The sequence below is a fragment of the Castor canadensis genome, chromosome 5 (assembly GCF_047511655.1).
Source record: "Castor canadensis chromosome 5, mCasCan1.hap1v2, whole genome shotgun sequence".
NCBI classification, from domain to species: Eukaryota; Metazoa; Chordata; class Mammalia; order Rodentia; family Castoridae; genus Castor; species Castor canadensis.
In genome coordinates, this window is record NC_133390.1 from 15,076,938 (window position 1) to 15,149,026 (window position 72,089).

The 72,089-nt window shown below is 35.5% G+C and overlaps 2 protein-coding genes across 2 annotated transcripts in view; one reads left to right on the forward strand and one right to left on the reverse strand.

Moving 5' to 3' along the window:
• Positions 1-738: 738 nt before the first annotated feature.
• On the forward strand, positions 739-47,988 carry Ltn1 (listerin E3 ubiquitin protein ligase 1). The gene is made up of 30 exons (XM_020152476.2): positions 739-881; positions 5,134-5,337; positions 5,920-6,018; positions 6,885-7,115; positions 11,018-11,070; positions 11,734-11,914; positions 16,186-16,359; positions 16,889-17,079; positions 17,832-17,967; positions 18,620-19,429; positions 20,279-20,320; positions 23,050-23,239; positions 23,696-23,935; positions 24,995-25,148; positions 26,017-26,161; positions 26,523-26,709; positions 28,257-28,416; positions 29,620-29,724; positions 33,307-33,449; positions 34,412-34,547; positions 34,972-35,116; positions 36,533-36,746; positions 37,224-37,461; positions 38,350-38,424; positions 39,685-39,871; positions 43,426-43,597; positions 44,469-44,689; positions 45,284-45,478; positions 46,541-46,708; positions 47,268-47,988. Exons 1-30 carry the CDS (start codon positions 747-749, stop codon positions 47,328-47,330), a joined length of 5,394 nt encoding a protein of 1,797 aa, XP_020008065.2. The 5' UTR covers positions 739-746; the 3' UTR covers positions 47,331-47,988.
• Positions 47,989-62,879: 14,891 nt separating this feature from the next.
• Hemk2 (HemK methyltransferase 2, ETF1 glutamine and histone H4 lysine) overlaps positions 62,880-72,089 on the reverse strand; it is a 12,350-nt gene continuing 3,140 nt past the window's right edge. Inside the window, exons 4-6 of the mRNA XM_074072856.1 lie at positions 68,353-68,436; positions 64,564-64,705; positions 62,880-63,550 (exon numbers count right to left, since the gene is read on the reverse strand). Of these exons, the coding sequence (XP_073928957.1) occupies positions 63,444-63,550; positions 64,564-64,705; positions 68,353-68,436 (333 nt within the window). The 3' untranslated portion in view covers positions 62,880-63,443. The remainder of the gene's footprint in view (positions 63,551-64,563; positions 64,706-68,352; positions 68,437-72,089) is intronic.

The window sequence follows — 72,089 nt, forward strand, 5'->3', positions numbered from 1 at the left end:
GATACCACATTTTCTTAATCCATTCGTCAGTGCTGGGGCATCTTGGCTGTTTCCTGATCTCTGCCTCCTGAGTAGCTAGGATTATAGGTGTGAATCACTGCCCCCTCCTTACTTTTAATTATATAACTAGTACAGAATATATTATCCTTGTACAAAAAAAGTCTAACAGAATGTTTAATTTTCTTTGACCATTAACGCCTCACCCTAATCTCTTTTTGATACCTTTTTCCACAAGACTAACTTGAGCCATGCCCCCAGCTCAAGAAGGAGAATGTCTTTGGAATGCAGAACCTGATTTCCTAGCCCCGGGTAGGCTTGAGGGTCTGTTTTTCTAACAAAGCCCCAGGTGATGCCAATGATTGCATCATTTAAAAAAATCTAACTTCTTTACTTTCGCACTGACACTACCATATCATTTTATTGATGCCCTGGCGTGAAACTAACCACAGCTTAAACCAGTTTCCTATCTGCAGGGAGCAACTCTAGCTTCTAGCAAGCGCCTAAGCCAGGGTTTGATGCCGGGGGTGGGGGGTGAGGGGGTGGGGTGGGGTGGGGGTGGGGGTGGGGGGGGTCAATGGTTGGCTTCTTATTGGCTACTAGTGACGTCAGTCAGATAGGCGTGGCTTCAATTGTGTCCTTACCGGCGATGGATGGTCCGGGACCCCGCTGGAGGCGGGAGCAGAAGTGGGGGGAGGCAGGAAGGTGATGTGGGAGGCGGAAGGGGAGGGTTGGGGGAAGTTGTTACAATGAGTCCCCTTCCGGTGCGAGGGACCGGAAGTTGTGGCCCGGCCGTGTCAACCTCAGGGCTGCAGACTGAGAGTGCGGCCGCCTCCGCGACCATGGGCGGGAAGAACAAGCAGCGGACCAAGGGGAACCTGAGGGTGAGTAGGGGTGGCCTGGCCGACGAGGGAGTCCTCGCCTCGCAGCACCGCGCTCCGCCGGGTGTGCAGTCTGAGGGTGTCTGGAGCGCGGCATTGGAGAGGCGTGCATTTCCGTGTCGAGTGTGACCTCTCTGTTGTGTGTGCGTCCCCGAGGGTGGAATGGGTTATGCTTGGGAGGACTGGGGGATTAGGAGAGAAAAGATGCTTCATGCCAGAGCTGTGCCTGAGGGAGCACACGCGGACACAGGACTTTTCGTTAGGGAGTGGGTCGGTGTCCGCGTCCACTGGAATGTCACCTGGCTGAGGTAGCTGTGGGGGGGGTGGGGTAGGTGGGAAATAGCGAAGTTAATCTGGGCCTGGGATCGTGTCCTTCATTCGCTGAGAAACTACAGCCATCGGGATGAAGGCCACAGCCCTTGGGTGATGTACACTGTTTACGCTCTGCTTGTCGCTCCTTTTCGTCTCTGGCATCCTCTTCAACCCCTCTTCCTCCCTCAGCCAGCCACCCTGACCTCCCCACGCCTTGGCAGGTTCCCAAGGCTCTTCTGTTATGTGGCTCCGGATTTTGCACTAGACATCTCAGTGAGGTCACCCGTGATAGCCCCGTTGTAAATTATAGCGGTCCCCTACTCTCTTCTCCTTGTCAACTTCTACTCCATTGCATTTATGATTCCTAACGTACTACGTAATTCACTAGGGTGGAAGTATGGTAAAGGCAGGTGTTTTCATCTGCTGCTCCTTTGCTAACGGATACTCCAGTGTTATTTTTATGGTGCTAGATTTGTTAATAGCACAGTTCAATTTTATTTTATGGAAACGCTTTTTTCCCCCGATTCATTTAATTCTTGTGATTTCAGTGTCACATTTTCATTTGTCAATCTGTTTCGGAAGATAATATCAATTACCTTGTTAAGTCCTGTGCTAAGTGCTTTACATGCATTCTCATTTAACATTTTATCTAGTACTAAAATTTTTCTCAGAGTTTTATTTTCGAAAAGTTCCTGATATGAGCAAAATTGCAAGAATATTAGAATGACAATCCATATTTTATTTAAATAGATTCACCAATTATTAATACTTGATCGAATTTGCTTTTTAAATTAGCATACATTAATGGTACAAGAAGCTTTTTTTTTAAACTTATATATTTTGCAGAATCTTAGAAGAGTTAGTCACAGAAATTCAGATCTTAACTCTAAATACTTTAACATGTATCTTCTAAAAACACCATTCTTCTGCATAATCTTGAGCAATTATAACATGCAGAAACTTTAACTTTGATGTAATGCTCTAATATGCATCTTTGTATTTACATTTCTGTACTCAATGATGTCCCCCATAATCTTTTTGTTTTTAGGTACAGCATTTAAAAAGTATCATAGATCCAGTCAAGAGTTACTCATCCCACAACCCTTTGGGGGTGGTGTCTTTTATGTCATAAAATAGTCTGGGTCAATTGTTTTGCTTACTTTAGACTTATGATTAGATTCAGGTTAAACAGTTTTTTGGACTAGAATTCTTCATAGACGATGGGTCTTTTTCAGTGCATCATACCAGGGACACATGACACTTTTGCTTGTCCCATTATTAGTGGTATTAGTTTAATGTTGCCTATTGCAAAGTTAACTTTTTCCATTGGCTAATAACAATTTGTGGAGTAGTAGTCTGAAACTGAAGATACTGCTTTCCCACAAACTTTCTACTAATGGTTTTAGCATCCTTTGATGATTCTTGCTGGAATCAGTTATTACTATGGCAGTGAAAAACATGCTTAATTTTGACAATGACCCACGTAATGAATTAGTTATTCTTATCTAATTCTAAAAATGATTGAACTGAGATTTTAAAGAAAACTGAACTGAGATTTAGAGAAATTTATTTACCTAAACTCATGTAGCAAGAAAGTTGCAGGGTGGCATTTGTTCAAAAGAAAATTGAGTACTGGACATAATATTTATTCAAAGATGACGGATGAATGTCTGCTGATCTTTTTTCTTTTGTTTTTAAGACATGATCTTGCTACATAGCCCAGGCTGGTCTGGAACTCTTGATCTCCTGCCTCCACCTTCCTTATGCTGAAATCAGTGTTTTCCCTGACACTCAGCTGTCTGCTATTCTTGAAGTGTTAGTTTGATGATAAAGATTCATAAGCAGATACTTAGTGTATTACATGATACCCTATAAGCAGAAAGAGTGTGAGAGAAAAGAATGGTGATTCACCTGAGAGAAACAAGTATTACAAACGTGAGTGTTTTGAAGGATGATTAGTCGTTTGTCAGGCATGGAAAAGGAAGAAGTTATACAAAGACTGAATTGTGAAAGGGCATATCAAATTTAGGGAACCTTGAATTCAAGTTGGTAATAGAACATAAATGATGGGAAAAGAGGGGGGAAGTGACAATGTAAAGAGGGTGTCAAGAGATGAAACATTGAAGACAGATGGTGAAAGATCATTAGTTTGGTAGACTCAGAGTTGCCAACTCAAATACCTATAGAGAAGCCAGTTACAAAAGAAAGAAGAAGTAAGCATAGTATAAGAAAATAAATGCCAGAAATAGAACCAAAGTTCTTATTTTTAAATGAATTATGGATATAAGTATCTAACCTACAAAGATCATAGTAGTAACTATTTTAAATTCAAAGTAGACACTGAGTGAAAGATACATTTAGTACATTAAAAAATAATGTTACTTTTAAATTAGAAACCAGAAATCTGTGACACTTTTCCTCTGTCCCTGCTTATTAAGCTCAGCTCTGATATTTCAAGTTCTGAATGCAGCCTGGGCTATGTTAGTAGTAACTAGCTTACTAATTCTGTTTCAAAATAAAACTATATGAATGATATTATAAAAATTCTTGTATTCTAATGCCATCATTTTTAGTTTTCAGAGTTGAATTATAATTCACTAACTTCTTTTTAAAGCCCTGTATTTATGTACCAATATTAAGAAAGGTGAAATGAATAATGTTAGTTCTCTCTAAGCTTTTTTCTTTTTTTCTGGTGGGACTAAGGTTTGAACTCAGGGCTTTGTATTTGCAAAACTGGTGCTCTACCACTTGAGCCATACTTCTAGTTCATTTTGCAAATGAACTGGTAATTTTGGAGAAGGGTCCCTCAAACTGTTTACCTGGACTGTTGAACTTTGATCTTCCAGATCCCAGCCTCCCAAGTAGCTAGGGTTATAGACATGATGTCTGTAACCCTTAAGAAAGTTTTAAAGTAGCCTTTTTTTGAAATAGTCTTAAATACTATAGTTAAAAAAAAAAGTAATTCATGTCATTGTTTTTATTTCCTGACACTTAGTTTAGAAATAGGCCAGATTATTCCTTGTCAAATAAATTTCCCAAACATAGTTTTGTTAGAGGTGAGCAATTTTTATAACACATTTAGATAATCTCTCGCAAACATCTTTGTCAAGAAATAAGTAATAGATGAGTGTGGATGAGTGTCATATGGCTGACAATGAATAAATTGATTTTTTCAATAAAGTATTTCCTTTCTGTAGCAATTAGCTCCCTAACTTTTAGAAATAGGAGACTATTATATTGTGTATCAATCAAACTGCTAATATGGCTCAAAACAAAAATGGGCATCTTTAATTTTGACCACTGATTTTTTTTGAGTCTATTAATAATAATGTAATTTTATCCCAAAGAAGGGAGGCTAAGGTTTGAATGTACAGAAATGGACATTACCTGCACTTGAGGAACTCAGTCTAGAGGCATTGTCATAGACCTGTCCCGTGGTAACGTTTAGTACCTCTGTTTGAACAAATGCATGAATGAAAAGATCAGACCCATTTATTAGTTAATTTTGCATTATTACCACTATACAAATGTGTGTATAAATACTGTTTATATGAAAGTCAGATATAAAAAATTTAATAAAATAGTACTTAAGAAAATCTTACTACATGTTAAGTGGATTCTGGTTTTTAAAATCTTATTTATTTAAAATTTTTTCATGGCCCAATATACTGATATCATGAACCACTAATGAGTTTTATCTACAGTTTAAAAAACATTGTTCTAATGTTTAGGAAACCAATAAATACTTCTGGGATCATGTTTGATAGGTTCTTGGTCACAGAAGTATTTATCTTTGGGGAATATTGGAACAGATGAAATCTTAGGCCAGGATTGAGTATACTCAAAAGTTTGTTCTGATCATGAGAATTACTAAGGAATTACAAAGTTAAAGTTTGAACTCTTTTTGCACTCTGAGTTATTTTTCTCTCTACTTTCTTATCAGCCTTCAAACAGTGGTCGAGCTGCAGAACTCCTTGCCAAAGAACAGGGAACAGTGCCTGGATTTATTGGTTTTGGAACATCTCACAGTGACCTAGGCTATGTTCCTGCTATTCAAGGAGCTGAAGAAATAGACAGTCTTGTAGATTCTGATTTCCGAATGGTGCTGCGAAAACTTTCTAAGAAAGATGTTACAACAAAACTAAAAGCAAGTTTTCTTGTTTTTATAAAAATGATAAAAGAATATCTTTCTGTTAAAACAAATGTCATTAGTATATTTGACATAAAGAAGAAACAATAATTTGTCATTAACTAGTTTTTTTATAATTGTACTTTTTTCTAATACATAGACTTAAGCTTAGTTGACACTTATCTTCTGCTTTATAAATTAGTTTGTTGCTATGAACCTTTAGGAATCACTTGGAATTTTGTCTATAGTTTTTCCAGTAGGGAATAAAATCTTTATTTTCTGTTTTTCGCATGGGTTTTGTTATATTGCCTAGGCTAATCAAACTCCTGGGCAGCAGGGACTACAAATGTGTACCATCACGCCCATCCCAGCCATAGTTTAAATGTTTTGTTGTTGTTTGCATACATGTAATTTTTTTAAAAACAACTAAAAAATTTCTACCATGGTAGATTGAAAGATTTCTTCATATTATTTCCATACAGCACAAATGACGTAGTTTTCTGTTACATAAAATAGACTAAGCTTCCAGAACAGAATAAATATAATCAATAGCCAATATTATGGCTATTAATTCTTAATGATTTAATAATTTACTTTTAGGCTATGCAGGAATTTGGAACTATGTGTACAGATAGAGACACAGAAATTGTAAAAGGAGTTCTTCCTTATTGGCCAAGAATTTTCTGCAAAATTTCACTTGTGAGTATTAAGACCTATTTGTTTCTTTGTGTATCTTTTGGTTGAAATTATGGGGGCTGTCAAATTTAAATGATTCAATTTTGGTGAAGATTATGAAATGTTAGGTCAACATTCTTATGCAGATTGGATTGTGTTAAGATGTAAAGAGTGTATATAGAACCTGTATTTTCAGAAATTAGGTTTTGCTGGGTGGGGTGGCACAAACTTGTAATCCCAGCACTTGGAAACCTAAGACAGGAGGATTGTGAATTCAAAGCCAGCTGGGTTACATAGTGAGACCCTGTCTTTTTTTAATTCTTTTTGTACTGAGGATCAAACCCAGAACCTCATGGATGCTAGTCATATACTCAACCACTGAGCTACATCTCCAGCTGAAATCTTGTCTTAAGGAAAAACAACAACAACAAAAAAAAACACCAGATGCTTTCCAGCCATAATAAACTGTAATTTTTTTTTTTTTTTTTTTTTTTTTTTGTGGTATTGTGGTCTGAACTCAGGGCCTCATGCTGCTAGGCAGACACTCTACCTCTTGTGTTGGGTGTTTTCAAGATAGGGTCTCACAAACCTGACTTTGAACTGCAATCTTCATGATCTCTGCCTCCTGAGTAGTTAGGATTACAGGTGTGAGCCACTGTGCCTGGTCTGTTTGCAAATACTTTATTCCTTTACATATTTGTTGCAGAAGAATGAGAATGAGTTGCTTATAGTTGAACCCAAGGCCTTATGCATGTGAAGCATGTGCTGTACCACTGAACTATATTTCCCACCCCTCAAATACTGATTTTAAGTTAGCTCTGTAATGAGTGATTGTAGCTTATCTAGAAAGACTAGTGTTTGTTTTTAAACCACATTTATATTTTCAACAGGATCATGACCGCCGTGTCCGAGAAGCTACACAACAAGCTTTTGAAAAACTTATCCTTAAAGTGAAGAAACACTTGGCTCCCTATTTAAAAAGTTTAATGGGATATTGGCTAATGGCTCAGTGTGATACATATGTACCAGCTGCACTTGCAGCAAAAGATGCATTTGAAGCTGCTTTTCCTCCAAGCAAGCAGCCAGAAGCCATAGCATTTTGTAAGGATGAGATTACAAGTGTAAGTTTTTGGAATCATTCTGTATCTGTGTCTTTTTACTTATTTAAGTGCTGTATCTTATGATGACAGCTCTTTTACTTGCTTTTATAAATATGTTAGGAAAATAGCAAATTTCTTTGTCATCTGCTCACACCACAATGAGCACAAGAGACATCTGTGATCTTGAAAGGTGCAGGGATTTCTCCCCATTAGTTGGGTGTCCTTTAACTCAGTTCTGACACTGTCTACCTGGAGGTAGCATTAGATGCCACAGATTGTGAGGCTCAGTCCCCACGTCTGCTCCCACTTCTCACCTAGTTTCAAGTATGGGCCTTTGTCCCACTGGCTACAAATTGGGGTTCCCACAAGCCCCTCCTCGGGTTCAATTAATTTGCTAGAGTAGCTTGTAGAACTCAGGGAAATACTATATTTACATTTACAGTTTATTAGAAAGGATATTTTATTTTATTTATTTTTTGAAACAGGATCTTGCTAGGTAGCCCAGGCTGGCTTCCAACTCACTATGTAGCCAAGTCTGATCTTAAATTTGCGATCTTCCCGAGTACTGGGATTTCAGGTGTGCCCCACCATGCCTGGCTATAAAGGATGTTTTAAAGGATACAGATGAGTAGCCAGATGAAGAGTGGTACACAGGGCAAGGTCTGTAAGGGTCTTGAGTGCAGGAGTTTCCATTCTTGTGGAGGTGGGGTACCCTCCTGTCATATGCATGAATTCTTATTTGCGTTTTTGCATGCTTCCATGTGTCATGTGTTTATCTCTCCAGAAGCTCTTTGAGCCCTGTCTTTTTTTTTTTAAATGAGGACTTTATTGTCTAGGCTTGATTGAAACTTGGACAGCCTCTCAAAATGTGATTGGATCCAATACTAATAGACTGGCTGGGGGAACCTGGCAAGGCTTGTCTGCTCAGCATTCTTTGTGGTCTTTTTGTGCACTCTGCCTCCATCCAGAATTGGGGACAGCATCCCTCTGGAATGAGGATGGTCTTATGATCTCCTATAGGACAAATGTACGTCAGAGTATTTCATTAATGACTAGCAGCAAGACTGAAAGATGGGAATATTACAGTTTCTATGACCCTGCCTTGGAGAAGATAAATTCTAGTTTCTATGACTGCCTTGGGGGAAGGAATTATAAGCTAGGAACCATGAATGAAAACCAAATACATCATAATATCACAGTAGAGGAATAAGTAAGTGAAGTATTTCTAACCAAAGGTTACTTTTCCATTTAATTGTGGTGCTAGGAATGAATCTAGGGCCTTGTCATTCCAGGGAAGTGCTTTACCATGTAAACTATATTCCCAGTCCACAGTTGCCTTTTTAAAATGGTATTTCACAAAATTGACCGTTTTTGATTTTTGCCAAAATTAACACTTTGTATTTGATCTTTCTATGATACTTACATTTTTTACCTTTAATTTATTGAACTTAATTTATCATATTATCTAAAAAATTTGATAGGTGCTTTCTAATATATAATCTAACCAAAGAATATACCTATAAATAAATCTAAAACTATTTCCTCCATATTTTCCTATCAGTACATATAGAGCTACCTCATTCTTTTTATTGATTCTTTGCTGTTCCTTTATGTAGTTGTATAGTAGTTTATTTAATTCTTTTTGCGTAAATATAAATTCATTTGGGATTTAAGAAATTGTTAAGTTTTTGGCAGTACTTGTGTTTGAATTCAGGACCTCATGCTTGCTAGGCAGATGCTGTGCCACTTGAGCCACATCCCCCCAGCCCTGTTTTGCTTTAGTTATTTTTCAGATAGGGTCTTACTTTTTTGTCTGTCCTCCTACCTATGTCTTCTTTGTAGCTGGAATTATAGGAGTGTACCACCATATCTAGTTTTTTGGTTGAAATGGGATTTTGCTAACTTTTTGCCCAAGTTGGTGTGGAACCGTCAGGCATGCACCATCACACCCATCCTGGTTTTTTTTTTTAATCTAACAAATGCTGCTTCAGTGAACATTCTTGAATAGATCTCTTTGTATCTTTATTGGAATGATACTTACTAGAACTTACTGTAACCATATGTTTGGTCAAAGAATAAGAATACTTAAAAGTTTTATAAACATTGATAAATTAACTTTCAAAAGGTGAAACAGATTTGTATTATTGCCACTAGCAGATATGAAAGCTTCTCCACTCTTAGCCAACACTTTTGCCAGATTGATACCAGTGACTTTTTAATGTCTCATTCTGTATTCCTCTTTGCTTTTCTGAATATGTGCAATATTTTATCTGTGTGAAAATTATATCAAGAAATAAAAATTGATGAACCAGAAGTGAGGGGAGAATTAAGAATTAAAAAAAAAAGCATTCTGGCATTCATTCCCTTAGTTAGTGCTCTGTTTTTTCAGTACCCTGTATGTAATCCTGCCTAAATATTTTCCTGCTTCCTGTCTCCTTTCCTTCCTCCTTTCAGACTCTTCCTGAAGCTTTCTATTATATTTCAAATTCAGATTTCTTGTCTTGGCATACAAGGCTTGGTTTGATCTGGTCCCTGTTTATCTGTGTGGTCCCTTCACCCAACAACTCCTCCTTTCACCCCCTCCTCGACACATTACTTGATTTTATTTTTCCATTTTTCATTTCTCAGGTGTGCCACATTTATTTTTCTAGAGAGAGGATTGGTGTCTTTAATGATATTCTCAAATGAAGTTCTCTAACCCACCTGTTGGTTGATTTAAAGTACCAAGTGACCAGTGTTATGAGAGTGAAATGTCAGAATTTGGGAATTAAGAACTTCAAAAAATGCTTTCTAAAATTTTTTTTTTATTTTATTACTGCACTGGTGTACATTGTGACATATACAAAAGTGCTTATATATGTCTTAGTTAAATTCACCCCATCCATCATTCTTTATCATCTCCAATAATAATTTTTTTTTTTTTTGGCGGTATTGGGGTTTGAACTCAGGGCCTCACACTTGCTAGGCAGGTGCTCTACCCCACCATTCCTTAGAAAATGTTTTTTGAGGCAACTAATTTGGCTGTTGATAGCCTTTTTAAAAGTTTGGTTTTTTTTTTCCTTCTTTCTTTGCTCTGGATAACTTACCAGTTTATTATAGAGGCAGTACAGAAATAAAGATGAAAATGTCATCAGTATAAACAGTGTATCCTGCTGTCTGTGGGCTGTGTCATGTCATTGGGTTCTGCACTATTTACCATGCCTTCACAGACATACCCAGAGGTGTGCTTTACTAATCTATGGAACTCTCAATCCAGTCAAGTTGACAATTAACTGTCAAACCTGGCATGTGGAAGAGCTCAGCAAGTGTTACCTGTTGTTATTGCTGATAGAGTTGATACTGGAACAGTGGATTCTCTGGTATTGCACTCCAGAAATAGGCAGAATTACCCCATTTGAAAACCTTAGACCTTCCTCTTTTTTGGGGTATGTGTGTGTGTGTGTGCAGTGCTGGGGACCAAATCCAAGGTCTTGCATGTGCTAGGCAAGCACTTTACCGTGAGCCACACCCCCAGCCAAAGACCTTCCCTTATGATGGGGCAGAGTACAGCATGTGCTCTCTGTGGGCAGTGACACCCAAAGAATGGAAAGGAAAGCAGAACCTAATTTCTCTCTCAGATTTACTAATTGATTATTCCACTGTACTACTGCTTGCAAGAGGAATAAAGGAACAAGTGGCCCAAAGTATTTAGTGGAGAATGTCTCTTGATGGGAATTAGAGGTGTGAGTAACAGGTACCCTATCATTCTTACCTAGCAGCAGCTAGCCTTGGGGATTAATAGGAAAAGAAAAAGAGGGTAAAATTCGAACCTTTTAGTTTTGCTACTGGATTTTGCTGTTAAGTACGGGTTTTACTCAGGTGTATCTGTTTACATTGACAGTTCAATTAAATCTCAAGGGTTTGGTCTTTTTCTCCCTTATTAGGTGCTACAGGATCATCTTCTAAAAGAAACACCTGATACCCTCAGTGACCCACAGTAAGTTATATTGTTTCCATGAAACTCATGTAAGAATTTGACTCATATATAACCAGACATAGTTTCAATGTGACATTTTTCTAAAAAAAAGAGTAATTCTCAATGCCATGTGTTATATTAAGTGCTTTTAAAAGTAACTTGTCTTCCCGTTTAACTTAAATTGTCTGGAAGCTATTAGAAATAGTTTTAGTTCTATTAGAGAAATAGTGTTAGACTTTTATTGCATTTACCTTTTGGTATTCATAACAGGAACTAGTTTAAGGTCTGGTTGAAAGTATTTGTACTGTTGAAAGAGTAAAAATGCTTTATTTGCTTTTATTGTTATGTTCTAATCAAACTTTTAAGAATCTATAAAGGAAAGTGATTAGAGATACCTTGATATCTATTCCTAGAATCACTGTAGTTTGTGCCACTGAGAGCAGTGTCCTTGCTCACTTATTTCAAACCATGGCTTTTCATCTATTTTTCACCTTGTATTAGTAGTAAAATACATGATTAATATTCCATCTGAGTTTGCATTTTTAGGGGGATTGGCACACAGGGAATAGAAGATAGAAATAAAGTAACTTTTGTGGGCCATTAGTGATAAAAATTTTAAGCAGAAGTGCCAAATTTTGTTTGGCTTATTTGCAATCCTAACATTTATCTTCTTTTTAAATTAAGAACTGTTCCAGAGGAAGAAAGAGAGGCTAAATTCCATCGAGTTGTAACTTGTTCCTTATTGGCATTAAAGAAATTGCTTTGTCTATTACCTGATAATGAACTTGATTCTTTGGAGGAGAAATTTAAGTCTCTTTTATCACAGAATAAATTTTGGAAATATGGAAAACACAGTATACCTCAGGTATCTTAATCCTTTTTATTTTAAGACATTTTCCCTTTTATTTATTTGTTCATTCATTCATTCATTCATTCACTTATTGATGTATAAGAGTTTGAATTCAGGGCCCCCTGCTTGATAAGCAGGCGCTCTATCTCTTGGTCCACACCTGCCAACCCTGCCATTTGATCTTACTAGATTTTATTTGGGCTTTATGTTTATTGTTTATATGTAAAATTCTGTAAGCACTTCTTTGTGGTGGGTCCTTCAGGACTGAATTACCTCCTTTACTATATTTTCTCTTTACTTTTGTTGTGGGGGATTGAATCCTGGACCTCATGCATGCTAAGTATGTGCTCTACATGAAGCTTCAACTCCAACCCTATATTTTCAATTTTTTTAGTTGGTCCTTAGGTACCTTAAATGTTTGTATATGCAAGACTTTTCTCATTTAATTTTTTTTTTACTTTTGTCCCTTTCTGCCATTCTGTTTTCCACTTCCAGTGGCTGATCATTCTGCTGGTTTTTATGTATATATTTAGTTTGTATAGGTTATTACTACTATTATTCAAGATAGTTGTGTTCTGTAATATGAGCATAAACACTGAATTAGTGAATACTCAAGCATTGTTCCTAGGAGAAAGTCAGAGTTAGGTTTCTGTGAGCATCTGGTCACAACATTTTTTTCAGTTGATTTGTTTCTGTTTAAATTGGTTCATTAATATTGAACTCACAGGAAGGAACATTGAAATTCAGGCTGAATGAAGCTTATTGAACACACAAATTTTCTCTTACCAGACAAGAATTTTTTTTTTTTTTTTTGTGGTACTAGGGTTTGAACACTGGGCCTCACACTTGCCAGGCAGCCGCTCTTCCACTTGAGCCACTCCACCAGACGTGTTTGGTGTTGGGTATTTTTAAGATAGGGTCTCACAAACTATTTCTCCAGGCTGGCTTCAAATTGCAGTCCTCCTGATCTCTGCCTCTTGAGTAGCTAGGATTATAGGAATGAGCCACTGGCACCTGGATAGACAAGAAATTTTTATTTAATTTATTTTGTGTGGTGCTGGGGCCCTGTGCATTCTTGGCAAGGCACTTTACCAACTGAGCTACACCTCGATCCTTCATGTTTTCTCTTTAAGGGGTATCACTGCCTTCTTATACTTTGATACAATAGACTGCACTTCATGCTACACCTGAAGGCTATTTGAAACTTGAAAATCCCTAAAAAAAAAAGCATAAGAATTTTGAAAAATGTGCTAAATAGATTTGTGAAGGGTTACTTGTTTATAATGTGTGTGCTGAAATAAGGCAGAGGGTTGCTTTGAGCTTAGCTGGGAAAGTGCATTTTCTAAATTCTTTTTACATTTTATGTCCTTTTCATCCTAGCATAATATATCGTATTCTGCAAATATGACTTTGTTGTTTTTGTTGCTATTGTGAAATGGTTTTTCCTTTTTATTGCATTTTCTATTTTGTTTTTACTGGTGTATAGGAAATCTTATGCTTTTGCATGTTACATCCAGTAAATCTTCCATACTCCTCTTGTTCTAATAGTTTCAGTCTTTTTAAATATTTTTTCTAGTTTGGTAGAGTGCTGCAATTACTGTTAGTTGTATTTCTTTCCAAGTCCTTGTATTTGTACATTTGTGTCTTTGTTATTTCCTTGTACTGAGTAGGTCCTCTAGTACTGCATTGGGTAGAAGAGTGATAGAATGAGGCTTTTTCTTCTTAAACTTTAATGGAAATAGTTCTAAACTTCCAATGTAGGTATGATATGTAGTGTTGATTTTGTAAAGCTCAAGAATTTCCTTTTTATTATTAGTTTACTGAATATTTCTGTCATGAATGATTGCTGGAATTTTCTTTATTGCTTATAAGTACAAGCATACAATTTTTCAGCCTTGTTTTTAAGAGACAAACTTAAAAATTTACCATTATTAAATGTCATGTCTTTTGGAGTTTTATTTGTTTTTTTTTTTTGCAGTACTGGGGTTTGAACTCAGGGCCTCATGCTTGCTAGGCAGGCACTCTACCAGTTGAGCTGCTCTGCCAGCCCATAAATGTCATGTCTTTTTAAGTACTCTGCTGACTGATTTGGTAATAAGATATACATATTTTATGGTTAGATTTACCTACATGTTGCTTCATTATATTTTTTCAGAACTGGGGATTGAGCTCAGGACCTCACACTTGCTAGGAAAGATCACTAGAGTTACACCTCCAGTCTTTTTGCTTTTAGTTTACTTTTCAGATAGAGTCTTTTGCTTTTGCCCGGGCTGGCCTTGCACCACGATCTTCATACCTCTGTCTTTTGAATAGCCTGGATTTCAGATATGCACTGCCATGCCTGGCTTGTTTTTGTTGTTGTTGTTGTTGTTTTTTGCAGTACTGGGGCTTGAATTCAGGGCCTTTATCTTGAACCACTCTACCAGCCCTATTTTTGTGGAGGGTTTTTTGAGATAGGGTCTCACAAACTATTTGCCCAGGCTAGCTTTGAACTGCGATTCTCCTGATCTCTGCTTCCTGAGTAACTAGGATTACAGGTGTGAGCCACTGGCACCTGGCTAGCCTGGCTTGTTTTTGAGAGAGGTTCTCACTGATTGTTGCCTGAGCTGGCCTTCAACTGTAATCATCCTGTGTCTACCTCCTGAGTAGCTGGGATTATAGGCATGTACCCCCACTTCTGGGTTCACTGTTATTCTTGAAAAATATTTTTTTTCAGGTGCAGTGTTACCTTTTGGCAGTTATTTTGTGTTGAAGATATTATTCTACTATCTTCTGATAAAGTCACTATTAGTCTTAATGACCTTTCTTGGAATATAGTTCATGTAGTTTAAGATTTAGTCTTTGTGTTTTTGCAGTTGCACTGCGTTGTATATTTATCTGGATTTCCTTTTATGTATCTTTGTATCTTCATTTATTTGGCTTCTTGAATGTGTGGATGGGAATATTTAATTGGCTCCGTAAAATTCTCAGCATATAATAGTATGGTAATTCCCTTGCTTTATTCTTTTTCTTTTGTCATTCTGATTAAATGTATCTTAAGCCCTCTTACTCTATTCTTTTGTTTTTATGCTTTCTTTGATGTTTTTCATCTTTTTGTCTCTTTATGCTGCTTTGTGGATAATTTCTTTTTCTCTGTCCTTTGGTTCACTGATTGATTCTCTCTTTATTTGTACCTAAGCTGCCTGACTCAGTCCATTCAGGCTACTATAACAAAATACCTCAGATGGAGTAATTTATAAATAATAGAAATTTATTTCTTACAATTGTGTGGGCTGGTAAGTTGAAGGTCAGGGTGCCAATAGATTCCTTGTCTGGTGAAGGCTTGCTTTGTCTCTTTCAAAGATGATGCCTTCTTGCTGCATCCTTACATATTGGAACAGACCGAATGGACAGACTTGCTCCCTCAGCCCTTTTGTAAGGCTGAGGGAATGAAATCCTGTTCATGAGGTGAAGCCCTAAAGATGTAATCACCTTCCAAAGACCCCACTTCTTAGTACTATCACATTGGCAATTAAGTTTCAGTATTTGAGTTGGTGGGAGAACACATTCAGACCTTAACATTTCCCTTGAACTGTGAATTGTGCTTTAAGTTTAAATTAATTTTTTAGTTTAGGAATTACATTTGGTTGTTTGTCAGATCTTTGATGTTTTTTCTAGGATCCCTTTTTCTGCAGATTTTTAAAGCTGTTGTTTCTTTAAATAACAATACTCATTGTTCTTAGTGAGTGTTGGACTGATGATTTTAAGATTTATAAAGTCTTGTATGATGTACTTCTTGTTTCTGCTGATCATGGCTTATAGTGTCTGTTTTTTTTAATAAGAACCTGTTTTATTTTTTTTCCAAATGCAGATATAAAAGTTTGCTCATGTTGTAAATATTGCTTCAAAGCAACAATCCTGTCTAATGCACCATCTGTCCTAATAGCGTATAAATGTAGATTTGTATCCATAGTGCAACATTGGCTCATCAAGGATTCATGGTGTCTTTTTGTTGTATGTCTCTATCAGAGGCCCCAAATGAAGGGTTCTGCTACTGAAAAGGATTTATGTTTGTTTTAGTCAAAGAAAAAGTAAAATTCCTTCTGTCTTCACTTTTGCCTTGGTAATTCCTAATGTCTTTTCAGCCATTTGATACTTTAAGGAAGATTTAACAAGTATTTTTATAGTATTTTTAGTTTTTATTAGCTATTTACTAACCCACTAGGGTTATGAGTTACTACCATAAATAAATCTTATCAAACTTCACTAGGTTTTAATTTAACTCTTCTTTTCATTTCCTCCTTCAGATCCGTTCAGCGTATTTTGAATTAGTTTCTGCTTTGTGCCAGCGCATTCCACAGTTGATGAAAGAGGAAGCTTCCAAAGTGAGCCCATCTGTTCTACTGAGCATTGATGACAGCGACCCCATTGTCTGCCCTGCTCTCTGGGAAGCTGTGCTGTATACACTTACAACTATTGAGGTATGTATGTGAGGGCACGTTTAGCACTCTAGGGATTGCTTGTCTTTGTCACTGAGTTTTACAGTCCTTAGAAAGAGAGAAAGAGAATACCATCATATTATAACATCCAATAGTTACTGTAAAAATGCTTTCCAAATTTAGTGTAAATCTTATGCTAACTATAAAATGGCATAGACTTTTAATTTTACTTTCTGTTTATTCAATATTAATTATTATTTAAGCTTTATGTCCTAATGCTGCAGAAAGTATATCTGAATCTTCTCTCTGTCTCCCAAGTAGCCTGGCTTCCTTTAAATTAAATGATTGTTTATATTCAATGTTGTCCTTTCAGCATATGGAATACATGATTTTAAGATGTGATACATTTGTAATTTCCGAGTTTTTGTTTTAATGGTGGTGAGAGAGGTAGTTTAACTTCTTTAAGTAAAATACTTGATTTTTTTTTGAGAGCCTGTTTGTCTTGTTTCTCTTAATTGGGAAAAATATGTTTCCGATCACTAATTAATATTTTAATCTTTTCTTTGGTTAGGACTGTTGGCTTCATGTAAATGCAAAAAAAAGTGTCTTTCCCAAGCTCTTAACTGTGGTTCGTGAAGGTGGCCGGGGCCTAGCAACTGTTATATATCCTTATCTCCTGCCATTTATCAGCAAACTCCCTCAGTCCATTACAGATCCAAAGTTGGATTTCTTTAAAAATTTCCTCACCTCTGTAGTTGCAGGGTAAGCAATTTTAATTCTGTATATTTAAAGCAAGAGACATTTTACTGGTTTTGTTCTTATTATTTTCTTCAGTTTTTCCAAATTGTATTGCTGTTCTTTAAACAATGTTTTCAGAGAAATATAATTGAATTAAAAAAATTTTTTTTTTTTTTTTTTTTAGTCAGGTCTAACTATGCTATCCAGGAGGGCCTTGAACTCCTGTGCTCAAGTGATCCTCCTGCCTTAGCTTGTTACATAGGTCAAGATTGCACCCAGCTCAGAGTTCTTTTCTTGAGTACATTCAAGGCTTCTATGGTTAGTGCCTAGCAGAAAGTTAGATAAATATGGTAAAACTCCTAGATGGGAAGTAGGCCATTTTACAAATTATTCATGCTTTTTTTTTTTTAAACATTGATAAATACTAATGTGTAAATGTAGAAAATGAGCCAGTGAAGTTTATTAAACGTTCCCTAAAGTTAGATATGATAGCTGATTGGATTGACCGCTACCATTATCTCTTTGGTTATGTCCTGTCTTTTAGATTTGTAGGTGGATTGACTCATGAACAGAAAATATCTTTTATCTTTTGCTAATACATTTTTGGAAATACAGTTTTTGTCATAATTCTTCAAGTTCTCATTGGCTGTATATTTTTCTTGTTTTTATTTTAAAAAAAGTCTTCCTTTGGCATGATGCCTTTTCAATATCTATTTTGGTGATACTGAGTTCTTATTTTCTTCATGAAAGAGTAATCCACAGTTACTATTTTGTAGACTGTCAACAGAGAGACTCAAAACCAGCTTTTCAGAGTGTTCAGCTGTAATATCTGCTTTTTTTGAATGCTTACGTTTCATAATGCAACAAAATTTAGGTGAGGAAGAGATTGAACAGATGCTCGTCAATGATCAGGTACTTGTAACATGAAAAATCATGTCTTTGCACATTGTAAAGAATCAGGCCATTTTTGGCAGTTATCCTTCCTTGTAAAGGTTTCATTTTTATAATTTACAAATTAAGTAATACGTATACCTGACCAGATTAGTTAAAAATTCTGTTAGTTGCTAGTGTCATGTCATGATGCCTGAGGACTAGTTATTAAGCTTATTAAATATTTCCAGTCTCTGGATTTAAAAACCCTGACTGTTTTAAAGAGGCAGTATAAAACAGAATTTGGGAAATGCTATTTATGGCCTTTCATATTATGTTTAAATTATGCAGTAATCATTTTGTTACTTCTGAAATACTCAGATACATTTATCTTTATGTGTGTGTGTGGCTGTACTGGGATTTTAATTTGGGGCTTCATACTTACTGGTAGGTGCTCTACCACTTGAACCACACCCCCAGCCTTATTTGACATTTTTTTTGAACAGATGTGCAAGTAATTCAGGTGGAATGTGATGAAATTGTTAAGCTTTATGTATGACAGGAAAATTATCTTTTTGAAGTTCTGGGGGAAAATTCACATTTTCAGTTATCAAATATGAAATTTTATAATACTTTGCAAATACCTTATTTAAATTTTCTCTTGGAAACTGAAATTTTTTACTTTCTTTTTCAGTTGATCCCTTTTATTGATACAGTTCTCAGAGACCCAGGATTGCAACATGAGCCACTGTTTGACCATTTAGCAGAAATTTTAACTTCCTGGGAAGCCAAAGCAGATGTGGAAAAAGATGATAAAATGGCTTATGACTTGGAGAGTGTGCTGTTCAATTTCTGGAAAAGACTGTCAGAGATCTGTGTTGAGAAAATCAATGAGCCTGAAGCTGATGTTAAGTGTGTTTTGAGTGTATCTAACCTATTACAGGTCCTTCAGAAGCCAAAGAGCCCACTGAAGTCAATTAAAAAGAAAAATAGTAAGGTTAGATTTGCTGATGAGGTACCTGAAAGTAATAAAGAAAATGAAAAATGTGTATCTTCTGAAGGAGAGAACAGTGAAGTCTCTGAATTAATGAGGGAATCTCTTCTCACTCCTAATTCTTCAGCCATTCTGTCTCCTTTAAGGAAAAAACCTTTGGAAGACTTAGTATGTAAACTTGCAGAGATGAGTATTAATTACATCAAAGAACAAAAGTCAGAGCAACATCTTCAGTTTCTTTCTACTCTGCTTGACTCATTCTCTTCAAGCCAAGTATTTAAAGTGCTCCTGGGTAATGAAAAAGAGAGTATTGTCAAAGCCAAACCTCTTGAAATAACCAGACTTGCACAGAAAAATCCCGCAGTGCAGTTTTTGTACCATAAACTAGTAGGTTGGCTAAATGAAGGTCAAAAGAAGGATGCTGGTTTCCTGGTGGACATTTTGTATAGTGCCCTCCGGTGCTGTGACAGTGACATGGAAAGAAAAGATGTCTTGGATGATCTAACTGAGGTATAACTATTGTATATCTTTTAAAATTTATAATATTTTAATTTTTTTTGGCAGCGCTAGACATTGAACTCAGTGCTTACTAGGCAGGTACTTTACCATTTGAATCACTCTGCCAGCCCTTTTTGCATTGTTTATTTTATTTTAGTTTTTTTAGCAGTATTGGGGTTTGCACTGGTTATTTTTGAGCTGGGGTCTTGCTGTATGCACGGGCCATCCTGGATTGTGATCCTCATATTGGCACTTTCCTGTGTAGCTGGAGTGTAGCTAGGATGAAAGGTACATGTCACCATGCCCAGCCATTGGTAGAGTTGCAGTCTCACGAACTATTTGCCCAGGATGGCCTCAAACCATGATCCTCCTGATCTCTACTTCTTAAGTAGCTAGGATTATAGACATGATCCACCACATCCGGCCTTATTTTTATTTTTTGGTAGTAGTTGGGTTTGAACTCAGAATCTAGAGCTTGCTAGGCAGGCACTCTTATCACTTGAGCCATGCCCAAAGCCCTAAATTTACATTAATAATAGATGATAAGAATAAACCTGCATGGGTTTGTTTTGCTTTGTTTTTTGGTTGTTTCTTGACTGTGAATGTAAATTAAAGACAAGCAGTATATTGTTTATTGTGATTTTGTGAGTATCTGAGACTTCTATATAGATGTTCAGCAATTCCAAGATGACAAAAAAAGTTTGTTAATAAAAAGGGGGAGGTCTTTCAGTCCATACTTTTTAAAGTTGAACTAGCTAAAAATGTTTTTAGTTTTGTATCGCTTAAATGGGGACTTCACTTACTTTTTAGGTTTTGCTGTTTATTCTAGCAGTTTGGTTCTAACTCTTTTTCTTCTTTCAGGAGGACCTGAAATGGAATTCTATTCTTCAGGTTATTGAAAAGGTACCTTAAGGATTTTTTTTCTTTTTTTGTGTGTGTGTATTTATGGGTATAGAAAGATGAAACACAGATATGTTCACACATTATAGTCAAGTGTCTATGTTAGAGAATTTCCTCACTATTATAAGTTTCTTTCCCTAGCTTGTGAAGACATTTACCTTTACCTTTTTGTAGTAGTATTTTTCTTGTTAGGACTCTCAGAAAAATGCACAGGCTCTGGAAAATCCAGTGTCTTTCCTAGCAAGTACCATAGGGGAGGTTAAACATTTTATCACCATAAGGCTATGGTTTCTGCTCTTATTTTATCACTTTTTCTTCTGTAAAAGTTACTCGAATGGTTCTAGCTTTGACTAGAGCACATCAGGAAATTATGTTTTCCCTACTTTGGAATGCTCTGCAGGCAAATTAAAATATTCCAGTTTTTGTATGATTTGATACTTGATTAAAGAAGAAAATTAGTGATTAAATTAATGAAATCAAAGAACACAAACAGTTCTGAGAATTTTTAAATGACTATTTCTTCCTAATGATATAAAAATGATATGGCTGACGATATTCCAACTAAAGACATGTTGTTATGAGTAGTTACCTTAATTCTTATTTTTTGATTGCTTTTCTGTTTTATGTAGATAATTCTTCTGTGTTTATAAGATTTTGTCTTAAAATCTTTGAAATTGTAAAGGCTAGTCAAAAGGTGGAATGCTTTTCTAGCAAGTGCAAGGCTGAGCTGTAACCCCAGTACTGCCAAAAAAAAAAACCAAAAAGAAAATTATAGTGAAAAACACATAATGTATGAAATTTACCACTGTGACCATTTCCTTCTTTTCTTTTTTTTTTTTTTCCAATCCTGAGGATTGAACCCTGGGCTGACATGTGACACAAGTACCCTATCATGGAGCTATCCCTCAGTCCTATCCTATTTCTAAGTGTTCAATAGTTTATTTATATTGTTGTATAACCAATCTCCACAACTTTTTCATCTTGTGAAACTTAAACTGTGGGCTGGGGACATAACTCTGTGTAAGAACACTTTCCTCGTATGTGCTAAGCCCTGAATTTTATCCCTTGTACTGAAAAACAAAAAACTAAAACGATTACCTTCATTAAATAGTAACTTCCCAATTCTCTCAGAAGTTTAGTTTTACAAAATACAAAATGTTAACATTTATTATTCACTGGGAAATATGCAAACATATACTATTTGCGTTAGTTTATCCAGTGCCTCCATGAAGAGCCAAATTATCAGATAGCTGCTTGAAAAGCCTAGAATCAGAGCATGGGGAATCAATAATTTGATATGAGTAAACTGAGGCGTCTATTTCAGACTTATGACTGTATTTGCCAGGTAGTCGAGCCACTCCTATTATCTGCTGAGAAAAGAGTATATTCTTCCTGAGCAGGGTTTGGAAATTCCTGAGCAATATTTGCTTCCTGTGCTTTCATGGTCCCTCACAGCTGCAGATTCTGTCACTAGATACAATAATGCATTGAGAAGTTGATCCTCCTGTCTCGTTAATTTTTAATGAGAGACATTCAGAAGCTTACTTTTTTTCTCCAGGATCCTACAAAATAGATTAGCCTTATTTGATAAACTACATTAGGAAAGCCAGTACTGTAGCCATTTAAACTGTAGTTTTTCTTGTTTTTTTGGAACCTAATTCTTTATTAGCAGGGCCCTAAAGTTAGTTTATTTAAAAGCAAACAAACAAGCAAAAAAAAGTAGAATTTTGAAACTGGAAAAGGACCTTAGAGTTTCCATAGGTTAATCTTTTCAGTTTACAAATTAAGAGATAGGTTTAGGTTGGTTAAGAGATTCGTCAAGGTCATGAAGCTACATTAATGGTAAACCTTGGACTAAAATACAAGGTCTGGTTGCCTATAATTTTTTAAATATAAAGATAAGCAATTTTTCAGGCACTACCCAATTGGCACTTGGATTTTTTTTTTCCAGATTGCTTTGAAATGAACCAAGTTGCAAATTCCTTTCTTCTCAGCCCTTAACGCAAAAGAAGCTCTGGGAACATGGATCTGCATGCTTTTGGGGGTGGATTTACTTGCTTCCCCACTCATGAAAATAAATAAGTTGCTGTCAGATACTGGTCCTAATAACTCTGTTTCAGAGAATTTGGGGAAATAAGTCCCATTGTTCATATTGAAGTAATTTACCATTCCTATACATTAATTGTTCTTTAATTTTGGAAAAATTAATGAACAAAAATGTAATATCTATAGCATTTATAAATCTATCTTCAAAGTTCATTCATTATTCATTGAACATATCTGCAGTGTTGATAGCAGGTATCAAAGAAGTTTAAGACAGTCTCTGCTTTCAAGGAATTTACAATCTCATTGGAAAGACAAGATACACACAGATGAAACATTTAAATAATAATACAATCCAGTAAGTGCTTTAGAAATTCAGAGAAAAGCAGTGATCACTGTGGGCTAGAGTGGATGGGGGAGACTTGGTAAAGCAGGAGGGATTTGTAATGATTTTTGAACAATGGATGGAATTTTAAAAAGTGAAAGTGAGGGGGAATATTTATGTTTGGGAGGACATGGAAGTGAAAATAAGCAGCCTCAGTGGGGAACAAGGAAGACACCAGTCTTCCTAGAACTTTAGGAGAAGGAGGAGGGGGGCGATAAAGTTGGGGTGGGGTCATGATGAAAGAAGGTAATATGGTGCAAGTTTGATCTTGTTTCTAATCTCTATTTTAATTTTATGGTTTTAGGCATGTTCTAGTTCAGTTAAACATGCTTTAGTGACTCCTTGGCTAAAAGGCAATGTCCTTGGAGAGAAATTGGTTACCTTGGCAGATTGTCTTTGTAACAAGGAATTGGAATCCACAGTATCTTCAGAATCTTACTTCTTAGAAAGATGGACTCTTCTAAGTTTGGTATTATCGCAACATGTTAAAAATGGTAGGGAATATCTGGCTTTTATTTTCAACTTTTGGGGGGATTCCATGCTGCTCAGTTTGCATATTATTGATTGAGAATAATTAAGACTTACTCATTCAAATAATGTTAATTTTATAAGCACCCCAAATAACAATCTTTATGTTGTGACTTCAAAGATATTTAAAATTTTGTTTTATATCTAAAAGGTTTGGAATACAACAGCTGCCCACTCTTAACATTGTAGACCATTGCTGATTTTTACTTGATTTAAAACTGCTTTTATTACTAGTGAGTTTTTAGGTATCAGAAGACGGATTGATTTGTTGATAAAATTTTCTTTTTCTAATATTTAAGCATCTTAAAGCAAACTTACAAACAAACAAAAAACAAATCTACATGGTTACTGATCCAAACTAATTTACTTAAAAATACATTACTAATATTTATTTTTTATCTGTTTGGACTTTTTTTCTCTAGATTACGTGATTGGAGAAATATATGTTGAAAGAATTATTGTTAAGCTTCATGAAACTTTATCCAAAACAAAGAAATTGTCAGAAGTTGAAAATAGTGACTCAACAGTGTCTTTTATCTGTGATGTGATCTATAACTATTTCAGCTCAGCAAAAGGATGCTTGCTAATGCCATCATCTGAAGATTTATTGTTAACTCTCTTTCAGTTATGTGCTGAGAGCAAAGAACAAACACACTTGCCAGGTAATAGCCTACTGCTCAAATGTTTTGTTGGGAATATCCGGCTCTGACCTTCATAGTGAGTGTAAGTACAGGGGCTTTATTAATTGAATCATACTGTGTCTGAAAGCTTAAAGCATTTTGAGTAAGTAGCTATAGTCATTAACACTTTCAGTTTTAGAAACCGAGTTAAAGATGTATACAGACATTATGTCTGAAGTACTTACTTGCTATCAGAGAAACAGCCTTGGAAGGGGCCATAATAGAGGACTTAAAAATCTTAATCTTAGTGCCCCTCTACTCTGTAGCTTTAATAATTTCCTCTTTTTGTGGTACTGGGGTTTGAACTCAGGGCCTTGTACTTGCTATGCAGGTGCTCTACCACTTGAGCTGTGCTGCCAGCCCTTGTTAATGTTTTGATGCCTCAGTTTCCTTACTTATAAAAGGAAGATAATATCTATTATAGTGAAAATCATTCAGTCTTAGTATATATCAAGATGAAATTGAGATTGTCTTGTAAGGACTATATTATTGTCATATTTGTTAATTCAGGTTTATTATTGAAAGGAACATAAAAAATACTGTTGAGGGAGAACCCTCCTCCTCCAACTCTTTCTTTAATACTAACCTCTCTATTTGAAAATGGTAATTAACTTTTAAAATCTTATCATTTTACATTGATAAGACGCTAACTAGCTTGTATTATTGCATGTGTACTGTAGTAAACCCTTTGGCAATTAAATTTTAATTTTGTGTTTTCTTTTTAAAATGGTTTCTTAAAGATCTCAGATCTGCAATGAGTTTTCAGATACTTTGTACTGATTAGAATGAATGCAGTGAGAAACTGGGTGCCAGTGGTTCATGCCTGTAATCCTAGCTTCTCAGAAGTCAGAGATCAGGAGGATTGCAGTTTGAAGCCATCTTGGGCAAATAGTTCTTGAAACTCAAAAAAACCCACCACACAAATAAAAACGGCTGATGGAGTGGCTCAAGGTGTAGGCCACAAGTCCAAACCCCAGTGCTGCTAAATAAATAGAATTAATGCATTGAGATTACAAATTTCTGTTGATATCTTGATTTTAGATTTTCTAATCTGTAAACTGAAAAATACTTGGCTCTCTGGTGTAAGTTTGTTGGTTCATCAAACTGGCAGTACATATAAACAGAGTACCTTCCTACGTTTGTCTGCTCTGTGGCTGAAGAACCAAGTTCAGTCTTCATCTTTGGATAACACAAGGTAACTTTTTTGTGTTCAGTTGCAGTGTCTCTTTTATGTTTAATGATTGTCCTTAAACATCATTAAACAAGATTCCATGCCAGACATGGTGGTGTAAACCTATAATTCTAGTGCTGGGGAAGCCGAACCAGGAGGACTACATGCAGTGCAAGGCATTTATGAGCTACATAGCAAGAGCTTATCTCAAAATAAATAAATAAAAGAATGAAAGGTTCCGTGATTAGTGTGCCTATTAAAAGCCACTTATTAATGTAAAAATGCTAAGAGAAGCTCCAAACAAAAAGATTTTTTTCAAGATCATGTAGTTCTAATGATCATTCATGTAATTGTCATCAAAGAATGATTTGTTTTATCTGTGGACTTCCTTCTAATTTGGAGTCAGTCAATGAGGTGAATGTGGTACGGTTCTGTGTCCAAGGCTAGTATGGATTGTTAACCATAAACTCTCCTGGACACCACACATTCTGATTGCTTTGGTTATTTATTTTTGGAACATGTAGCCACTGCTTGAAGGTGTTTAATTGCAGCTTTATTTCACATATCCTTCCTAAATCCATACAGTGAAAGTGAGAACAGATAATGTATCTGAGATTTAGGAGTTAAGTCAAATAATTGTGCTCTTTTCATTGAATTAGGCAGCAATAGTTCAGAAATTTCCAATTTGAAATTGGTCAGGTAGGTCCCTTATATTCTGATAATTCCCAGTTTGACTCTGTATAACTAGAGGACCAGGGGGTGAATTACTGACCTCTATTTTTATTTTTATCTTTTTTTGTTTAGGTTTCTCATAAGGTATTTAACATGTACCAGAATGTTTGAACTAGTCACAGTGTAACTCCAATGGTTACATTCTTTGCCTTATTTTCAGTCTACAGGTTCTCTTGTCTGCTGTAGAGGATTTGCTAAATACTTTTCTAGAAAGTGAAGATACTTGTCTTTTGGAAGTTTATATTGCAAGTGTAATGCCAAACAGCAACGAGTGGGAAAAGATGAGACATTCTCTTCCTATTCAGGTGTGTTTGAGATTGGAGGTGCAAATCTCATTCTGAAGTTTGGGTTTCATGCAGGATTGAGTATTTTTATTTTCTAGGGAAGAAAACAAAATAAATGAGTATACTGCTTTCCATTTATGTCTCTGAACTCTCATATTGGGTGTTTGATGATAAAACTCTACATACAAAGGTGAATAAGATCTGGTTCTGTCATGTTGATAGGTTGATAATTCTTAGAGTTCAAAACCAAACCTCTTGGTTTCTAGTTTATTTTGCTAGTAAACTACATATGCTAATAAGTTCATTTTTTACATCTGCATAGATAGTAAATAATTTAGAATATCTAATGATATTGTGTATAATTTATGTGTTCTTTTTACAGTGGTTACACAGACCTCTTTTAGAGGGAAGATTGAGTTTAAATTATGAGTGTTTCAAAACAGATTTTCAGGAACAAGATACAAAGACACTTCCCAGCCATTTGTGTACCTCAGCATTATTGAGCAAAATAATCTTAGTGGCACTGAAAAAGAAAATAGTCCTAGATAATAATGTGCTTGAGAAAATAAGTAAGTACATATGATGAACCAGATAGACATAATGTACAAATAAATGTAACTTTTAGGTAACTTTGATTATACTGTAGTTTAAAATATATAGCTTGCTATTAACTGTTTTAGTGATAGGAAACTTGAGGTTATTTAAGTGATAAGTGTTAAATTGCAAGTTAGATGTAGAAATGCTGAAGTCTTGCTGTAATCTGACTAAATCACACCATAATTTTGTATTACTCAAGATGGTCTAACATCAGATTAAGCAAAATCTCTGTCACATTACCCCCACCTTCCCCCACCCAACACTCCCCCTCCCTCAGAAAAAAAATTGGGTGTAAGGCTTTGGTCATGGTTTCTGAGTTTTCTCTTGATTTGTGAACCTCCACTTTTCAATGCACAGTGCTCTAATTGTTTTCCTCACAAATAGAGATTCAAATATTGAATCCCAAGAGCAGTTAGGACCTCAGCAAATTTCTTCTTCTAGGACATGGCTTAGCACTGTAAGTATAACATACAAGATGCTATTAAATTGCACAAATCCTGTGTCAGTCTTGCAAGCCCTCAGCTATAACACTGTTACTAGTGTGCTCTATGGAAGAAAGCTGAAACACCTCTTTTGGTCAGCCAGACACATTTAGTGAAGGACAAGGAGCTAAGACTACCTACAGTTGATGTCGCTTAGAGTGAATCTGTCTATAAACACAAAACTGGGAATTAGAGTAATACTTTATTTTTGTTAATTGCTGGTTACAAACTGGCAATACTATTTAGTTTTCTTATCAGTGCTGTCAAATACTATTATTGTTTTTATTAGCTTGATGAGAGTTACTTGTGAAGGTAGGATTAGCTTTTGAGCCAGGTCTCAAGGCTTCTGACTATCCTGTCTATACATGGTTTTATAAAAGGGAGTTATGACTGTGTTACATATTAGACTCCTTTGATTGCCAGGTTTTGTGATATACACTTGCTTATTTAATCTCAAAACACTCCTGTGAGGTAGGTCATAGTATCCCAATTGGTAACTGTGTATGTTCAGCTCAAGAAAGACACAGATTTTTATCTAGACCAATCTATTTCTGATGGCCATGCTTTCTTACGGTTTCATACTGCCTTCCATTTTTTTTTTTCTAAATCACATTGGCACAAAGTTCTCAACATCAGATCTTGGATCCCTTAGTTGTTTTGCCTGTATGCAACTTGCTAGTTGTGCCAAAATAATAGCTAGCTAATCAGAAAAAAGACCAAATAAGATTTGGAAAGAAGGTGGTATTTTTTTGTTTCGAGAAAGGTCTTACTAAGTTGTCCAGGCCGCTCAAATTCTCAGTCTTCTTGCCTCAGCCTCCTAAGTAGCTGGGACTACAGGCCTGTGCCACTGTGCATATCAGGCAACTGATCTCGGTCCTCATTATCCTTCAGCATCTCAGCAGATTTGAAAATTGGTTGAGTGATATTTTGAGATTAGTGGGCACAGCAAGTTTAGAAAATGGGGCAGAGAAGTGAAAGTGATATGAGGGTTTGGTCACCATGCACATTTGATGATTCAGTGCTATCCATTTTATTAGTTGCAGAATTGCTCTATTCATTGCAGTGGTGTGAAGAGCTAGACAATCCACCCATTTTTCTAACTGGATTTTGTGAAATGCTTCAAAAAATGAGCATTACCTATGATAACTTATGTGCACTTGGTAATACTTCTAACCTTTTACATCTGTTATTTAACAGGTAAGAATCACTTTCAGTTTCTGTTTTTAAAATTGTTTTACTTGTTTATAGCTTTATTTTCTATGGCAGGTACACCCACTTTATGCTGATGTTTTATTGGGAGATGATCTAAGTACTCCCTATTCATGAGAGCTACTTCCTATTCAGGAGGCAGATGACAATGATAAAAATGGAAGCCTGGAGAAATTGTCTTAGTTGTTGTCTGTGACTTCCTCCCACAGTGCTTTCAAATTCAACTTGTACTTTAATTGTACCTGTAGATGTGTCTTAATGTCATAAATGTGAATCGCCTTCCCTATATGAGGAAGGTTGATAAGAAAACAGTTGTTGTGGACATTTTGGTAGATATTTCGTTTTTTCTTTTTTTTTTTTTTTGTGGTACTGCAGTTTGAACTTGGGGCCTTGCACTTGGCAGGAGGGTGCTGTACCACATGAGTACAAGCCCGGCTCTTTTTGCATTAGTTACTATTCACGAAGGGTCTCATGTTTTTGCCCAGTGTTGGTCTTGGACCTCAATTTTCCTATCTGTGCCTCCCATATAGTTGGGAGTACAGTAGTATGCTAGTATGCCTGGCTGATTTGTTGAGATGGGGGCCTCACTAACTTTTTTGCCTAGGCTGGCCTTGAACTATGACTTCCCTGTCTGCTACCTGAGTAGCTGGGATTATAGGCATGAGCCACCACATCTGGCAGATGGTTAGCTTTTTAAGATTACTTTTTCCTTAAAAATTATCAGTTGTCTATAGTATTTTGAGCAAGTTTTGTAGTATCAGAGGACTTAAGCCTCCTGTCTAATCCCAATCACATATTTGACACTCCCAACTTTCCTCAGTGGGTGTTTGTACTCCTTGGTTCTTCACCTTAAATCAGCCCATCTGTCCTCTGGGAGATGTCCTTTTCTCAGTTGTAGCATGTGATCTTCATGACTAATCTGTAAGATCATCTCTTCTTTTGGGACACAAGGGGCACTGGAATTATTGCCTTGGGATGAGAGCTCAGGTGTGGCTGTAGAGAACAACTGAAAGTCTAAACTCCCAATTTGTTGAGTAATAAGTGGTGGTTCCTTGGGTACAAAGTTTTAGGTGAATTGATGCCCTCATAAAGTGGTTCATTTAGTTCTGGACAAGGAATCTGAGCAGTCAGAGTTTAAAGATCTTATTAAGAACAGTTTCACAATCCAATATAATGTTTTTTCTTTTTTAGATCCAGGGAAAATGGCACACTTTGGTCTCTCATTATTGCTAAATTGATCCTTTCCCGAAGCATTTCATCTGATGAAGTAAAACCACATTATAAAAGAAAAGAAAGGTATCCTCAATTAAAACGTTTTTATTTTACAATTTATTGTAATTGCTCAATTTAGCAATCCCCAATTAATGAACAATCTAATAAATCAAGAAAATAAAGTTTAAAAAAATGAGGAAATTAAATATAGGAAATAAGTAAACACACCTTTTTTTTAAGGAAACATTTTTAACTTTATGACATTTATGGAATTTTATACTTAGTTTAAATAAATAGCCTCTTCTTCCTTCACTTTATTAGCTATTTGAGAGTAATAGGGACAGTTACTTCTCTGGAACACAGTAAATGTGTTAAAACAGAGAAGTACTTTGTGAGGTTGGATGTGCTGTTGAGGCTCAGCATTCAAATTAGCATTTGGCTGAGATTTACTGATAACGTTTTAAATGTGCTGATTTATCAAGAGGAATGCTGAATGATAAGTCTATGTTGTAATTTTGGCTTTTTTATTGTATTTTTTTTCTGGTTACAGAAGTAATAGAGAACTAAGAGTTATTAGAACTAATTACTAATTAGATGGATATATACTTGACTAGAAAATTCAATAGCTTTTTATTCACCAGTAATAAACAATCTAGAAATGGAGTGGGAGTAGAGCTTTCATTCACAATGGCTACAAAGCTATACATACCCAGACATAAATTTAACCAAAATTACAAGTATAAAACTTTAATAAAGATCATAAAAGAAGCCAGGCACTAGTGGCTCGCACCTGTAATCCTAGCTACTCAGGAGGCAGAGATCAAGAAGATCGTGGTTTGAAGCCAGCCTGGGCAAGTAAGTTCACAATACCCCATTTCAAAAATACCTAATACAAAAAAGGGCTGGTGGAGTGGCTCAAGGTGTAGGCCCTGAGTTCAAGCCTTGGTACTGCAAATAAATAAATAAATAAAAAGATCATTAAAGAAGATGAAAATATAAATTGTAAAAATAGTTGTATCAACCTGATTTTATTGTAATCTTATTTTCAACAACACTTTTTAAAAAATTTGATAAAATGTTCTAAACATAGTATACTTTTGAAGGAAAAAGTGCTCAGGAGTAGCAAGGAAAGTTTTGAAAGAAATATGCGAAAGGGAATTGACCCTACTAAATATAAGGTATGTTATTAAATTCTAGCAATTAGCATGTGGAATTAAAAAATCAGTAGATTCACATGTAGAGTCCCAAAGCCAGTCATGTGTATGTGTTTGTGTGTTTTGATACAGGCAGTATTTCAAATCAATGAAGTGCATCAGTACTAAATGATGGCAGGAAAATTGGATTTGTAGTAAAAAATATAATGAGACTCTTTACATGTATATTATACATTAAAAACAAAGTTCAGATAAAAGATAAATGTGAAGAATGGATTTATAAAAGTATTAATGGCAACAAGAGACTGTGTATAATCCTTTTTTTGGTAGGACTGGAGTTTCATCTCACGGTTTCATGCTTGTAAAGCAGGTCCTCTCCTTCTTGAGCCACACCTCCAGTTCATTTTGCTCGGATTACTTTGGAGATGGAGTCTTGAGAACTCTTTGTTGGGCTGGCCTCAAACTATGATTCTCCTGATGTCAGATTCCCAAGGAGCTAGGATTACAGGTGTGAGCCACTGGTGCCAGTCTAGACTGTGTAATCTTGACATGGGCAAGAGCTTAAATCACAGAATTTAGAATCCATAAAGAAAAAGTTAAATATTTCATTTTATCAAAGTGAAAACTTCTTACAACCTAAGTGCTCATCGGTGGATGAATGGTTAGACAAAAATGAGGTATGGGATATGATTCAGCTTTAAACAGAAAAGAAATTCTGACATGCTACCATATGGATGAACCTTGAGGACATTATAGAGAGTGAATCAGTCAGTCATAAAATGACAAGTACCCAAGAGTCCAGAAACTGAGTAGTCAAATTTACAGGACAGGAAGTAGAATTGGGGTTGTCGGGCTGGAAGGGGTAATGGGGAATTCTTACTTAGTGAGTGGAGTTTCAGTTCTGTGAAATGAGACAAGTTATGTAGATTAGTTATACAACTAGGTAAATAGACTTTTGAAATCTCTGAATTTAAAAGTGATCAAATAGAAGTTTTATATTATGTGTATTTTTTCACAAAAATTAAAAATATTTTTTAAATGAAAACATGACAAAAGTAAATGATTTCAGGGATGAAACAATGGAAAAAGACATTTGCAAATTAATTATTTTCTGTAGTGGGTAAATAGTTTATATGGATCAGTAAAAACATCTAAATTGAAAAGCGTGATAAGAACTTGATTGTAAATGAAATGAGCAAAGGTAATTCAGTCATGGACTGTGGAATATGGCCTTATTAATAATTGCAGAAGCACAAATTAAAAGCAGCACATTTTATCTACCATATTGTCATAAATTAAAATATTCATTAAGTGTGCAGGAAAGCAGTCACATTTGTGCATTTTTAGTGGAAGCATGAATTCATTATGCTTTCTCAAAAAAAATTATCAAAATATAATGCATTCAGATCTTTTGAGTTTGCATTCCATTTCTAGGAACCTAGCCTAAAGAGATATTGGTACATATTCAGAATAATATCTGCTCCAGGACATTATTTTTTTTAAAGAGCAAAAACTTTGGGGAAAGAACTTAGGTATCCATAATAGAGAAATTATGTTAAATTATAAAAATCCATAGTATAGAGTGTTATGCTTTGTTTTCATTATTTAGCTTTAAAATAAAATAATTTATACCTAATATCTTCTAATATAAACAGATCTACAAAATGTGTAAGTGGCAAATAATTGGAATGGTAAATTTAGCTTGATCCCATTTAAACAACAACAAAAAAAACCCAACTATGTATGTACATATATAAGTATCAGTTCAGAGAAAGGACACACAGCTGGTACTCTTTAAAATTTCTCTCTCTCTTTTTTCGTGGTATGGGGCTTGAACTCAGGGTCTCACGCTTGCCAGGCAGGTGCTCTACCACTTTAGCAAATCCACCAGCCCTGTTTTTTGAGTTGGGTATTTTCTAGATAGGGTCTTGAGAACTTTTTGCACAACCTGGCTTTGAACTGTGATCCTCCTGATCTCTGCCTCTGAGTATATAGGATTACAGGTGTGAGCCACTGGTACTTGACTCATCAATTGACTCTTGAAAGTAATTAAAAAAAAAATTTTTTTTTTTGGTTGGCCCTGGTGTTTGAACTCAAGGCCTCACGCTTCTTAGACAGGTGCTCTTACAACTTGTGCCACTCCACCAGCTCAATTGACTCTTTAAGAGTACATAATCATGTTTTGCTAGTATAATACATTGTTTTTCCTCAGTCAAACCCAGAGCCTCATGCATGTTGAGCAAGCACTGAGCTATACTCCTGGTCCACTTGTATTATTAAAAAAAAAATCATAACACATATGCTTATTTCAAAAATTAGAAATATTCAGAAAAGCAAAAAATGTGTTTGTAATTTCACTATCCAGAATCAGAAATTGTCATGGTTTCTTTTGTTTCTCTGTACAAGTATTTTATATAATGAAATTATTAGTTCTTTTGAATAGACAGAATAAGAAGTATTTTGTAAAATTACTGCACATATAGAATAAATATTCATATTTTTCTTTAAACAGTTTCTTTCCACTAACAGAAGGTAATTTGCATACTATTCAAAGTCTCTGTCCATTTTTGTCAAAAGAAGAAAAGAAAGAATTCAGTGCTCAATGTATACCTGCTCTTCTGGGCTGGACTAAGGAAGACCTTTGCGGTACTAATGGTTAGTTGCCTGGTAATAAATATTTCATTAATAACTGCTTGAGATGAAAGAAGTTTTTGTTACTGTGTAAAACCACATATAGCAGAGATAAACTGAATTACAGCTAATTTGTTCCTGCTGTATAGTTTTATTACCAAAAAAGTTGACACTCACTAGTGTCAATGTCTCTGGAAGAGTGGCTGTTATTTTGTAGTATAGAAATGCTCCTCCCTTAAGTGTAGATTTATATCCACGATATTTTCTGATGTTTCTTTTCCATCTATAATTTTTTTTGCCTCACTCATGCTAGCCAAGCACTCTACCACTGAGCTCTATCCCCAACCCTCCACCTATAGCTTTTTTAAAGCTATGTCTCAAATCAACCAATGCTTACTTAAGTATGTAAAGACAAAGAAGGGAACAGCTTGTGTAGTATTTGAAACTTTTTTGAACTGTCTTCATTCTAATCATTTAGTTTTTAATTTAATAAGCACAAACATCTGCTATATGGCAATTCCTATGTTAGAGACGACAGACGTAAAGTTATAGTATAACTGATGTAGCAAAACAATGTGCTATTGTGGGAATGTCAGAAAGGAAGGAATTTCTTCTCAAAAGTGTCAATGGCAATTTCACAAAAAAGAAATATTTCATCTAAGTGTTGGAGGTTGTTATTTTACATGTGAATGCAGTTGGAGAAGAGCATTGTCAGTATGTAGATTCATGGGAGGGTGCAGATAACTGAGTTTGACTGGCATTTGAGGTGGAAGATTGTGAGACAGAGGTTGTTAGGATGCACCAGAAGATGGACTTTGAGATCTGGTAAGACTTCTAAAAGTGGAGTTAAATTCATTTGTTAACTCTTACATAAACTTTCTTTAGTGTTCTTAAACTTGGGCACTTCTCAAAGGTTTTTGGCTTTTTGAAGTATATTTTTATAGTAGAACTATAATTTAAAATTTTCACATTGAATTTTACTTTAGGAGGATTTGGACATCTTGCCATTTTTAATTCCTGTCTGCAAACCCGAAGCATAGATGATGGAGAGCTATTACATGGTATACTAAAAATTATAATATCTTGGAAGAAAGAGCATGAAGATATTTTTCTTTTCAGTTGGTAGGTAATACTTTTGTCTTTATTTCCCCTACCATATAAAATGTGGACCTGCGTTACGCATGGTATATAGTCACAATTTTGTAGAGTAATAGCATGGTAGATATTTCAGTCATGGTATATGATTGAAAATGGAGTATTTTCTAAGCCGGGTGCCAGTGTCTGAGGTCTGTATTCCTAGCTGCTTGGGGAAGCTGAGATCAGGAGGATCACAGTTTGAATATATCCTGGGCAAATAGTATGTGAGACCCCATCTCCAAAATAACCAGAGTAAAATGGACTGAAGGTGTTCAAGTGGTAGAGCACCTGCTTTGCAAACATAAAACCTTGAGTTCAAACCCCAGAAAAAAAAATTTCTTATTAACTGTTAGTAAAAATTCCTCAATAGTTCTTGATTTTTCTTTCTTTCTTTTTGTCTTTATCACAGTAATCTATCAGAAGCAAGTCCAGAGGTACTGGGTGTAAACATAGAAATAATCCGGTTTCTTTCTCTGTTTCTCAAATACTGCTCATCTCCTTTGGCAGAGAGTGAATGGGACTTCATCATGTGTTCCATGTTGGCTTGGTTGGAGGTAAATTAAGCTGATATGTCACCTCTGTTGGGTCTTTGTGCCTGTAAACCACTACTATTTAGTTATTTTTTTTCTTTAAATAATGATTGTAATTAGTTCCTGTTTAAGACAAACATTTAAAAATACTTTATAGACATGCTTCCTGTCTCATCACGCAGTGCTCTGCACTGCCTTGGGACTCTGCCAGCATGAAGGCCATCACCAGATACGTCGTTCCTTGACCTTGGACCTCAAGAACCATGAGCCAAAATGAACCTCCTTTAAACCTTACATAGTCTGCTATGTTAGCAATAGAACGTGGACCAAGCCAGCTCTACTTATTCATAACTTCCCACACCCTCAGTTAGTGTTTCCTATTCTTGATTTTTTTTCCCTTCAAGTCCTTGTTGCTTCTGGGAACTTTTATTTCTTTGCATTTCATCAAAGATGTAAATGCCACAAGACTAGGGACTTTGTTTTGATGTCTACTCTCTTCTCCAGTGCCTAAAATAGCCATGCAAAAAGATGTGCTGATATTCAATAAATGTTACTATCATTGATAATATTAAAAATATTTTATAGATATTCTACTAGTTATTATATGGCAGACCAGGAACTGATAGGGTTTAATGAGTGCCATCAAATCTCCTAACTGGTATTAAAATTTTGTTTTCATTAGCTTAATTTAATATTTGCAACAGGTATTTTCAGGCTTATCTATTCATGAGAAGATTTTTGGTCTTGTGGATATAGGTATTTTTAAAAAACTACCGTGTCAATATTGGCAGAGTAATGCATGAAAGATAATCACATGTAGAGGGAATTTAGTGTTCTTTTTATGACCCAAAGTAAATAAAAGTGTAATACTCCTGGGCTCCAGGACAGCCAATACAGTCAGGATTGAATTGGTCTGAATTTCTGCTTTGCCTGAATTTTAGCTGTGTGACTTAGGATTTTAAGCTTAACCCATTTTATTCTCAGTTTATCATCATCATCATCATCATTATTATTATCATCGTGCTGGGGGTACATTGTAACATTTACAAGAGTTCTTACAGTATATCATAGTTTAATTGATTCCCTCCATCATTCTTCTTTACTCCCCCTTCCCCATCTGTTTCTTTATTTTAAAATAACTTAATAAGAAACTTGTAGGGAATCAAGGTGATCAGATATATGTACTTACTATATTGTATTGAGTAAATTTAGTAGATGATAATACCTTTCATAATTTAGAAATTAAAAAGGACATTTCACAATAAATTGTTTTCTAGTTATTATTTCTAATATTTAGTTTTGAAGAAAGTTGTTTCATTTTGCAACTGTTTGTTTTTAATTTTTAAATTCAGAGAACTGAAAGAGGGACCTCTCATTACTGTCTTTACTTGAAGTGTTCTTGTAGAAACATGCTTACCTGTTTCATTTCTATTTCTTTAGACAACAAATGAGAATCAGGCACTGTTTTCTGTTCCACTCATACAACTATTTGCCTGTGTCAGCTGTGACTTGGCCTGTGACCTAAGTGCTTTTTTTGATTCAGCAACTCAGGATACTGTTGGCAATCTTCCTGCAAATCTAATCAGTGAATGGAAAGAATTTTTTTCCCAAGGCATCCACAGTTTGTTTTTACCTCTTTTGGTGACCTTTACAGGCAAGTAGAAAAGGGCATACATAATAATGAGATTCATGGAAAATGACTTGTTGAAAAATTTAAGGCAAAAATTTGTAATGTTTAAATAAAATAATACTGTGTAGTGAAAGAAAAGAGCTAGTACGGAATGCTTGGTTTCGCAGAAGCATCCCATATGCTGTTGCTTTATGGTACAGCACAAAACGCATGGTATCCCAAGACCACTACAAATTAAAATAACAGTAACTCAAGTAATATGGATAAATTACATGAACAGAACCTCTCTGTTGGACATTTGCTTTCTTTTTTAAAGGATGTGGTAATAGTCATTCAAATAGTTGAGATTAACTGAATATATGAATTCATGTTTCTAGTTCAGATTTCTGTAGGGTTTATGTCTACTTTTCATTTCACTTTCTTAAATGATATTTGTGAATCAGTCAAGCTATATCATTAACTTTCTTTTGAAATATGTATGTTTCTTTTCTTTGTTATCAGGAGAAAATAAAGATATGTCTGAAACATCCTTTCAGAATGCAATGCTGAAGCCCATGTGTGAAACATTAACATATATCTCAAAGGATCAGCTTTTGAGTCACAAACTTCCCAAAAGATTGGATGCTGGCCAAAAACCAAACTTGCCAGAGTATCTCCAGACTTTGCTAAATACATTGGCCCCATTACTCCTTTTCAGAGCTAGACCTGTACAAATTGCTGTCTATCATATGCTCTACAAGTAAGAAATCTCCAGTTGAATGACTATTATAGCAATCTAAAAAAACAGAATATATAAATTTAGTTTTTGCCTTTAGCCATTTAAAAAAAGTCAGATCATTGTGTCACATGATAAGGTGAGAGCACACACAGGAGGTATGGGGATAGGTAAAAAACCCAAAACATGATAGTATTTGATGTCCTCACTGCAGAGGAACTAAAACAGCAACTTTAAAGTGACAGAGGTCAATATGAGAAAGGGATCGGGAAGTAGAGAAAAGATCAGTTAGAGATGAATCAACTTAGAATGTAACACATTTGTACATGGAAGCAATGCTAGGAATCTCTGTATAGCTATCCTTATCTCAACTAGCAAAAATGCTTTGTCTTTCTTATTATTATTTATACGCTCTCTTCAACAAAATTAGAGATAAGGGCAGAACAGATTCTGCCTGGAAGTGAGTGGGGGTGGGGGGCATGGGGGGGGGCTGAGGGGGGGTGAGGGGCAGAGGGAGGGGACAGTGCGGGGGTAGGTGGGAGAAATGGCCCAAACAATGTATGCACATCTGAATAAACGAATAAAAAGAAAAGTCAAATCAAAAATGAAAGGGAGAGGTTGGGGTATGGCTCAAGTGGTAGAGTGCTTGCCTAGCAAGCACAAGACCCCGAGTTCAAACTCCAGTGCTGCAGAAACAGAAAGAAAAGGAGATCAGACTGTATATGTTAGTAACAGGGATACCAAACTATTTGAATTTTTAAGTCATTTTTATCCTTATACAATTTGTATTAGAGGTAGTCCTGGCTCTAGGTAGTTATTTTTGAAAAGAATCATTAAGATAACACTATTTACAAAATGTCTATTAATCATTCTGCTCTTAAAATGATGTAATAAATGAATTCTTGCTTCCAGATTGATGCCTGAATTACCACAATATGATCAGGATAATCTAAAATCATATGGAGATGAAGAAGAAGAACCAGCTTTGTAAGTTTATATATGCATAAAATTGGGCTTACTAAATTCTCATAATCCACTTCATGAAGCAACACAAAAGTCGTAAAATTAGGCTATGAATTCAGTCCCTTTTAAAGTTATTTGTGGGCTATAAATGAAATCTGGCACTTACTCAAAAGATTTTCTCTTAATCCTAAATTACATTTTAGGTTTGCTATTGTTCAGTAAAACTTTCCATGGCCACATGTTGTCTGTGGAAAGAATGTATCAGTTCAAATATCTATTGAGTGCTCACTTTGTGCAAAGTATTTTTTTGGGGGGCTGCAGAATCTAGGGTCTTGTATTTGCTAGGTGGGAGTGCTACCACTTGACCACTTCACCAGCCCTTTTTGTGTTATTTTTGAGATGAGGTCTCACTTTATATCCAGGCTGGCCTACACCACAATCATCCTATCTGTGCTTTCCCATGTAAATGGAATGACAGGTGCACACCACTGTGCCTAGCCATTGGATGAGATGCGGATCTCTCAGATTTTTTGCCTAGGCTGTCCTTGGATCCTCATGAGCTTTGCCTCCAGAGTAGCTAGAATTACAGGCCTGTGTTTATGGGCTTGGAGAAGGAATCCACAACTAAGTAAAAAGGCCACCGAGGCAAAAGAGAGACAATAAAAGTTAGAGCATCATAAAGAGGAGAATTTGAAAGAATCTTGTAAGTTTACCTGAAAGTGTTCATGGATTAAGTAGTACAATAAAGAAGAAAATTAACTTGTGAATTAATGTGAATGTTAAATTTCCTGAGAGGAGATAATAGTCTTATGATTAGAAGGTTATCCTTTTGATAAATTATGATGATTATTACATCTTTTATAGTGCTGAGTAGAGAGTATGCACTAAAATAGAATGTAAGATGTAGTGAGAAAGACGAAGTCTTAAATCCTGTTTTTTCCCTTTATAAGATGATCAAGGGCCTGGTAAGACAGTTCCCTGACTAGCTTTTGGACAAATCATTTAGCTTCCCTGGCTGTGTGACTTTTATTTATAGAACAGAAAGTTGAAATAGATGTTTTCTAGAAGTGTCTTCCAGTGCTAACATCTAGGTTCATATTTTTATAGCATGTCTTTGATATTCTATAGTCATGAAATGAGTTCAAATTGAATATTAAGGGGAACATTTTAAAACGTTTTTGGAAAACAAAGGTTTTTCTAGAATGCTCTAAGTTCATAAATACTGTTAATGTGTTAATAGACAAGTTATGAAGAAAGTTGTGACATGTAATCACTGATTTTTAGGTCACCACCAGTGGCACTGATGTCTGTTCTTACCACTCAAGAGGACTTACTAGAAAATGTCTTGGGGTGTATTCCTGTTGGACAGATAGTTACTATTAAGCCACTGAGTGAAGACTTCTGTTATGTTCTGGGATACCTCCTCACTTGGAAATTAATACTAACTTTCTTCAAAGCTGCTTCTTCTCAGGTAAATAAATTTGTGTCTTTTCTCTTCTTTTTTTTTTTTTAAAACAATGCTAGGGATCAAACCCAGTGACAACTTCTGTCCCAAATGTTTCTGTTACTGTTCTAAACACCTTTCTTACCTCTTTTTGACTCAAAGGAGAAATGCCTTCCATTTTAATCTAATCTTATCCAAACAACTTCAGACATTCTGCTATTAGTTTGTTACTACTTCATCATTCCTCCAAATACACATTTTTCCCCCAAGAGTCATAATCTCTGAAATATGGTAGCATCAATTTTTTTGAGTATAATCACTCAGTCCTTTTTTTTGAGGAAAGGAATACTTACATAATTTAATTTTATACTACCCTAGTAGATTATGCATTTCAGGGAGGGCAACTTCTGAATGTTGTAGAGTTTTCAGTTGATATAGCAGTCAGTATTCAGAGAAAGATTACCTATGTAATTCCAAGTATTAATCTCTAAGTGGTGAAAATATAATTATTTTGCCCAGCCACTAGATGTCTCTGTTTCCTCATGTTTCAGAAGGAAGACCTCATTGTCCAGGAAGAAACTGGAAAGATCTGCTCTTTTCTTTCTTTCTTTCTTTCTATGTAGGGCACACTGGTCTTAAATTTACAATCCTCCTGCCTCTGCGTTGTGAGTGCTGGGATTATAGTTAAGAGCCACCACATCTGGCTTGATCTTTCAGAATTCTTTGCTGCTTATACCCAGACCTTGACACAAATCTAACAGTTTGCATCTTTGCATTTATATATTCGAAGTGAAAATCAAATTGCAGAGGCAACAGTGATCTAGTTGCTAAATAAATTGGTTTTATTTCTCTGTAGGCCTGTCACTTACATTGTGATTTAAGCTTGTTTTATTTTCTGATGATGTATTTCAAGAGCTCCTTCTTGTACTTTTATATTCATTTCTTAAAATATTGTTGATCTCTTAAAAAGTTTCAGCAGTTTGAGGCTTCTAGTGTACAAGAATTGTGTCATCTTATATTCAGAAATTAGGAACATAGCTATGTGCCATCATTTTCAGGATGGGGGCAAAGGGTTATGTATGGCAGCGTTTATTATTGAGCCTGAAATTTGAATTGAGTAGTGCAAGATAAACCAAAATAATCTACTAATTAGATGAATCCTGAAATAAATTGAGAATTAAAAAAAATCTTAATTGGTACCAAATCATTCATGGATTGTCTTAACTTCTGGAAAAAAGTATACAGTTTAGTGTTTTTAGTGTAGAGTTACACAACTATTTCCATTGTTTAAGACATCCACCATCCTCAAAACCAATCTGTGCCTATTAGCAATCATTTCCCATTTCCTTATTTTTTGTTTTTTGTTTTGTTGGAGATGGGATCTTGTTATGTAGCCCAGGGTGGCCTCAAACTGTCCATCTTCCTGTATCAGACACCCAGGTGCTGGGATTATACGTATGTACCACCACACTTGGTTCATTTCTGCTTACAGCACATTTTCTGGCAAGCACTAATCTGTGTTCTGTCTCTATGGGTTTGCCTATTCTGTTTGCTTTATATATATGGTCATTTGCATCTGGTTTATTTCACTCAGCATATTTTCAACACTCATCAGTGTAGTGTTATTATCAGTACTGAAATTCGTTTTATGTCTGAAAAATTTGCCATCCTGTGGATATCCTGCACTTTGTTCATCTGTTGTTGGACATCTAAGTTGTTTTCACTTTGGCCTATTGTAAATAAAGCTGCTGTGAATGATTATAACAAGTTTCTATTTCTCTAGTGTTGTGTACCTAAGAATGGGATTTCTGGGTTATACTAAGATGTTTTTTAAAAGCCCATGGATAGAGCTGGTGAGGTTTTTTTTTTTTTTTTTTTTAATCTTCCTTTCTCTCTCCAACTTTTTATTTTGAAAAAAATTGTACAGAGAAGTTGAAAGAATAATTAGTGAAAAGTAGTATACCTTTCTAGATTTATAAATTTTAATGTATTCCTCAGTTTGCTTATGTTTTCTCTATATTTACTTTTTTCCCCTGTCTACTTGAATGTTGCAGACATCGGGATACTTTGCCAAAGTATTTACTCATTTATCACCTAAGAATAAGGACATGTGTCTATATAAGTAAAATATAATTCTACTCAAGAAACCTTATTTATTTATTTATTTTGGTGGCATTGGGGTTTGAACTCAGGGCCTCATGCTTGCTAGGCAAGCACTTTATTGCTTAAACTCTGCCAGCCCAGGAAACCTAATTTTAATGCACTAATATTATCTAGTTTATATTTAGATTTTACTACTTGCCTAGGTAAAATCACTTGTTTTATTTTCCTTTCTATTAAGTGTTTAATCAAGAATGATGTTTGCATTTGTTTGTCGTATTACTTGAGTTTCTGTAATTTATAATTCTCTTACCTTTCATTTATTTCTTATTGTTTTGGCCAGCTGTTTTATACCCTTCACATAATTTAGATTTATTTGCTTTCTCCTCTTTAGATTCAGGTCAGTTTTCAGTAGGAGTACTTACTGCACAAGTTATGACATGTCCTCATGGTATTACCACAGAAAGTATATGTCAGTTTGCCCTTTTATTTGTGATATTAAACTTGATTACTCAGTAAAGGTAGTGACCCTAGATTTCTCCACTATAAACGTACATTATTCGGCATATCTTAAGAATGTTCCAAATCCTGTAGCTTGATTCTTGTATTTGAGTAGTATTGTGTTCAGAAAATGGTGTGTTTGTACTATAAGCTGTATGGCATAGTAGAAGAATTCATGTTAAAACAGGTGCAAATTCCAAAGCACCACAAAGTAAATGTGAAAAAATGCAGACTATGTTATTGACAGACCAGAAGGACTTGTAAAGTATGAGTATCACATGATGCCTATGGTGCTTCTACTGGTGCCAGATTTTCCTGTTTTTAAAGGAGAAACCAGAAATCCATGTTTTAATATTAAATTTCTTGATTGATAAAACAACTGAAGAGACCCCAAGACATTGTGGATTACTCACTTGAGCTTTCAGTTCTAAAAGGATATTGAAGCATTCGACAGAGGTTGAGGTTAACCATGAAAATGGGATTAGTTTTACTCAAAAATTTGTGAGATTAAGGACTATAGAGTGGAAGGAATGTGTGGAAGCTGTGGGAGGAGAAAGGAGTGAGTCATCTGTGGGGAATGGCCAAATAGATTTCTTTGGCTGAAATAGAAACTCCAACCCAAGGTAAGCATATTAATAGGGAGACAATTTGAGAAAGATGTTAGAAGCATATTTGTAATAATAAAGGAGGGGATAGTAAGAATGTCTTCTAGTTTATGAGGAAAGGAAGCAGTGATACATCACCTGGCACATTTGGAAGGCAAGGATGTGGCATATATTTTATAGCACTTAACCTAGGGCCTTGCTAATAAGTAAGCATTCTACCACAGAGCTGCATCCCTAGCTTTCTTCCATGTAAGTCTGTGTGTTAAGATTAATACATTTTAAATTATGTTCTTATACAGTTTATTAGAGTTTGAATTTTCTGCTGATTGTCTTAGTTTAATTGAGTTTACTAACAAATTCTTTGCTCTCCACCAGCTTCGGGCTCTGTATTCAATGTACCTTCGGAAGACAAAGAGTTTGAATAAACTACTCTATCACCTGTTCCGACTTATGCCTGAAAATCCAACCTATGGAGAAACAGCTATTGAGGTCTCAAATAAGGACCCTAAAACATTCTTTACTGAGGAGCTCCAACTGAGCATTAGAGGTCAGTGAGATAAATGTTTGTGTCCTTTCCTGGAGACTCAGTTCAGACTGGTTGTACTACACTTCTCCATGGGGGTGTACAGAATAACTGCAAATGTGAGATCCAGCTAATGACAATATCAAAATGGAAGATTTTCCAAATTTCTCTAAATAGGGCAAGTAAGTAGATCTCATGGATAAGGTGGTAAAGAATTTAATAAATTTTTGTAGCTTAGTGTGTTGAGATTGTTATCTTATACTCTATAAACAAGTTGTTAAGTGCTAACATTTTGTAGGCAGGTAAATATGTAGTTTTCTGTTAGGGAAACAAAGATGGGTAAAATTTTACCCTTTACTCCAGAGCTCACATTTTAGCTAAGTGCATAGGTGTACATGCATCTAGCTTTACTAAGAATAGAAGTTTTTTAAATATCTTAGAGATCCAAGGATGAATTGTGTTTTGTAAACATTGAGGTGATTATTCTAGAACTTTTGCACAGCAGCTCAGTGAGCTCTGGAGAAAGTAAAGACCAAACTTCTTTTCATAATTTATAACAAAACAGAATCTTTAATTTTTTTCCTTTACAAAATATGAGTGTTCCATTTTATAGTCTTTCCTGTGAAATACAGGATGTTATTTCTAGGTACATCATTCAGTGTCAGTTGAGATTTTCACTTTTTTCCTGCTTTTACATTCTATGGTTTATATTGAACGTGTGGGAGGATGCTAATGCACTAGAGTTCAGGTTTCTTCATTATTTGTTTTATGAGCTACAGCACTGTTGAGTGATTAAGGATGACTTTCTAAGTAAAACAGTTTTTGGCTATTTCATTGACAGTGCTATTTTATGTAAGAAGTATATATTGCCAACTAGAATTTGTTTTTTCCTCAGAAACATCAACTCTTCCATATCATATTCCACACTTGGCCTGTTCAGTCTATCACATGACATTAAAAGACTTGCCTGCCATGGTTAGGCTGTGGTGGAATAGCAGTGAGAAGCGTGTTTTCAATATCGTGGATAGATTTACAAGCAAGTATGTCAGCAGTGTTCTTTCTTTTCAAGAAATATCTTCTGTGCAAACAAGTACACAACTATTTAATGGCATGACGGTTAGTATTGTCTTAACTTTTTCTAGAAAACTGGTTTGGATATTGGTTATATCTGTCATTGTCAGTATCATCATAAAATTGTAATTCTTGATTCAGAATTTATACAAGTTTTCCTACCATATTTTCTGATTCTTCTGTATTGAAACAGACATGGACATAGAAGTAATATTTAATACTGTGGGGTAATGTGGGTGTCACTTGTTCAAAAATTCTTTGTGACAAACCTAATAAAATTTACTTTTTATTAGGATATTTCTTTTAAGACAAATTTGAATCTTAATGTCATAAAATCACTATAAGACCTGCCAGGGTCTTTTTTTTGGCAGTATTAGAATTTGAACTCCAGGCATCATGCTTGCTAGGCAGTCCTCTACCACTTGAGCCACTCCACTAGCCTTTTTTGTGTTGAGTCTTTTTGGAGATAGGGTCTTGTGAACTATTTTGCCCAGCATGCCAGTGTCTTAAATCTACTTATTAAATAAGCCTTGTTAGATAAATGAATTTGTTTACCTGCTGCTAACAGTCAACCTATCAAAATGTTTTTAAATGACAGAAAGGAATTTAGAAAAAGAAATGACCTTTCTTGTGTTATAGGTTAAAGCTCGAGCTACCACTCGAGAAGTAATGGCTACTTACACGATTGAGGACATAGTCATTGAACTTATAATACAGTTGCCTTCAAATTATCCGCTGGGTTCAATAACAGTGGAAAGTGGGAAAAGAGTTGGGGTGGCTGTTCAGCAGTGGAGGAACTGGATGCTGCAGTTAAGCACTTACCTCACCCACCAGGTATGTTTTTGCTTACATACTAGAGACATGATCCACTTGAAAGAGCACTTTGACACAATATATCCCTTCTGCTTAAGATGGAAATACATATATCTAAAATTCTTGGATAAACACAGTATATATGCTCAAATGGCTTGAACTTACCACCTCTGCTTTCATTTTTGAGACTTTGTAATTTGTTTTCTGGTATTTGAGGAGAATTGGCTATTTCATTGACAGTGTAAAAAATGCAGGGTAATACTGGGCATCAAAAAATTGTTTGGATAATTAAGGAAAGTCTTCTGATAGAGATTAGATTAATAAATGCTTTCTGAGCTACTTTTTACTCTTATATTTCAGCTTTCCTTTGGGTAGAAAAATTCTAGTACCCTGAAAAACCTTTGAGCTTTAAACAAATTATAAATCCCCTCTAGTTCAGTTTGTACATTGGGATACATCTCAGGCATTCTATAGTAAAGAAAATTATTTTAAGTACACTTACCAATGTTTTGGAGTTGGAACAGATCAGTTGAGAAGGTAAGATAATTTCATCATTTTCAATTAAGAATTAGGAGAGATGAGCCATGTGGCTTAATGAGAGAAACTGAGACTTATAAGACTTTTTTTTTTTTTTAAATCAGTACTGGGGTTTGAACTCAGGGCCTACACCTTGAGTCACTTCATCAGCCTTTTTTTTGTGAAGTGTTTTTCAAGATAGACTCCCGCAAACTGTCTGCCCAGATTGGCTTCGAACTTTGATCCTCCTGATCTCTGCCTCTTGAGTAGTGAGAATTACAGGCATGAGCCAGCACCCGGCTGTGAATTTAAGACCTGAAGTATTGGTTCAGAAGCCTTTAAAGTCTGCCTTGAGTGGAAGAAAATTATATATGTTCCTAAAACTTCAGAGGTTATTTAAAAAAATCCAACACATATGTAGTCAAGCAGATTTGCTTCTTTCAGAATTGTAATTCAGCTTTTAAATGTGTGAAATTGGACAGAAGTAACTCTGATGGTCTTCTGTGTATAGTAATTCTCTCTCTCTCTCTCTCTCTCTCTCTCTCTCTCTCTCTCTCTCTCTGACAGAATGGAAGTATTATGGAAGGCTTAGCATTATGGAAAAACAATGTAGACAAACGTTTTGAGGGTGTTGAAGATTGCATGATCTGTTTTTCAGTCATCCATGGTTTCAACTATTCTCTTCCTAAAAAAGCCTGTAGAACGTGCAAGAAAAAGTTCCATTCGGCCTGCTTGGTAAGTCTAAAGAGAATTTAATTTACTGATACTTATTTTGTATATGTGTGTGTGTGCATGTGTATGTACATGTTATTTAACTTAGGAAAAGAAAATAATGTGTGCTAGACTCTTACTGGTAGTTAACATGAAACAAAGGATAGTAATTTACTGAGACTGGTTGCATCACAGTGCTTTAATAAAAGGATGCTTCTAATAGAGCTGTCAGCACTGAAGAAATACATGGACCTCTGAGATTGAGATCATATAGGAGGCTATAAGATTTGAGACTAAGGCTATTTGGCATCAGAGCCACTTTTCTTTCTAAACATTATATTGAAATGGAAGTTCCCCTGTGTTCACTTGTTCACAGGAGCTCTTTTTTATGTCTTGGTGGTTTTGTGCATGAGCCTACATAGAAAGAATCAGTAATATTCATTGTGTTGATTTTGGAGACATACAGGGAGGCAAAATTTTTAAAATTCTCCCCTTTCACTGTATCAGTTGAAGGCTACTTTAGATGTATGCAAGTGAGATGACAGCTTTACAAACTTAACATTTAAAACCTTTTCTTTTTCAGTATAAATGGTTTACATCTAGCAACAAATCCACTTGTCCACTCTGTCGTGAGACCTTCTTCTGAGATTTTTTTCATTGGAAGTCATCCCTGAAGTAAATCAGGCAAAGGCATTGGTTTTGGATCCATCTTAATGTGTTGATGTGAGGAAGCCAGTGAGCATTACTTTTAAATAGGACCTTCTCTGAAAAATTATTTTGGTTAATGTAGTGATCCTAAAATCAGGTTTATCTATATTTAGATTACTTTATAAGTGTAAAGTTTGCAGATTTTTTCTTTTACAAAAAAATTACATATTTGAGAGAATATTTATATTAATGCTTTAATCTCTTTGTAAATTTAAAAATAAATGTGAAAAATACCCTAAATTATAGAACTGAAATTTGTGAAAACGTTCACACATCTGTATTATAACTTATAAACCCATTGAGTTTGTTCATCTGTTGTAGAATAGCCCAAGTGTGAGGCAAAATGAATTCAGAGCTGATTTACATCTACAGATATTTTAAGACTTATTTATTAGTTATGACAACAAAATAAGTAGTAGTCTGATTTTTGTAGATTATTTTAATGAAAAAAATGGCACTAAGCTATTAATATGGCTTATCTTAAGCTATTTGAAGCATGCTCTAAAATCCTGTATTGAAAGAATGTAAACTGAACTTTAAGGTGCCTCTATTTATCAAGGATTATGAAATTTAGAAAATTAAATTCATGCCACTGACCTTTTGCTTGGGAAGAATTATTTCTATGTATTAGTGAAATTTGAATTGTAAATTTGTCAATGACTTTTTTACTCAGTTTGAGTGAGTCTCCTGAGGGTAGGAATTTGAGAGAAATAGTAATTTGATTATTTCATTTGTGAGGCAAAGTGAAGTTTATCCCTCTGTTGAGAAGGAAGAAATAAATATTACTGAAACTTAAAATTGGTGGAAAACCAACATTTAAAAGTGTTGTAGGAGACTTTCAATTTTGTAAGCAAATTTTGCTTTTCTTACTGGCTGTAGTTACACTATAAGTAAGGGATTTGGGCAGCTAATTGATATTCAGCCTTCAGAAATGAAAGCTAAGGATTTTAGTGGTAAATAAAATTAAGTGTAACAGACTGAAGTATACAAGTAGGTGAAAAACTGCTCTTTGCACAGTACTACTACCACTAGAAATTGTGCCGGAAGTATGAAAGTGTGGATGTTTGGAACGTAAAATAATTTTATTGCAGTCTTCCATTTACTGGAAATAGCATATCTAATAGGCTATTTAAAAGATCAGCTAATCATCGGTGTTGCAATTGTTTAGTTGGCAAAAAGCAACTTATGTCAAATAAAACTATTGCTTGCCACAAACTGGGTAACATGACTATTATTATTGATTAGTACGAATGTGGTCAGAAGGTTGTAGCTGAGAGTGGGATACTACTGTGAGTTGCACATTTACTGAGCTGTAACGGTAGATGCAGCGTTCTACCCGCTGTTGTTCCCTGTTTTTTTCTGTGTAATGTTTTTATCTTCTAGCCTTGAGATGAGAGACAAAGTGAAATGCAGATAGAAAAATTCTACTACCTCTTCTTAGCCCCTGTCTTAAAATATCGTCTCTATGTCTGTCTCTGACATAGTAATCCCAAAGGATTATTTTACTTCCCTGTGAAAGATACACTTTTCCTTTAAAAATGGTTTTATAATAAAACTTCGTTTGTAACCTTTCCAGTATTTGTTCTTCTTGGCTTCTGACCCAAAGCCTAAGTAGAAAAGAAAAGGGAATAATAGAGCATTGTTTTTCACAGTAGTAATAGTGCATCAGTTCTTGATGAAACACTGTAATTAAGTAGTTATAATTAAATAACTACTCTTCATACTTAGGACTCAATAATTTCTTTAAGACTTGTAAGTATAACTGTAAAGCTTGTTACTGTTTATATGCTAAAGAAAGAGCTTTCCAGCATTAGACTGAAATTCATAATATCACATTAATTAGTTTTATTTAGAGAGCATTGACAACTCTGACAAAAAGGAGAGCAACCCTTAAAATTTTAGCATAAGGACATTTTAAAATTGCATGAGATTCAAAATCCATTAAAAAATTACTAATTTAAAACCCTAATGTAAGTTGCCATTTTTAAAATTTATTTAGATTCGTATTTATCTCATGCTCTGATGTATATAAGTGTTTCTGTGGCTTAAATAATTAATGTTATTACTTGATACATTTTTGTAGTGTGAATAATTAATGTTATTATTTGATTGTTATACCATATGTGCCCATTAAAATTCTTATTTATTAAAAATATTTGAAGTATAAAGAAAAATAATATAAAATGCCCTTGTACCTCTTCACTATTTTGCCGTATTTGCTTCTGATTTTTAAAGAAATAAAAATGCTACTCTTTTGTACTCCTCCCTGGCGCCATTCTCCTCCTTCTCTCATTAGAGTTACCCTACTATTCAGAAGTTGTTGTGAGTCCTTCCTGTTTACAGTTATACATTGCCACGTTTGTATCCATAAATAACATGTAGTGGTTTAAAAATTTTTAGTTGTGCTATCCTACTGTATAATCTTTTTAAATTTGCTTTTTCACTTAACTGCTGTTTAGTATCAAAATTATTTACTAACTTATTTGCCAATCCTCCCACTAATGGGAGGTTTCAGTTATTCTTTGCTATTTTGAACAGTGCTGCAAGTCTACATTCTTTATTACTCTTCCTGATGAGGATTTGATAGGCATTCTTGAATTATACCTAAAAATGGAATTTCAGGTGTATATTCTGTAACTTGAGATAGCACATTTCTCTCCAAAGTGATATGTTAAGTTTGTACTTTCAACAGCAGTGAGAGAATTCTTGTGCTCTTATCTTGTTACCAGCACTTATTCTTACCTTAATGTTTAAATTTTGTAGTCAGAAATAGATTTTTGTTTTAATTTATATTTTCTTGACTACCAAGAAGTCTAGTTTCATTGATGTTTTACAAACTTGTCCATAGTCTATGCATATTTTTCTACTACACTACATGTATTCTTATTGATCATAATGCTTACCTGTTACAGGATTTCTAGTATGTAGCTTATCTTGGACATGGTGTGTGACAGTCTTTAATATATCTTTCTTTACTGTGAATTTCTTTTTAAGAACACAAAGTTCTTTAAGGCTACCTAAGATAGCACCAGTTATTCTTTGACATGCTACGTGTACGGCACTTGAGCATATTTGTCTTCTGTTAAGGTACTGGAGTCTAAAAGAGTCCAATGTAGTTACTGCATAACCAGCTGGCATTTTTCTTTTCCCTTTTAAGACCCAACAGTGAATGTCTGGCAGTCTGGTAGAGGAGTATTCAAAATGTCTCTTCTGAGCAGATTATCACCTCAGGGTAATAAAGTTTCTGGATTTCCGAGGTTTACTCCATTATGAGGAAATGAGAAGAAAGTGTTAGTATTGTCTTTTATTTGGTGCCATTAGATTTATTTTTGCATGTTGCTCTTGTGCCCTGCAACCTTCCAAACCCCTTTATTAATTCTAATAGATTTTTTTATGGATCCCTTAGAAATTTCTGTATATAAGAATATATCATCTGAAAATAGAGATGGTTTACTTTTCCAGTCTGGGTGCCTCTTACTTCTTTGTGCTGTTAACTTTCCTGGTCAAAAACCTATGTTGTTGAACAGAAGTGAGTAGACATCTTTGTGTTTTTCTTCATCTTAGAGGGAAAGCTTTCAGACTTTCAGTTTGTAGTAAGTGAATTTAGTACAAGAGATGAAGCTACTTCAACTAATTAGTCTAGGCTTATTTCTCTGATGCTATTCAAAGGATAGGTTATAAGAAGCCATGCATTTAAAAAGTATTTTTCAATTTTTATTAGCATAAATTAATTGTAAAAAGGGGTTTGTGATATTTGCATACATGCATATAATGTATTTGATCAAATTCATCTCCCCATTAGTTTTTCTTAACTGCTCTCTAGCCTTGCCATTTTAACAGGTTTTTTTGTTTGTTTGTTTTTAGTGTGACTGGGGTTTGAATTCAGGCTTCATGTGTACAAAGCAGGTGCTTCACTGCTTGAAGTATACCTTTGGTCTATTTTGTTCTGATTATTTTGGAGATGGGGTCTGGCGAACTATTTGCTGGGCTGGCCTAGAACCTTGATTCTACTGATCTTGCCTCCCAAGTAGGTAGGATTATAAGCGTGAACTACCGGTGCCTGGCTTGGAGCTCTTTATATGTTCTGGATATTAATTGTTTATCTAGTGAACAGCTGGCAAAGATTTTCTCCTATACTGTGGGTTGTCTTTTGGTTCTGGTAATTGTTTCCTTTGATGTGGAGAATTTTTTTTTTTTGGAGGCATTGGGGTTTGAACTCAGGGTCTCACACTTGCAAGGCAACCCTTACTTGAGCCACTCTGCCAACCCAAGAAACTTTTTAATACAATTCCACTTGTCAGTTCTTGCACTTATTTTCCTAGCAATTGGAGTCCTATTCAGAGAGTAACTGCCTTTGCCTACATTGTCAGGTGTTTTTGCTGTTTACCTGTATGTGGCAGTTTCGAAAGTTTCAGGTCCAACATTAAGATCTTTGATGCATTTGGAATTGTTTTTTGTACTGGTGAGAGATAGGTATGTAGTTTCAGTCTTCTGCCTGTGGCTATCCAGTTTTCTTCAATGTATGTTTTTAGCTCCTTTGTCAAAAATTGGATAGCTGTAGGTGTGTGGGTATATTTCTGGATCTTCTATCCATTGGTCTACATATCTGTTTTTGTGCCAGTACTGTAGTATTTTGTTACCATAACTCTGATATTTCCAGCATTGCTCTTTTTGCTCAGGATTGCTTTGACTATTTGGGATCTTTTATGCTTCCATATGAGTTTTTGTATTGATTTTTGTATTTCTGTTAAAAATGACATTGGGAATTTGATGGGGATTGTGTTGACTGCAGAATGCCAATATTCTGCCATTTTATGAACATGAGAGATCTTCCCATCTTCTCGTGTGTTCTTCAGTTTCCTTCAAAAACATATGTTTATAGTTTTTATTGTAAAGGTCTTTCATGTGTTAAGTTTATTCTTAGGTATTTTATTTTATTTTTGAGGCTATCATGAATGGAATTGTTTTCCTGATTTCCTTCTGTGCCTGGTCATTGTTGATATATAGAAAAGCTACTGATACTTATATGTTGATTTTTTGTGTGCATCCTGCTACTTTGCCAAAAGTGTTTATCATATCTAAGAGTTTTTTGGTGGAGTATTTAGGGCCCCTTAAGTATAGGATTCTATCACCTGCAAGTAGGGATAATATGACTTCATCCTTTCCTGTTTGTGTTCCTTTCTTTCTTTCTCTTGCCTTATTATTCTGGCTAGGAATTCAGGCAACTATATTGAATAAGAGTGGAGAGAGAGGACACCCTTGTCCCATTCCTAACTTTAGAGGAAATGGTTTTCCCCACTTAGTATAATGTTGGCTATAGGTTTTTAATGCATAGCCTTTATTTCATTGAGGTATGTGCCTTCTATTCCTACTTTCTCAGAAAGGATGTTCAGTTTTGCCATGGCTCTTTTCTATTATCAATTGAGATGTGATAGTTTGGTAATCATTTTTGTAGGTTTTTAAAATTGTTGCGTACTTGGGATATGTTATGACATTTACCAAAGTTCTTGCAATATATCATAGATGAATTCACCCCCTCCATGTTTCTCCTTTATCCACCTCTTGCCCGTTCCTTGAATTGTTTCAACAGGTCTCATTTTTTCCATTTTCATACATGAGTACTTAGTATTTCCACCATATTCATCCCCTACACCCTTTCCTTAGAATCATGTGATTTTTTTTTTGTCCTTGATTCTGGTCATTTACTATACTACATTCACCAAGGATGATATGTTGAATCATCTGTGCTTTCCTGGAATGAAATCAACTTGTATATAATCTTTCAAATGTGTTGTCAAATTCAGTTTGTAAGTATTTTATTGGGAATTTTTATATTTATGTTTATCAAGGAAATTGGGTAACTTTCTTTTTTTTTTGTGCTCTTACCTGGTTTGGGTATCAGAGTAATACCAGCATTATAGAATGAGTTTGGTAGAAGTTCTTCCTTTTCTGTTTTATGTATTTATTTATTTTTTGGCAGCACTGGGGTTTGAACTCAGGGCCTCATGCTTGCTAGGCCATTGCTAATGCTTGAGCCGTTGGAATCATTTGAAGAGCACTGTTGTTCTTTAAAGTTTGGTAGAATCTGGCAGTCAATCTATCCCATCCTGGGCTCTTTATTGGGGGACTATTACTGCCTCAATCTTGTTAGATCTGTTTAAGTGGTTCATGTACTCTTGGATCAATTTAGGAAGGTCATTTGCATCTAGAAATTTATCTACTTCTTCTAGATTTTCCAATTTATTATAAGTTTTCAAAGTATTCCCTAAGGATTCTTTGAATTTCATTGATATTTGTTGTGATATCTCTTTTTCATCTCTAATTTTATTAATTTAGGTCTTTTTCCTCCTTTTGGTTAGTGTGGCTACAGTTTGTCAATCTTGTTTACCTTTTCAAAGAACCAACTTTTTGTTTGATTCTTTGTATTGTTTTGTTTTAGAGTCCATTTCATTAATTTCTGCCCTGATCTTTATTATTTCTACCGACTAATTTGGGGATTGGCTTGTTTTTGATTTTCTTAGAGCTTTAGGTACATCATTAGGTTATTTGAGAGTGTTCTGACTTTTTTTTATGTAGGCACTCATAGCTATAAGCTTTGCTTTTACCATTGCATATGCTGTATCCCAGAAGTTCTGGTAAGTTGTGTTTTCATTTGAGTCTAGCAGTTTTTTTTTATTCCCCCCTTATTTCCTTAATGACCCACTGACCATCCAGCAGTTTATTGTTGAGTTTGCATGTGTTTGAGTATTTTCTGGTTGTTTTTATAGTTTTATTCCATTGTGGTATGATAGGTTACAGAAGGCTATTTCTGTTTTCTCTTACTTGTTAAAACTTGCTCTATTTTGGAGAACATTCTATGGGCTGCTGAGAAGAATGTGTTTTTTGCAGCTTTTGGGTGGAATATTCTATAGGTGTCTCTTAAATCTATTTGATTTAGAGTGTTTGTTTAATTTTGAAGTTTCTTTGTTGATTCTTGTCTGGATGACCTTTTTGTGAGAGTGGGGTATTGAAGTTATTTCCTATTGTTGTGTTGTTTTATTTGTGATTTTATGTCCAGTGTGTTTTTAAAATTGGGTATGCCAACATTTGGTGCTATATGTTAACAATTGTCATCTCCTGTTGATGGATTATTCCCTTTATCAATATAAAGTGAAATTCTTTGTCTCTTCTAATTTTGAAGTCTGCTTTGTAAAATTAATCTGCTTTGGGCTCTATTTGCTTAGAAAATCTTTTTCCATCCTTTTACTTTAAGCCTGTGTTTGTCCAAGTGTTTCCTATAAGCAACACATATGGTTGAGTCTCGTTTTTTTTAACCCTGTTTTCCAGTCTGTGTGTTTTGATTAGAGAATTGAGACCATTAATGCTCAGTGTTAATACTGAGAGGTATGTAGTGATTCCTGTCATTTTGTTGTTTTTGTAATGTCTAGTTCTTTCCTAATTCTCATTTGCTTAGCAACACATTTATTGAGTTTTTTGTTTGTTTATTGATGCTGAGAATTGAACCCAGGACCTCACACATGCTGGGCAAGCACTCTGCTACTGAGCTCATCCCCAGACCGAGATTTTTACTGTATTATCCTGGTTGTGTTTATCTTTTTCTTAAGTTTGTAGAATTCTCTTAAGTATCTTCTAGGCAATGCATTTTTGAAGTGTGTCATACTGTTGATAAATCATTAGAGCTGAGTTTCTTACTCTTAGTACTCTTGGCATTTTCAGTTGCATAATTCTTTGCTTGGGGGACTGCCCTGTGTATCCTTGGATGTTCAGCAGCTTCCCTACTTCTCTATCCATTAATTTTCAGTGTACCAACCCAGTTGTAACAACTAAAAATATCCATACATTGCCACATGTCCTCTGGGCGGCACAATTGCCTCTGGCAGAGAATTGTTGCCTTAGAGCATAGACTAATCAAACACCATTCAAGGGAAACATAATTTGAGCCACAGGTGTTATTTTAACTTTGCTAGTAGGCACATTAAAAGTGAGAATGGTGAAAATTTTAACACATTGTTTTTAACTCAGTATATCTAAATTATTTCAATGTGTAATCAATATAAAATTTATTATTTTACATTTTTTCATAATAAGTTTTTGGAATTCAGTGTGGTTAAAATTTATAGCATATTTAGATGTGGATATGAGATATTTTAGAAAATTGCTTAATCCTGTGTTTTATTTGGAAACATATTAAGGGGGAGATACAGAAGGGCAAATCACTTTCTGCCTCTGAACTGCTCATGCTTTTATAACTTTGCATGACATTCAAACACTATCGAAGTGTCTTATCAATAACAGTTGCACACCAGAGCCATATTTGGAGATTTTCAAAATTTTTGTTTTTGTGTACAAATGTTTTAAAAATTATATTATTGTTATACTGGGGGTACATTGTGACATTTGCAAAAGTTCTTACAATAGATCTTAGTTGAATTCACCCCCTCTATCATTCTTATTCCTCTTCACCCCATTCCTGGAATAGTTTCAATGGGTCTTATTTTTCCATTTTCATACATTAGTACATAATATTTCCATCACACTCACCTCCTACACTCTTTCCTTTATATACTTCTCCCTCCCACCGGTACTAACTGCCAGACAGGACCTGTTTTACCTTCTTGTTCTCCATTTTTGAAAAAAGTCATTTTTGTTTGTTTAAGGTAGCTATACAGAGAGTGTCATTGTGACATTTCCATGTATGTATGTATTATAATCCGAATTGTTTCATCCCCTCTATTTTTCTCCTTTCTACTTTAGTCTCCATCTTATGGTGATTTCAACAGGTTTAAAAATTCTACATTTGCAAATGAGATTTTTACTAGTGATTCTTGATCTGTATTTAAATTTTACAAAATACACATTTGCAAAAGGAAATTCTCATACCCAGGTTGTTGTAAACATGCTTAAAATTTTAAATTTAGTTCCCCAGTCACACTTGCACATATGGCTCAATAGGCACATATGGTTACTGGTTACTGTCCTGGATGATGCAGATCTAACTTCATGTACAAAAAGAAAGATTTATGATAATGTAGAAAGAATCAGTCTGGACTCTTAAGCTTAGGATCAGATACTTTTACCTATTACTACAGAGTTTGTTCATAAGAATTCTGAGATTATAGCACATTCATTGGTTATTTTTTTAAATCTCACATAATACAGGTATATGTCCAGATTAGCTATATTGTGGTCATATGTGGAATTTTTAAGAACTTTAAAAAATCCTAAAATATATTATACCTGGAAATTTCATTTATTATATAGTTCAACACCAATTATATTAGCAGTGGTTATGTCAAGGAGAAGAAAGTACTATATCCTGATGTTGACTTAGAAATTTCCAGGTTTTTGTGGCTTTAGTACTGTGAAGGATTTGATGTTCTATGGTACTGGAATTAAAATGAAGTATCCCCATATTTTGTCCATCTATAGTTGTAGACCATTCTCTGTAGGAGTTTACAAGAATGTTGGGTCCTAATGTTTCCCTGAGTAGCATTACTGGAGAGGTGTTGGAAAGTTGTTCTGTTCTTTTGACAAGATGTCATTCTTCTCACACTCTTCTGCTTCCAGGTATCACTAATCATAGCTTCCTGTTGTTATCAAATAAGGAACATTGTATAAATTATTTTATCTTGCAGACCAGAAGTTTGAGATGTTTGGTGACATGTTGATCTAAAGTGGCATTTCTGAGTTCGTTCTCAAAAAAGGACAAGGCCTGCCTTTCATTAGATGTAGAATTATATATCCCAAAAATATTGTTTGAAATTTTTCCTTGGTCTCGTTTTGGAGATTTCTATTTTTATTTCTTTTATAATTTAAGTTTTTTATTCAATCTGTCCCTAAGGGAAAGGCTTCTAAAATGGCCATAAGGAGTTCATTTCTTACATTTTCAAGATTATTTGTTGACTCTGTGTGTGTGTGTGTGTGTGTGTGTGTGTGTGTGTGTGTGTGTGTGTGTGTGTGTGTGTTACAGAGGTTTAAGCTCCACCTCATGCTTGGAGGCAGGTACTTTGTTACTTGAGCCACACAGCCCTTTTTTGCTTTAGTTTATGTTTTGGGTAGAGTCTCATGTTTTTACCCAGCCCAGCCTTATGATCCTCCTGCCTAAGCAGAATTATGAGCAAATCCACTACACCCAGCTTGTTTGTTGAGCTGGGTCTTGTGAATTTTTTGCTTAGAATGGTCTTCAGCCACTATCCTTCTGATCTCTACCTCCCAAGTAGCTGAGATTTCAGGCATGAGCCACCATACCCAGCCATTTCTTGATTTTTGAAGAGCTGTGCTATGTAAGCCAAATCCGAGGTGTGCTGTTGTTGTTTACTACTTTTAACTGCTTTGCTCTCATGTGAGAGGCTGAGGATTATTGAGCTGGTCGGTACAGATTTATTAGTGTAAAACAGTATAAATCTAACAAAATTTTTAATTCTACAGAAAATATGTTTTCAGGGTTAAGAAAACCTTTGACTATACTCCTCAACTTGACTTAGACCAACATTCAAAATCAGGTTCTATAGATCTACATGCTATTCTAACAGTTTTGAAGGGATATAATTGTTCTTTCCTAAAGAAAACCCTATGGAGAAACTCTTACTTGTGTAAGAGGTAAAAGAATGTGCAGAAGGATTGGAGTAAAGTTTTAAGTCAGTGGTTAAAAAATAAAGGTGGGTAGAGAGAGGCATGGGGGTAAGGAGAGGGTTGGTTTCTGATGGCTACTGACTGAGAATGAATGATGATTAGTATGTTGAGAAAGGTCTTCTTACAGTCTTTTTTTTTTTCAAAAGTTGCGCTAGGGATCAAACCCAGGGGCCCAAGGGCTGACAGTTGCTAGGAATGCACTTTACCACTGAACTACATATACCCTCACTATTTCATTTTTGAGGCCTCAGTATGACCCTTCAAAAGTTGACTATTAAATGTGTCCAGCAGTTTTTTCTCCTCTCAGTCATTTGGTCTTTATCTCCTAGTATGGTAAATTTTACCTGAATGCTTGACATTGTGAATAAAAAATTACTGAGTTGATGATGTTACTCTTAATGGTGTTCTTTCAGGGAAAATTTACTTAGTGATTTTTTGGCAGTTTGAGTAAGAGTTTTAGTATTGGAATTAGCTGAGCTTCACTAGCATGGGGTGAATGCCTGTAATTCCAAGACTCAGAAGGCTGAGGCAGAAGGATCAAGAGTTCAAGGCTTGTCCAAGGTACATAGCAAGACCCTGTCTCAAAAAAAAAAAAAAAAAATCTATTCTAGCCACAATCTGTCCCATGATAAAAGCTCCCATTAGAGGATCAATTCCTTGACTATCAATTCCATTCTCTCTCTTTCTCTCTCTCTCGCTCAGGATTTTTAACATTTATAGCAATAATATATGCACATAAAATAACTTAGCAGTGCTTGAGCACTTTTGGAAACCTTTGTCCTCTATGTTTCAGTCTATTAAGGCATATATATATATATATATATACACACACACACATACCAATTCATGCTTGGAATGGACAGAGGCTGAGATGTAACAGTACTGGTAAAGCTAACTGCAGATCATATATTCCTTTTTTTCTTGGATCTCTTCAAACTAGGATTTTACCTACTTTGGTTAGAGACTTCTGTTGTTTATTAGTATGAACTTAAGTCTTGTTACTTTGGGTACTCTGTGGATTTTATAGCAATTTTAGTTCACAAAGAGATTTGGCTTTAGAGATTTTGATATTCATTTTGTTGCAGGTTAGAAAGCAAATACACAAGTCAATCCATGGACTAAAGCTGTTTTTGGCCAACTTCTCATAGCATCTTTACTGTTAAGACTAGGACACCACTCAAAGGGGCTTCCTGACATAGTGATGGATACTTTTCACTAACTATTCCTTCTATTGTTCCTCAGATGAATTAATTGACTATATTGGATGTAGGGATCACTCCAATCCTGCACAACCTCATCTTAACTTGATTATCTGCAAAGATCTTACTCCCAAATAAGATCACATCCATGTGTTTCCAGTTGAGGTAGATTTTGAGCATGACACTATTCAATCCAGTACAGTCAGCTAATACTGAAGATACTTCTGAGTTTTGGAGATTTTCCTCTTTTACCACTGTTATGAGGAATTGGCTTACATGGTTATGGAGGCTGAGAGGTCCCACTGTCTACTGTCTGTAAAATGGAGACCCAGTAAAGACAAAGGCACAAGTCAGTCTGAGTCTGAAGATTTGAGACTGAGGGCATGCTGAGTGTAGGAGAAGTTGAGATGTCCCATTTCAAACACTGAGGCAAGAAAAAAGGGGGTTAATACTGCCTTCCTTTGCCTTTTAATTCTATTCAGACCACCAATAGATTGGATTAATGTTCAATATTGGGGATGGCAATCTACTAGCCTACCAATTCAAATCCTGATCTCATCTGTGAACACTCTTGGGGACACCAGAATAAAATGTTTTAATAAATTATTTAATAAATTATAGGTACTCCATGTAAACTTGCCACCCACACATACTTACTCTCCAGATGAAGACAATAGCAAAGTCATAATTCCATCTAACATGATACAACTATACTGTGTACAACTGAAAAACACTAACCTCTCTTCCAGAAGAAAATGTGAAGGCAATGAGTGGTTTACTTTTCTTAACATCTCCTAATTTAAATATCATGATGTAAAATAAACAATAATATGGTGTAAAATCAATGTATCTTATATGAGAATAAGAAACCACATATATACATATATACATGCATTAACAAAATAAGGAGGACATACTCATAATTACGGTCTTGTTTCTGCAACTAGTCACATAGTCATATTGACTGATATTTTATAACTACCTTCTTCCACTACTTTTCCCTTTGCCTTTAGCAAGCACTTAATCTCATTGTTGTTCTCTACCTGGTGAGGTGACCCAATCTTTCATTCCTGATGGGTCTGGGTCATTAGCAGTCCTGCTTGGACTGGGTTGTTGTAGTTTTGACTTCAATCATAGGGTATGATAATACTAAGGGATGCCCTAAAGGATCTCCTATATTAGAAATACTTTACTCCCTTTGGTAATCAGGACCAAAAAACTCCCTCTTTGCCTGTTCATGAGGATCTCCAAAGGGCCAATGGCAATCTTAACTTTCAAGTTCAATGAAGTCATTGTTGTGTCTTCTAGTGAAAGCATTTCTCCCTCTGGAACCAAAGCCTCTAGGTCATTAGCACATAAAGTCAAGAATATGAAGCAAAAACTCTAGTGAATGGGCCACTCCAAATTCTACTCCTTGATTCCTGGACTCATAAATCCCAGTGAGCAGAGAAACAGTACAATATATTGAACACAGATTCAGAGCACATAAAGTCTTCTAGAGAATTTTGGCTAGTCTTGCCAGGTTATTGACACCTACTTAGTGTTATAACTGAGTCTTCAAAAGGCTATTCCACAGTTCTAGCTAGTCAACTACTATAGGATGGTGAGGACTATGGTAAGATACTGGCCCACTACCACATTTTTATTGTGAAGTGAGTTCCTTAGTCAGAAGCAATGCTGTATGGAATACTATGCTCGTAGATAAAACATCTCCTAAGTCCATAGATAGTAGTACTGGCAGAAGCAATGCATGTAGGAAGTCAAATCTATATCAGAGTAAGTATTCCAAAAAGGGAAAAATGGTGACCCTTTCATGATGGAAGTCAGTCATGTAATCAACCTGCTTCCAGGTAGCTTTCTGATCATCCAAGGGAATGGCACTATATTGGAGGCTTAGCAATGGTTTCTAATACTAGCAGACTGGGTACTCAGAGGTAGCCTTATTCATGCCAGCCTCAGTGAGTGAAAACTTTATGTTGCTGGGCCCATCCATAATTTCAGTCCTGGCCACCATGGCCACTTTGCTTATGAGCTCAGTGGGTGATGTCAGGGTGGCTGGGAAAAAGGTTGACTACCATTTCCAAAATGGGTTACCCTGTCCACTTGATTATTAAAGGCCTCCTTGTCTGAGGTTACCTTTTAGTGAGCATATTCATGTCTACTGCCCAAAGAGTTCTATCCATATACCTCTTCCCCAAATGTCTTTGTTCCTACTTTCCAATCCTATTTCTTCCAAGTCCTGACCAAGTCCAGCCAAACTCAGGCCACAGTCGATGAATTGGTTTATTTCCTCTTCCAAGCAAAATGACCAACCAGGTGCATTGCTCCAAGTTTCATTGAGAGGATTTCCCTTTTCCACTCCTTCAGGGCTGTCCCAGAGAAGGACTACAACTGCAACTGACTATTTTTGGGTAGTACTTGCAGAACCAGATGTAAACAAGGTCATAGTCTTCTCTTCCTCTGTCAGATAACCACAGGAATTTCCCATGAGGCCATAGGTGTGGGGTGGAGATAAGGCAATAGAGCAAGAGGGCCATGAACAGTTGGAGCATTTTTTCATGTAACTTCTGCCTTTAGAGCCTGCTCAGGCCCACATATGTGTACACCACTTCCATTTCATGGAGTGTTGCTGTGCATGCCAACTTTATGTTCTAGTAGGCCACCTAACATTAAGTTCATGATAGGTAACTTAGGTCACATGATAACCTGGTGACCCATGATTAAGCATTTGGAATCCCAACAGCAAGCCAAGAGCAGTATCTCAAAATGAAATTAGTTATTTGTGATGTTTAGCAGGGTCTTGCTCCAAAATCCTAAAGGCTTGCAACTATAATTCTTCTGTAGGGGCTTGCCAAAGGTTCAGTACAGCATCCCTACCTGCCACAGACACCACTGGATCTGTAGGATCAGATGCCCTAAGTGACAGAGCACATTGCACAGCAGCATGAACCAGCTGTGGAGATGTCTCTTGTTCTGGGTCCAACTCAAAACTAGCAAGTTTTTGGGTCACATACTAAGTGAGCTGGAGTAACACACCCAGATAAACATTTGTTGCCTCAAAAACCCAAAGAGTTCCACTAAATATTGAACTTTTTGTTTTTGAGCTGTTAATGCAGCTTATCCTTAGAAAGAATGTTTCAACATGTCTGACACTACTGAGCCCCACTAATTTCACTGAGGTAGAAGGCCCCTGAATTTTAGTCATAGTTCCTATCTTGCTGTATGCAACCATCTTTACCATTAAGTCTAGAATAATTGCTATTTCTTGACAACCTGATCAAAACACTATGCCATCAATGTAATGGATTAGTGGAGTATCTTGTGGAAAGGGATGGTGATCAAGATCCCTGCAAACTAAATTAGGACATAGGTCTGAAGAGTAGATAATACCTGAGGCAGAACAGTGAAGGTGCACTGCTAGCCTTACCAGCTGAAAGCAAACTGCTTCTCGTAGGCCTTTATGGATAAATATGGAGAAAAAGACATTTGCCAGATCAACAGCTGCATAGCAGGAATCAAGTGATGAGTTAATTTGTTAAAGGAATAAAAACACATCTGGTACACCACCTGTAAATGGAGTTACCACTTGGTTAAACTTAGGATTACCCACTGTCATTCTCCAACATTGTCACTGTGCAAATACAAATGCCATAATAAAAGATTAAGTTCCTTTATTCCTACTTTTTATTTATCTTCTGAGGCTTTCTTCCTTATATACCCATATAAATATACCATCTCTGTTGGTTTTTCAAAAATATACATACATGATAAAAACTACTTTGCAGTTTTCTCTTTTCACTTAATAGGAGTTCACTTAATAGGACCTCTCTGGTGTAGTATCTACAGACCTGACTCCTATTTAATGGCTGCATTTTCAGTGAAATGGGCATACTAAAATTTAACCAGTCTCCGTTCTGATGAGCATTTAGTTTGGTTCCTGTTTTGCTATTATAACTAATGCTGAAATGAACATCATTTCACATATAAGTGCAACTTTTATGTATAAAATACAAATTATAAATTACATATTTACTCACACATGTGCAAATATCTCTGTAGGCCTGATTCCCTGGTGAGAGGGAATGCCCCATCTTTCCACCTCTTTCTTTTTGATAAATTTTTAATAAAATTCCTTAACCAAGGAATGACTTCAGTTTCAAAATATGCTGAATGTATTCAGCTTCCAGTAGCTCTTGGCACACTTCTAGTAGGTCTCAGTATTAGGACTTGGTGAACTTGAGGACTGAAAGGATTTCCTGGCCTGCTTGCCTGGAAAGTGCAGTAGTCCCTTGTAGACCTTGGGTCTTCAATATTTTCAAAATTTCTTCTAAAATGAAAATTAAAAAGTGAAATCTAAGTAAATCATTTGCTGATGTGTATGACCACTGTAAACAGTTTAACAAGATGGGAAACACAGACCATTTACGAATTACATTCATTTGACAAAACAATGTACATCAAGAAAATGTCCATTAAAATGAATGTGGGCTTCAGATAAATGGAAGAAGTCTGAATTTTTAAGGTATATCTGAGGAGTCTAATCAGATTGAATGGCCTGGTTTGTAATGGTAGTCTACTTTAGATCAAACAGAAACATTAAAATTATTACTGCAAGTGGCTTAGTTTTTAGTTGCCTGGCTCCAATCTCTGTCATGATTTTTGGGTGAAAAAGGTCAATGAAGGTATGGACAAACTGAATAGTGACACTGTCCAGTAAGAGTAAATGAGAAGTGTAATGTATTTCTTTCAGGCATACTGAAAAGAGCAAAAACTCCTTTTTATAAAGAAATAAAACCAAAAAGATTGCACTAAGAAAACTGAGTAAGGAAAAAGAAAAAAAAACACTAGTAATTAAAATTATGACATGATCTGAGGGACAAGGGGATATTAGATAAAAGATAAAAATCAAACTTGATATATATACAAAAAGAGAAAATAGATTATGGCCAACTTAGGTGTAAAGTAATCTGAAACCAAGATTTAAAAATCCACCCAATTAGATAACTTTCATATAAAATTTCAGATGGATCAAGAGTATATGGGAGAACTGTAAAAGGTGTGAAGACCACGGGGTAGAGAAAAAATTCACAATATTGAGAATGAAGTGTTAGAAGAAATCAGAGAATTATGAATGGGGGAAAACTACCCCCTCAACCCCACAAGGAAGACAGTATTTTTAAAAACACGAAAAACTTTACCCCTTAAAAATCTCTTTTGACATTAAATGTCGAAATGAGTTAAAAACTCATTTAACATCTCAGGTTACTTTATGAATTAGTCTTTCACATTACTTTTGTTTTCAGCAAAGTAAACAGTTAAACATAAGCTTGCCTCTATTACCTGGCTTGTTTTCTTTTATGGTAACTAAATAGAATAATCCTCCTGGGGAAAGTAGATCTGAAGCTAGTGGAAAGAATTTGTCCATGACTTCCCGGCCGTTTCTGCCACCAGCCCAGGCTGCTTCTATTCCATGACTTCCTACCTGTTGCAAATTAGAGAGATTGTTTTGACTGAAGCCAAGTTTCATTTAGATCACAAACTGAATCTTTCTGACAGATAATAATGTACTTTACTGTTGACAAAGAGACCGTAAAGTTGAGTCTAACTTCCACCAATTTCTAATTTGTGTGGCATTGGGGAAATTAGTAATGTTCTTTGTAAAATTAGTCTCTCCCTTTATCTATAAAGGGTTCAATTAGACAAAACATGATAAAAATATTATTTTAAATCTACTGTTAGGAATAAATGAGGAAGTACATTTAAATTTCTGAATGTTGCTCTGCATACACTAAGGGTTTAATAATAATTGCTACTATTAATGAAATGCTTAAATTTAAGAACAGGAGTAATGCTTATAATTAATGTAGAAGAACTAGAAAGAAGCTGGGATAGCTTATCAGAGATCTACTATTCAGAAAGCTTCAAATGTCCCAATGCATCTGCCTCACTTCTAGATTAAAGTATAAAACATACAAGCAGAGTGGGATAGTTGTATGCTACAATCCCAGCACTCTGGAGGCTAAGACAGAAGGATCCTGAGTTGGAGGCCAGTCTGGCCTACATAGTGAGTGAGACTCTGAAAAAAAAAAGCACTGGGGATACAGCTCAGTGGTAGAGTGCTTGTCTAACGTGTCTACTCTCCAGCACCTCAAGAATGTTTTGAAGAAATCAGTTAAACATTACTTCAAGACTGACACAACTGTTCTCCTTCTAGATCCTTTTATGACCTTTATCTATATTTTAGTTTTATTTATATACAATCAAGCTTTCTGCTTTTATTCATTTAATATGGCATATATTTCCCCATTTAAAATAATTACTTCATAACCATACACACAATTTTAAAAAAAGAGAAATATGTTCACACACTTGGTTAAAAAAAAGCTGCATATTTTCTTTCCATTTGCTTGTCTGCCCTCTCCTATGTTCTATACACTGGTTTTTATTTTTTGACTATATTTACAAAGATAGGATTATATTCTGTATTCTTACCTCCATCTTGCTTTTTTCATTCAACAAGAAGTTATGGAAGTCTCTTCATTTCCTCTGGTATAATTCTAATTTATTCTTTTAATGGCTATATAATCTTTTATGGCAGAAAAGTATCATATCTTATTTAACTGTTTTGGGGTATTCATTATGTCTATTTGCTTAATTTTCTTTGAATCTAATTCTGATTATTCCCATACCTGTTATACAGTCTTCTCACTACAAATTTTCACAAAGTTAATTAGGAAATTTACTACATTTTCTGTTTTTGTCCAACTGTTCTTCTGGAGACTTCCCTTTCCTGGCATTTCCTCTGAATTTCCTCTCTGGGTTTCATGTATCCCTTCCTCCTTTGTTTACACTCTTATTTTGTAGAAATCCATTCTCTGGAAATTTTAACAGATTAAGATGGACTAGGCCAGCCTCTGCCAGTTTTGTCTCTTGTCACTCTTGCTCCAATATAGATTAGGACTCCTTTGTGATATGGCTCCAGGATGCTTAGCCACATTTATCTGTTTACAGATGACTCTCAGGAAGATCACCAGGTTCCAACCTCCCCAGGGATACTCAGGCATGTTTATCCTGCTTCCTTCAGGAACATCACCTGGCACCAAACAAACTCTATTTTTCCATTTCAGAAGGAAGCAGGCACATTTGGTAGTCTTCTGTTCACCTGCTTCCTGGGTCAACTCCTGATTCTTAGGAGACCACAGGCACAAACCAATAGCATTTTATTTCATGTTTCTGGGTGTACTAGTAAGTATAGATACAACCTTTTATAAGCTCAAAGTCCTATTATTTCCTGGACCTAATCCGTAAGTCTCTTAAATCTCTTTGATTTCTTTCACTGTGCTTTCATGCTCTGTGGGCTGAAATATTCCTTTCATTGCTTTCCGTATCAGTGGTTGAGGTCTTGACAATGATCACAATCTCTTTTAATGCATTTCCTAATGTATCACTATGGAAAACCTGTCTTTAAAAGTTCCAGGACATCTGTATTTTGATCCTAGTCTGTACCTATTTGCTCAGTTCACAGGAAGTATGACACCAGCTGTCTCTGCTGGGACTGAAGAAGAGCCCAAGGCATTGCCTTACACTCAGCTACCCATGCATCCCAGCATCCCTAAGGCTTAGGAGGTGCACACAGCTTAGTGCTAGGAACATGGGGAAACACAGGGCTCTGTTTTGGTCACCATGTTCTCAGAATTGCTTCCTCATTAACTAGTCTTCCCAATAGTTTGCAAACCTAGTATTGTATGATTTATTTAACTATTTCTCCTCTGTTACAAATACAAGTTCGCATTGTTTGCCATCATCAATAGGAATGTAGTGAATATTTTTGTGAATTTTTTCACAAATGTAAATGATTTTTTAAAATTAAGTCTCAAAAGGCTGAGATTTCTGAACTGAAACATTTTTCTTACTTTTGATATTTACTTTCAGAGTGCTTTCCTGAGTTTTAAGTTGACTATCATTCATGCTATGGTTTAAATGTATATCCCCAAAGTATACATGTTGGAAACTAAACCCCCAGATTCCTATACTGGGCCCTCATGATGTCATTAGTGGAGTTACTTATTTATTTATTTATTTATGATGGTGGAGTTTGAACTCAGGGCTTACAGCTTCCTAGGCAGGCATTCTACTGCTTGAACCACACCGTATTAGTGGCTTTATGAGATGAAAAGAAACCTGTTAATGAACGCGTCTTTGCTCTTGACATGTGATTCCCCTCTGCCACAACATGGGCCTCCCTAGATGTTGGTACCTGGATGTAGCAATTCTAGCCTCCAGACATGTGAGGAATACATTTCTTTTCTTTATAAATTGCTCAGTTTGTGGCATTCTGTTTTAGCAGCAGAAAATGGACTAAGCTACCTCAGCTGCTGTTCACCTCATAACAATGACTTCCTTATTTTCATAGATTCCTATGTCAGTGGAGCAACAGGTTTTTTGGTTACTTAACCAAAATTAGTAGCAATAACAGTCAAATGGGTCTTTCCCTTTTTTGGTGTAGAACTAAGTGGAATGTTTATCAGTTTTGTCAGAGAATCATCATTAAAGAATAAAATAGGCATAATATTTAAAGGAAACTAGTCTTAGTCCATTATCAAACTTTTCTTTGTCTGCTTGAGCTTCCTGGGAAAAGGTTGATATGGTTTACCTCTTCATTACTGAGATTTAAAAAAAAAAAGTCATATATCTCAATTATTTCTTTTCCCTACCTACAATGAAAACTGGTTCTACTCTTCCATGTTTTGGTAATACCCGTGAAAAGAGGAAACCTGAAACTGTCAGAAGGAATTTCTATGTGAATTTATGGTTGATTAAAAATTATTTTGTTTTACATGTTTTTATTCATGATACTACATACATACATGCATACAGACAGGAGTATATGAATTTAAACAGTGCTGCCTGATTTGGGTAAGAACTTTAAGGGTATATGTGATCATAACTTGTAATTCTTGTTAGTTTTAGGTTCCTGTTCTATGCTACTGTTAATATCCAATCACTGACAACCAGGATAAAATGAGAGCAGTCAGCAGCATATTACTGACGTCACATCATGAAGCCCATTTTATTTTAGACACAAAATAGCTGAGAATATTAGTAATTAAAATTTGTTGTATGTCTTACCTCTTCAGGGGGAGTCACTACATAGGGCGGATTGAACACCAGAAGATCAACTTTTTCTTTCAATCTTGGCAGCAGGCCTTTGACCTACATGCATTCAACAACAGTCAGAGTTTTAATCTGGACTCTGACTTAAATAATAAACCTTTAAAAATAATTTAAAAAAAAGTGTTTGAAAACTTTGTCTATTCCACAGTACCCTAGCCTGGTATAAATAAAGCATTCATAAAATGTGAAAAAACAAAAAAACAAAACAAAACAAAAAAAAGTGTTAAAGGGCTGTACTTGTAGACAAAAAGTATTTTTTATATTTTCTTTCAGATGATTACATGCATTTAACTAAAATTAAGGACATTACCACAATGAGCAAGTGCTCAGCAAAGCCTCTGCTCTTCAACAGCATGTTTACACTCTTGAGTTCACTCTGTAGCATATATCCTCTACAGATTTGAACACAATGTAACAGCTATATCCACTAACTTAAACATTTACTTTCTATAACCAAGAGAAACAAGACGACAGAAAATATATCTAAATGCTAGAAAACACCATTCTGTCAAAGAAAGGACTTTTTGCTTTCTTCTTTTTCATTTACTTATAAATGTTCTGACTGAAAGAACTGAGGACTTGGGCTGTGGGGCTCAAGTGGTAGAGCTCTATTTAATCTCCAGCACCACAAAGGAATGAAGGGACGGAAGGAAGGGAAGGAGGGAGGGGAGAGAGAAAGAAGGGAAGGTGGGAGGGGAGAGGTTAGGAAGGGAAGGAAGGGAAGGAGGGAGGGGGGAAGGAAGGAATGGAACGTGGGAGGTGGGATGGGGAGGTTAGGAAGGGAAGGAAGGGAAGCGGGGAGGGGGAGGGAGGAAATGCTTTGAACATACTGATTAAACCAGTATGTTTGGCATTTTGAAAATCTTTGAACTGGGTGCGATTTTCTATGGAAAACAAGAAAGAATGTCTTTTTAAAGAGTACGTTTAGGGCAAAATGCCATTTAAAGTATTCCTCTGATTCAATTACATAATTAAATATTTAAAAAGTCATGTTTCATTATTTCATCTTATGTCTTCACAGGCATAGTAAAAGCAAAAACATTGTATCTGGAAGAGTTCTCATCACCAAACCATTTCCTTCAATTATTACATTGTACTAACTCTTACTCATGAATTCTGAGCCTGTTTCTTAAACGGAACATTGAAGTATCTCAAGGAAATATGCAAAACCTTGGTTATTTTAGTAACATTCCCATAATTCTTTCCCATATATGTACAGGTCCCTAACATTTATTGGATATTGTTCCATAAATGTGATTTTTGTTAAATTAAACGTAAAGAGAAACTTTACCATTCATTAAATGGCAAATCACTATTACTTTTGGTAAATAGAATGATTCTAAGAATAAATGTAGCACAAACAAAAATGCTATTAAGTTAGCTGGGCATGATGGGGCATGCCTGTAATCCCAACACTCGGGAGGCAGAGGCAGGAAGATTAAGAGTTCAGGCTAATGTGGGCTACATAGTGAGACCCTGTCTCCAGTAAAATGTTTTTAGTGATAGTTACCGTTGCCAGTTTCAGAATGTCTCAATCTACTCTCTGTTACATAGGCATTTGTCAGTGCTAAATAGTTGTTTAAAAAAACAAAAAAGTGCCAAATGCAGACCTTCTTAATGTAATCAGAATGGCTGAAAGAGAAAGGGAATAGCTGTTACAGTCACTTAATACCCAGTCATACACCTAAGTATTGCCTGTACCACTAAGCTACTTACATGTATTATTATGAATCAATGTCTTAGAATTTCCATTGTACCCAGGTTTCTGCAAGCAATCCCATTTTAATCATCCTAATAAGCTTATTGAATATGCAGCTTAAAGAGAGCCCCAAAGTCATACTTTTGAGGAAATGTTTACAAAGTTAACATTTCTTTCCTTACTTACTAAAAAAGAGAAAGGATACCATTTTTTGGAAGTAGTTCAGATGTAGCTTTGCCTCCAGGTCTAAACATGACTAATCTGCTGTTCTTCTCAGTTCTCCCCAGTAGTAGCACTGAAGTGAGGTAACAAACTTGAAATAACCAAGATCTTTGCTTTTAATTCCATGAAGAAATCAAGTTTCTCAGCCTAGTAGTCCATATGCCTACCAAGCAAGTGTTCTACCATTTAGCTACATCATTGTCCCCTATGACACATACTTTAAAAAGATTCTCTTGTAAAACTAAAAATGAAATAGAATGAAAGTGCTTCTTTTGAAACAGGTAAACTCAGCAACTCAAATAATGAGAGGTATGATAATCTAGGTCCCAAGTTTTGAATACAGGCAAGTGTAGTTTGTAAGTTGACCACAATACCAAAGCTCCCACCTATCTCTTGCTTACTGCTTTGTTGAGTCAATATTCAGTTTCAGCATCAACTTTAACTACTGAAGAGGTGACTCTGGCATGGACACCACATTCATGTCCTATAACAGCCGTGGGACATTTAGATTTGCACTCAGAAGATGTGGGCTTTAATCCTGTATTTAGCATTGCATTGACTATGTGGCTTTCAAAAAGATACTCGTCTAGTTTCCGTGTATTTAAAAAAAGCAGATGTTCTGAATTTTTTTCTCTTTTTTCTATCTAAAACATATATTTAATACTAATTATGGACACAGTAAGGAGATGAGTTAAAAATTAAAATCATGCCAGGTACCAGTAGCTCATGCCTGAAATCCTAGTTACTCAGGAGGCAGATATCAGGAGGATCACTGTTTGAAGTCAACCCCAGGCAAGTAATTCTCAAGACCCTGTATCGAAAAAACCCAGCACAAAAAAAGGGCTGGTGGAGTGGCTCAAGTGGTAAGAACACCTGCCTAGCAAGTATAAGGCCCTCAGTCTAAAACCCAGTGCTGCCAAAAAAAAAAAAAAGTTAAAATTACATTGATCTCATGTAGATTTTTATGAGCAATAACAACTTCCAGTAACACAAAAATAATTTTGTTTCTTTTTGGTTTAAGTCCTTCATTTATAAATTTAAAAAAAGCAGGAAAGCTACCTATCCTCATCAGTGTAAGAGTGATAATACAGATCAAGAAGTACAGAAAGTATTTTGGATTTTTCTTGTTTACCTGACACAGAGAGGTCATTATGACTTTTTTTCCAATACTGGGTTTGAACTCAGGGTCTTGCAATTGCTACCACTTCAGCCATGCATCCCAAGCCCTCATGATTTTTGCTTATCAAAAGGCAATTCACATTCATAACTAAAAAACAGCCCTACAAGTTAAAAATATGTTCCCTATTCATATTACTAACATTTTAACTGCAACTTAAAAATGTATGATGCTAACGTCTTAAAATAAAACAGTAATTCTAGAATTGTTATTTGTTGCCTTTACCTACACAAGACCCACTTCCCCGTTCCTCTGAAGTTCTACCTTCTGTTGTTCTCAGTCCATTGGCTTGGGGTCGGGTCTATCCTAACTCAGCTCTTGGGGTGGGATTACAACCCAGGTCGAAGCCAATCATTTACATATTCTAATCCTCTTTGGCCACAGAGATTGACAGGCAGGCATATGACCAAACTGATCAAAACAATACTCATTCAGGGCCATTTGGTAGAGTAATATAAGTACAAAAGGTTTCTTTCCTTGGGAGAATTGCTGAGAAGATAGAGACATGAAAATATTATTATTTTATGAAGGAATATTATTATAATATTCCTTCATTATTATGAAGGGAAAGACTCTCTAGGAACGAAGTTACAA

Excerpts from the sequence above, each read along its gene's own strand:
- Ltn1 (XM_020152476.2), top strand. The coding sequence starts at position 747 with ATGAGTCCCCTTCCGGTGCGAGGGACCGGAAGTTGTGGCCCGGCCGTG. Across the intron at positions 26,162-26,522 it reads GACATTCTCTTCCTATTCAG|TGGTTACACAGACCTCTTTT; the intron begins GTGTGTTTGAGA and ends TTCTTTTTACAG. Across the intron at positions 46,709-47,267 it reads AGTTCCATTCGGCCTGCTTG|TATAAATGGTTTACATCTAG; the intron begins GTAAGTCTAAAG and ends TTTCTTTTTCAG.